Raw genomic sequence first — 69,416 nt, 5'->3', positions numbered from 1 at the left:
CTATTTCTCCCTCTGTTTTCCGCTTCTGTCCTTGTCGGATTCTTGTTTGATGTTTGCTGTTCCTGTGTCCTTGTTCCGCCCTGTCGTGTTTTTGCCTTCTTCAGATGCTGCGTGAGAGCAGGTGTCTATGTCAGCTACGGCCTGTGCCTTCCTGAAGCGACCTGCAGTCTGTGGTCGCGTCTCCTGTCGTTCCTCTCTACTGACGAGAGGATTTCAGTTTCCTGTTTTGGATTTACCTTTGATATATCCAGGAGAATCATTGTTTGTTTGATACTGGAATAAAGACTCTGTTTCTATTACGTCGCTTTTGGGTCCTCATTCACCTGCATAACACTTACATAACGTTATCACCCCATTTTCCAAATCTTGTTGTCTTACTTAGTTTCCATCCTCTTATTGGCTCAGACATTGGGGCATAGATTCTATTGGTGGCATGACATGCATACCCCTTAACTAATGTTCCTGTCCAAAGGTCTTCACAAGTTCAGACTGACGTTGTCTTATGTATGATTACAGTTTTTCCCAATTGCTAAACACAATTTTGCAAACTAGGCTGGTTTTATCAAAATACTTAACACAATTCACAAAACCACACACCCAAACTGCAAAATACCTCATATATCCTGCAAAATGAAGCACTGCAACCAAAACTACATATAGCATTATCAAAATCAAACGTTTGCACGAAATGGCACGCACTTCATTCATATTACCAGATTTTTGTCTAACCAACTACACACTGTTGGGCATAATGAAAAGCACTCTCATCTTTAGTATGCTTTGCCATAATACTAAAATAGTTCAAATTGTAGAAAATTCTTCAGATGCACAGAAATATTTGCAGATACACACACATGCTGTTGAAACATTTTATTTTTTATTTTTCACCAAACAAGTCAGTGCAACATATGGACAGCAGATATATTTACATTGGACTGAACAAAAATATGCTCACAAAAAAACAGTAAACTGAAAAAGAAAATTGCAGAAAAAATGTGCAGAAAAAATATATAGAAAAAAAGAGTCAAGAAATATAATTAGGCAGCATCTTGCCGCACAGCTGGGTCTGGCCACAACGCCTCGTCCACATCACAGGCAATATCTTCCCTTGCCAGACATCGAGGGAAGAAGCGCCTTGAGTGCCTTATCCATCCCTGAATCTCATCACATGCCTCTTCCATAGCCTGCACAAGAGGCATGCGCACAAAAGGCTGCCGGTCGTATACCTTCCACCGCCATGCCAAAAATAACTCTTCTATGGTGTTCAGAAATGGTGAGTATGGTGGGAGGTATTGTACGAGAAATGGTGGGTGGTCAGCAAACCAGTTTTGGACTGGGGCTGCACGATGAAAGCTCACGTTGTCCCATACTACAACGTACCGGGTTCTTTGATGGTCTGCATCATTCATACGCTCTGGTGGTATGAGAATGTTGTGGAGTCTGTCCAGAAATGTGAGAATATGGGCTGTGTTGTATGGTCCAAGGTTGGCATGACGGTGGAGGATACCATGCGTATTGGAGATGGCAGCGCACATTGTGATGTTCCCACCACGTTGGCCAGGAACATCTATAAAGGCTCTGTGGCCAATTACGTTTCTCCCCCTTCTTCTGGTCTTTGCTAGGTTGAACCCAGCCTCATCTATAAAGATTAACTCATGTGGGATTGCATGAGCATCCATTTCCAGTACTCCCTGAAAACAATGAACAAAAGCAGTCAATATGGTGTTATCCAGTACACTGGGAAACAATGTTGCGTGTAGTGTACTGAAGTCAATATTGTACTTACATCCGTATATGCTCGTCTGACCTCTTTGTTTCTTTGAGAGTTTCTCTCAAACGGCACCTTATAAAGTTGTTTCATTCTGATTTGGTTTCGCTTGAGAATGCGAGCCAATGTGGACAGACTGACTCGTTGAATGTTGTTGAATATGGTGTTGTCTTGGATGATGTGGCTTTGAATTTCTCATCTGATTTCATTATTTTCCAAAACCAAGTTTACAATGGCAGCTTCCTGTACCCCGGTGAACATTTGGTCCCTTCCTCCACCATGGTTGCGTCTCTCAGTCCTTTAGAAAAACAAAAAAACTAAAATATAGGGCTTGGACAATGCAGCCTAAAGATATTTCCCCCACAGTAGAGTAAATTCTACAGGAAATTTGTGCAGTTAGTGTATGACATCAGCCATTCATGAAGTAAACAGGTGTCACCCAACTGATACACTATGACATGGGGTGTACTACATAGTGTGAAAGAAATGTTGGTTACATACCTGTACTCCAGTCTAAATGTCCGGATGACACAGGCGACAGTAAAACGGCTCAAGTTGGGCTGCACTCTCTGTCCAGCCTCTCGCATTGTCAGCCCATGGTTGATGACATGATCAACTAAGGTTGCTCTGATTTCATTTGAAAGTTGTCTTCTTTGGCCATGAACTCCTCTACCAGCTCTACCCCTACCTCTCACTCTTCATCCCCCTCTCATTGTCACCCTCCCTCTTCCTCTTCCTCTTCCTCTCTCTGCAACGGCTTCCATTGTTGTTGTAAAACAAAAGGTGCTCACCTGTGGTCTTTTCATAGTGCTTACTTCCTGATTGAAGTGGTAACAATTAACCATTGAGGTGTTTGGCCAGGTGGCACATGTATTGGCCAATTAGCTCATGTAGTGTCATTTTGAATGGCAGTGTTTTGAAATGGCAAACATGTGACTTTATGTCAGATTGTTGTGTCTTATGCAGAGAACCGTGTGCAGTGCATTTAAAAAGTGCCATTTTGAATTGCAAAATATGTGTAAAGCAGAAAATGTGTTTAGACTTTTGGAGACTTGAGAAGAGGTTTTGCTCTCTGTGTGTCAGTTTAAATAATTGTGCTGTGCATGTCATTTTAGTGTGTTAGCAATTGGAAAAATTGGTGGTCCCGTGTAGCTCAGTTGGTAGAGCATGGCGCTTGCAACGCCAGGGTTGTGGGTTCATTCCCCACGGGGGGACCAGGATGAATATGTATTAACTTTCCAATTTGTAAGTCGCTCTGGATAAGAGCGTCTGCTAAATGACTTAAATGTAAATGTAATGTAAAAAACTGTAACCCATGTGCGTGTCCAGTAGCCTTCACAAGATCAGATATGGCCCAGACCAGACACATCTTGTTAGTCTACCTTGCCTCATCTACTTACGTTCCCATTTTTTATGTCCAATGTCCAACATGTCCAATGGTCAATTCGATGTTGGTCCAGCTTTGTACACTCACCTGGGCTTCAGCCTTCATTCTGCTTACACATGTCTAATATTTAAACGTATATCGATTCTTCTTTCTACTTCAAAGAGAACAGTATAGGTACTGAGAATCATCAGATAACTGGAAAATCTCCAACACACCCAGCAGTTTTGTGCCGAGTCAGAGTGTGTATGTGTGCCATGGAAAAATGTCCAAGAACCTGGTTAGACTGTAACTGTGTACTGTTTAGGCAGAGTGAAAGTCAAAACTCTTCCCACGTTCGAACACACACACAAGAGACACCCACATCAAAGCACACCTCCAAGGACCAAGTCTCAATCTCAGTTGCATTTCCTAATTTAAAAATATATATATTTTACCTTTATTTAACCAGGTAGGCAAGTTGAGAACAAGTTCTCATTTACAACTGCGACCTGGCCAAGATAAAGCAAAGCAGTTCGACACATATAACAACACAGAGTTACACATGGAATAAACAAAACATACAGTCAATAATACAGTAGAAAAATAAGTCTATATACAATGTGAGCAAATGAAGTGAGATAAGGGAGGTAAAGGCAATAAATAGGCCATGGTGGCGAAGTAAATACAATATAGCAATTAAAACACTGAAATGGTAGATTTTACAGTAGATGAGTGTGCAAAGTAGAAATACTGGGGTGCAAAGGAGCAAAATAAATAAATACAGTAGGGGAAGAGGTAGTTGTTTGGGCTATTTATATATGGGCTATGTTCAGGTGCAGTGATCTGTGAGCTGCTCTGACAGCTGGTGCTTAAAGCTAGTGAGGGAGATAAGTGTTTCCAGTTTCAGAGATTTTTGTAGTTCGTTCCAGTCATTGGCAGCAGAGAACTGGAAGGAGAGGCGGCCAAAGGAGGAATTGGCTTTGGGGGTGACAAGTGAGATATACCTGCTGGAACGCGTGCTACGGATGGGTGCAGCTATGGTGACCAACGAGCAGAGATAAGGCGGGACTTTACCTAGCAGGGTCTTGTGGATGACCTGGAGCCAGTGTGTTTGGTGACGAGTATGAAGCGAGGGCCAGCCAACGAGAGCGTACAGGTCGCAGTGGTGGGTAGTATATGGGGCTTTGGTGACAAAACTAATGAGGAGAATTTAAACCGAAATCAAGTCCAGCCCCCTTAAAGGATCAGTATAAACTAATTCTGGTTCACAAACTCTAGGCCATGATCCAAGTCCAACATCATACTGTCTGTCAGCACTTGTTTAAACACTTTGGACAACTTTCAGTGGAGAAAGGTCCACAAAGCATTGGCCAAAATTCACAAGCGCCCTCCCCCACAGATGTATGCTTGTCTGTGTGGTGTGGGTGTAAAATGAACGGTGAGGGGGGGACAGTGGGAGGAAATGAGCCGAATTGGATGTTGATCCAAAGTTCTGTACTTCCTCTCCTTTGGACTGTGTGTGTGTTTGTGGCAGGGCTCGGCTAACAGTTCCTTGGGAAGAAGAGACGGATGCGGAATCTGTAATCTCAGCAGTCAGCACTCACCCACCTCCATGTCTACAGCTTGGACTGATTATTATATTCCCATGTTCCTCTCCCCTACGGTTTAGTTCAGGTGGTTTGTTGAGCGGATGTAACACATGTAAGCTACACACAGTACTTCAAGGCTGATCTCCCTGGCCTGGTCTAGGCTATGTGTGGGTGGGTCTATGGATGTGTGCACTGATAAATCTTCAGTGTGATTCACCCCATTTCTGTTGTTTTAAGGGAAAAAACATGTGGTTTCTGTCTCATCATTCTGAGCGGTTGTGAAAGAGAGAGATCATAATATTTAGAGAGTGACCAGCCACCAGCTGAATTTCACCCTCACTTGACCAGCACAAATATATATTTTTACACAAGCTATCCATACAGACTGGATGAACACAGTGGAAATGTCTCAGTTTCCCCTCTGGGATTAATAAAGTATTTCTTATTTTATCTCATTTTATCTACAGTACGTCAGCATACTTTATGTCAAAGAATTGCGTCTTTCCTCAGAAATAATGTGCATGCAAATAGTTAAGGTTCATGTCAAGGTTAGCCTTAATTTTCAATGAGAATTTGTGTTGTGGTGTTCTGCACTGTAATGTTCAAACCTAAAAATGGTGCTGTTCTACACCTGTAATGGTCAAACCTAAAAATGGTGCTGTTCTACACTGTAATGTTCAAACCTAAAAATGGTGCTGTTCTAACCTGTAATGTTCAAACCTAAAAATGGTGCTGTTCTACACTGTAATGTTCAAACCTAAAAAATGGTGCTGTTCTACACTGTAATGTTCAAACCTAAAAATGGTGCTGTTCTACACTGTAATGTTCAAACCTAAAAATTGTGCTGTTCTACACTGTAATGTTCAAACCTAAAAATGGTGCTGTTCTACACTGTAATGTTCAAACCTAAAAATGGTGCTGTTCTACACTGTAATGTTCAAACCTAAAAATGGCGAGTCAGGTGTAAAGGCTTAAACATGAACATGAATCAAGTTTCACGTTTTCTTTTACAGTGAAATGCCTTTCTTGCAAACTCGAAAACCAACAATGCAATAATCAATAACAATTTAATACTATAAAAAACACACAAGAAATAATATGAAATATGAAGAACACAATAAGTAAGTAAATAAGCATACTATATACAGGGTCAGTTCCAATACCATGTTTGTGCAGGGATACTGGAGTGATGGAGGTATGTATATGGGTAACGGGACTAGGCAACGGGATGTAAGATAAACAGAGTAGCAGCAGCTTGTATGTGAGAGGTGTCGTAGAAAATCACTTCAAATATAACTCTTACAAAACTTTGTGAACTCAAATATGATTTTTAATACAATTGATCAACAATCTGGAATGTCGCGGAACACACACCGCTTCCCAACCCCGGTTCCAACATTTATACATAAATAGCATATGGGTCCACCCCATATGCAAATAAGCATACTTCCCTAATTCTTCCTGCCATCATTATCTTTTTAGTTCAGGCTTCCTGCTTGTTCACGCCTACTAACGCCCATTATCTGCTTTCAGTTAAATTATAATAGTGGCCAGACCCATGCTTGTCTTAAAAATAATCTATGTCCATCTACCCTCTAGGCCTATGACTCAACCCTGTATTTAATTCAATGCCCCAGCATGTTCTCTGGTATGTTCTTAATTGAATATGGCAGACTCTATGTCTCTTCTTATCATTAGTGTCCAGTTGCCTTAAGCATATTTCTCTGGTATGTGTGCTTTTAGTGGAATGTGTAGACTATAAGTCTAGTGTGTCCAATTGTTTTAGGTGCCCATGTGTCTGGTCAGTCTGTCAGCACAATGGAGAAAATAAGAGGGCCAGAACGTCTCTTAGTATATCTCCATTACCACAGTCTCATGATCAACGTGAACATGTGGTTCGTTACTTTAATGTTCAGCTGTCTTATGTCTTTATATGTTATCCATGTGTCTTATGTTACTACTACAGAGGGTGTGCGTGTGTAGAGTCAGTAAAAATGTACAGTGCACTCGGAAAGTATTCAGATCCCTTGACTTTTTCCACATTTGTTACGTTCCAGCCTTATTTTAAAATTGATTAAATCGTTTTTCCCCCTCATCAATCCACATCACAATACCGAATAATGACAAAGCAAAAACAGGTTTTTAGAAATGTTTGCAAATTTAAAACTGAAATATCACATTTACATAAGTATTCAGACCCTTTACTCAGTACTTTGTTGAAGCACCTTTGGCAGCGATCACAGGCTCGAGTCTTCTTGGGTATGACGCTACACCTAAACTGGTACACCTAAATTGGTACACCTAAACTGTGACATGCTTAACACCCCGGCCATCCTACAATCTAAGCTTGATGCCCTCAATCTCACACAAACTATCAATGAACCTACCAGGTACAACCCCAAAGCTGTAAACACGGGCACCCTCATAGATATCATCCTAAACAACTTGCCCTCTAAATACACCTCTGCTGTTTTCAACCAAGATCTCAGCGATCACTGCCTCATTGCCTGCATCCGTAATGGGTCAGCGGTCAAACGACCTCCACTCATCACTATCAAATGCTCCCTGAAACACTTCAGCGAGCAGGCCTTTCTAATCGACCTGGCCGGGGTATCCTGGAAGGATATTGATCTCATCCCGTCAGTAGAGGATGCCTGGTTATTTTTAGTAGAAAGAGGAGTGGGAGGCCCCGGCCCCCAATTGAGCAAGAGGATAAGTACATTAGAGTGTATAGTTTGAGAAACAGACGCCTCACAAGTCCTCAACTGGCAACTTCATTAAATAGTACCCCTAAAATACCAGTCTCAACGTCAAAAGTGAAGAGGTGACTCCGGGATACTGGCCTTCTAGGCAGAGTTGCAAAGAAAAATACATATCTCAGACTGGCCCATAAAAAGAAAAGATTAACATGGGCAAAATAACAGACACTGGACAGAGGAACTGTGCCTAAAAGCTATTATCCTTTATTGATGTCACTTGTTAAATCCACTTCAATCAGTTTAGATGAAGGTAAGGAGACAGGTAAAAAAAAAAAAAACTTTTAAGCCTTGAAACAATTGAGACACGGATTGTGTATGCGTGCCATTCAGAGGGTGAATGGGCAAGACAAAATATTTAAGTGCTTTTGAATGGGGTTTGGTAGTAGGTGTCTTGCGTACCGGTTTGTGTCAAGAACTGCAACGCTACTGGGTTTTTCACGCTCAACAGTTTCCTGTGTGATCGAGAATGGTTCACCACCCAAAGGACATCCAGCCACCTTGACACAACTGTGGGAAGCATTGGAGTCAACATGGGCCAGCATCCCTGTGGAATGCTTTCAACAACTTGTAGAGTCCATCCCAGAATAATTGATGCAACTCCATATTAGGAAGGTGTCCTGGTATACTCAGTGTATATTGTTGATAGGACTAATTGCAACCTAAAACATCTCAACAAACTATGCTGAAAATCACCAACAAATCTATAGATACTCCAATAGGCTATTCAACTTTGAATGTACCCATAGGAACACCCATTTGGCTTTCAACCATAAGTGGATAGATAGATTGTAGTTAATTGCAGCATAGTCACTTAGCTATATAAAGACCATTAATACCCTCAAAGGAAATGGCAGAATTTTATTTGGTTACAGATTCCAAAACACATTTCGCTATTTCTCCTCCACCGCAGGGAAAAGCAGGCGTTCCTTGGTTTTGTGCTTCGTTCAAGTGCTAGTCGGAACTAGGACAATTGAAACGTACGACTTGCTATATAGTTGTAGTTATACACGTGTAGTGTTCAACGAATCAGTTTCCTGGTTCCGAATAGCATGTGAACGCTATTGCGTTGACATGTGAACGCATGTCAACGTCGACGAGTCATCATGAATGTCATATAAGTGGTGGCGGTGATGACTGTCGTATAGCACTAGCCTTCTCCATAATGAGAACATTGTACCCACCGTTTTTAAGCGTGGACACCACTGTTGCTGCTCAGTTGCAATTCCATTGATTCATAATTATTCTAATTTGGAGAATTGTGTAGTTTGCCTATATAGCTTGATGCCTGTGTCAACATTTCAATGAATTTTGTCATTGTGGGTAAGCGTTGCTCTACACACAAACACTTAGCCAACAAACATTGTGTAAAAATGTATATTTGTTACGTGTTGAATTATGTGTTTCTTGCACAGAATGTCGATATTTTCCTTCGAAAAGCATTTAATGTGAAGTGGATCTTACAACTTTGTCTTCCAGCTGAACATATGAAGAACTGACGTCACACTTCAAGATACTACACAGTCTGCGCTCCTGACTACAGCAAGTCTTTCAAGCCGTTCGCCTGTTCTGATTGGAATATACACGTTATTCAAGGTATGTCTATAACATTTTTCACCATTCATTGGAGTATTCAGATTACATTGGTATTTGTAGGCTTCTACGTCAATAGTTGATGAACGAATAGAACAATAGAAATTCTGTACCATCCCTTTTAAAAACTGCGAATAAACAGCCTACCCGAGCAAAAGTTACATTCATATAATTTGTATGTGTAGCTTGTCTTATGACCATGATATACCAGTTGAGGGTAACATTAACTTATTAATAACAAATAATTGGGAAGAAATGCTATAATAACGGTATGAACTGTAATAAAACAAAATACTGACTGAATCCATCATTCCTTCTAACAAATTTGAATAAACAATACTAAATCAATAAATTACTCTTACAGTATAAATAGGTAACTTAAACAGTGCATTTAATAGGCATATTACGCATTATCCAACTAGATGAGAAATATCAACTGAATTACATTTAATTTTTCATTCCATATGAAAAACATTCCTTCCTCATTCCATAGTTCTATTCCATAGTATAGAAGATAGGCTACTGTACTGTGAAACTCTGAACAAATAGTTCTCCTTAATTACTCCCCACAGTGCACATTCTTGACTTTTATAATGATCTTGGGGTTTCCAAAAAATTCTACCTTTGTGGCATGTGAGGGTAAGTTAAGGAGAAATACCTTAATTATGACTGTCTGTCTGCTTTGTCACATTGGGATACTTGTCAGAATCCCCAGTGTTGCACAACTTGCATTCATTCTACAAGTACTTCGTTCTGTGATGGATTGCACTACAAAGGCGGACAGGTTACACTGAAATAAATATCTCACTTACCGGTATATATGGGGATTGGGCAACCAGCTTTGCACATAATAGCTATTTTTGTTCAGATCAACTCCTCCAACATTCTCTCAATATTTGAATGTACAGTAAAATTTCACATTATTGCACAATAATTTTTTTTGCTAAATTCATGCATTCTCGGCACATTTAAAGTGTGTCAGTGAACTCTAGGGGTTGTAAATAAGAACAGCAAGTAGTGGGGGGAATCAATTGTAAGGCAGCATGCCTGAAGAGTGGTGAAGGTCATTTATCCAAACCTAATTTTTTCTTTACCCTCTCAGGTTCTCAAACAAAATGATGGCGTTAACCACAACTCCTTTGTATGAGATCTGGACAGAGCTGTCTCACAACGACTCATCGCCAGGCAACTCGACAGATGACTATGAGGACTACCCTGACGAGCACGCAGAGCTCCGGAAGTCCCTCAACATCATGTCCCTCATCGTTTACTGCCTGGCCTTTGTGCTGGGGGTTCTGGGAAATGGACTTGTCATCTGGGTGACGGGATTTAAGATGAAGAAGACGGTCAACACGGTGTGGTTCCTCAACCTGGCTGTGGCCGACTTCCTTTTCACAGCGTTCCTGCCTCTAAGCGTGACCTACACGGCCATGGACTTTCACTGGCCCTTCGGCAAGTTCATGTGCAAGCTCAACTCCACGATCAGCTTCTTCAACATGTTCGCCAGCGTTTACATCCTGGTGGTCATCAGCATGGACAGGTGTGTGTCCGTGGTGCGCCCTGTCTGGGCCCAGAACCATCGGAACATACGCAAGGCATCCTGTATCAGTCTTGGTGTCTGGCTGTGGGCCCTGGTCCTCAGCTCCCCCTACTTTGTCTTCCGAGACATCGGGGGGTCCTACAAGAACGAAGAAATCATCAACTGCTTCAACAACTTTGCTTTCTCCGATGACTATAACACAAAGGAGGTGGCAGAGCTGCGAGTGTTCCGCCATCAGGCCATGATCGTCACCCGCTTCCTGCTGGGCTTTGTGGTGCCCTTCGCCATCATCGTCACTTGCTACGCCGTCATCATCCACCGGCTCAAGAGGAACCGCAACCTGGCCAGCCACTCCGGGCGGCCATTCAAGATCATGGCCGCCGTCATCACAGCTTTCTTCCTGTGCTGGGCCCCCTACCACATCATGGCCCTGATCGAGATGGTGAACAACGCGGCCGCTAAGTTCAGCTACACGTTAGACCACGTCACCACCATCGGGGTCCCCATAGCCACCAGCCTGGCCTTCCTCAACAGCTGTCTGAACCCCCTGCTGTACGTGTTCATGGGCCAGGACTTCAAGGATAAGCTGCGCAAGTCCATTCTGACGGTTCTGGAAAGTGCCTTCACCGAGGAAGTGTCAAGGTCCAACCACACCTCCACAAACTCTGGACTCACAAGCCGTAGCAAGGAGAAGTCCTATTCTGATCCTGAGGTATAGGGTCTTATATTATAATGAGAAAAACGTTATTGACCACACAATGTGGAAATTTGACTTTGGCTTTACGATAACATGAATGACATCCTTCAAAGCAAAGAAAATACAAACATTAGAAGCACCTTATCATCAAGGTAATTCAATAATGTTTTCAAACAGCTCGATACTTAGTTTAAGGGAAAGTTTAAGGCAGGATTTCAGAATTTGAACGCTGAGCATGTACTCAGTTTTAACAAGGTACATCTCCAGGACTGAATTCAAATCAACAAGTTTGATTTCAATAACCTTTTGTGACTCAGAAAATGATGGGGTCTGTGAACACATTTCAGCACTGTTTTTGTATGGGCAATACAGTTACTAATGAGAATGTTGAAAGTGGGGTAGACTGTTAATAGAGAATACTGGATAAGATAAGAATAATTTGTATGAAACACACATGTCATTGTTCAAGCTGAAGATATAAATTGTCTGTCTTTTCATTCAAAGCCACTTTTTTTACATACTTGTTTTTGTTAAAATGAGGCTAATATTTAACAAAGTGACTATTATCTGTGATTTAAACGAGTATTGTTTTATTGAAGGAATGTTGTTTTTTCTTAATACTTTGATGTTTGTATTTGTATACTTTTTTATGTTTGTATGATGTTATTAAATGCTTGAATAGATGACTACTTATTCATTTCTTTTTTCCAGAAATCTCCAGAAGGCATAACCATCTCTGCCACATGGTGGCAGCAAAGCTCTGTCACAATTAGACAGAATAAATGGAAATGTAATATTGAAAATAAATCACCTTTGGCTCGTGTCAAAAATACATCCCTATCTATTTAAGATTATCCCTGTCATGTTTTTTAAACTACAGATTGGATATCAATTCATACTGTATTGCTTTGACCTGTCCAATGTTATTAGATCAATGAGGGAGGAAGCAATTAACAATTTGATTCCCCCTCTCATTTCGACTGGGTTTAAACTTTTGTTTTTCAACCATTTCTCTGCCAATTGAACTTCATGTATTTGCAGCTTTAGAACAATAAATGTTTTCATGATGATGATGATCATCATCACCACCACCATCAACATCAACAACGTAATCTAACTGAATATAACTTGACTTTATCAACACTTTAATCCTTTCACATTTTGTAGAAGTTCAACTTGCTACAGGCAAAATATGATGGTGTCCTTCAAGGTAGCCTGTTTTTATAACTTCAGTCAACCTAGCTATATTTCTGCTTCAGTAGGGTGAAGGCTATAACTGATATTTTGGCCACAATGTATCACAAGAATAATGGTCAGCGCAGCCACAGTGTACGAGTCTACCAGACTGAGACTGGTAAAATAATAGCTTATGGAGTGGTCATGAGGTGGGAGTAAGTAAGAAAAAATGTAGAAAAGTGGAACATACTTTTGTCGTGTATGTGGACACCTGCTCGTCAAACATCTCATTCCAAAATCATGGGCATTATTATGGAGTTGGTTCCCCCTTTGCTGTTTTAACAGCCTCCACTCTTCTGGGAAGGCTTTCCACTAGATGTTGAAACATTGCTGCAGGGACTTTCTTCCATTCAGCCACAAGAGCATTAGTAAAATCAGGCACTGATGTTGGGGATTAGGCCTGGCTTGCAGTCTGCGTTCCAAATCATCCCAAAAGTGTTCGAAGGGGCTGAGGTCAGGGCTCTGTGCAGGCCAGTCTTTGTTCTTCCACACCGATCTAGACAAACCATTTCTGTATGGATCTCGCTTTGTGCACTGGGATATTGTTATGCTGAAACAGAAAAGGGCCTTCCCCAAACTGTTGCCACAAAGTTGTAAGCACAGAATCGTCTAAAATGTCTTTGTATGCTGTAGCGTTAAGATTTCCCTTCATTGGAACTAAGGGGCCTAGCCCGAACCATGAAAAACAGTCCCAGACCATTATTTCTCCACCACCAAACTTTACAGTTGGCACTATGTATTTGGGCAGGTAGCATTCTCCTGGCATCCGCCAAGCACTCAGCAGCCCCGTTCTGTGAGCTTGTGTGGCCTACTACTTCGCGGCTAAGCCGTTGTTGCTCCTAGACGTTTCCACTTCACAATAACAGCACTTACAGTTGACCGGGGCAGTTCTAGCAGGGCAGAAATTTGACAAACTGACTTGTTGGAAAGGTGGTATCCTATAACGGTGCCATGTTGAAAGTCACTGAGCTCTTCAGTAAGGCCATTCTACTGCCAATGTTTGTCTTTTGAGATTGCATGACTGTGTGCTCGATTTAATACACCTTTCAGCAACGGGTGTGGCTGAAATAGCCGAATCTACTAATTTCAAGGGGTGTCCACAGACTTTTGTATATATAGTGTATTGTAAGTAAATATGGAATGGGGGCATGCACAAGCCATCTGGAAGATCGATGGAGAATATGGCGGACAGGAAAAAAAGGAGAAAAGGGGAACATGTTTTGAATGAACATGGAAAGGTGGATCACACAGAACTTTTGGAAGAGCTACAGAAGGAAATTGAATGTGATCAGTGTGAGGATGAATTAACCGCGGTGGCAGGTGCGGTGAAGAACGCAGAGTTTGATCCTCATCGTGATTATGACAAAGAAGATTCTGGCCCAGTGGAGTGAGATTTTTGGAGAGAATGGATCCTTGCCTTCTGTCAGATCCATATGTGGTGTCAGGTTGGGTGGTAAAGAGGTTGGGGAATGTTCGGTTGGTTAAAGTGACTCGAAGTGGAATCGTGCACATTTTTCGCGTTCCTGCTGTCCAGAGGGAGCGTGCGCTCCGCACCACACGACTGGGGACAAGAACTGTGACTTGTTTTCCTCTCTGGAACAGGGCGCCGTTAAAAGGAGTGATAACTGGAGTGGCGTTAAGTATTAAGTGGATCAACTGAAGTTGAAGATCCGTTTGGTGCTACGCAGAACCGGTGGAGAACGCGGTGAAACAAAGAAGACACTGTCTGTACTACTGAGTTTTGATGCAGAGTTAGGATGTGTCAGTTATCCCATGTTAGCTTTTGTGCCAAATCCATTACGGTGTTTTATGTGTCAACTTATGATCATGTGGTAGCGTTGTGTAGGAGGGAGATTCCTCGATGTGCGAAGTGTGCAGGAGGTCATGAGACAAAGGAATCTGTAGTATCGGTGGAAAAAGTTGTGTGTGTAAACTGTAGAGGTACCAATGGTGCTGGAGATCAGAGGTGCCCGGTGAGAGAAAGGCAGTTTGAGATTGCCAGCATCAGAGTAGTGAAGGTGTTGTATGCTGAGGCTGCGAAGAGAGTAGTAGAGGAAGATGGATCACTGTGAGAAGGCCGAGACGAATACATAGTGATAGGAATAACATGTGCTTCAGTAAGGTTGATTTTTGCAAGAATGGAATGTAAATTACAGAGTATAGATGTTCTGGTGGCAGCTGCTGAGAAGCACTTGGGTGTACGAGATTTTACTGCAGAAGAGTTAGAGATGTTTTGAGCGATCATGTCCTCTACTCCCAGGCTGCTGGGCCACATGTAGGATCAGATAGGGCCAATGTAGTGGAGTAGTGGTGAGGTTTTAATGGGTGCAGGGTTAGTTGGTATGGCAAATTTTCCCAAAGTGTAATAAATTCATACTACAGAATAGTAGGGTGATACACAGCCAATAGAGTAGGTGGCGGCATTCACCTATAATATGTGTTTGCGGACAGCCATAATACCGAAGAAGAAGAAGAAGAATGGCCGATGGTCTCCGCCCCTTTGTCCTCCCCTGATTCTTGTAATTACTATGTAGAAAAAATGGGACTAACTACCGGGGAACCGGGTGGATACAACACAATGTAACATAAGTGGAGCGATATAACGAATGGGCAGAGAAAGTCTATACTAATCAGACTTTAGAAATGTGGTAAGTTCATTGCAGAGTTCGATCCGATACAAGTGGTACCTAACCTTGCTAGCTAGCTTTATGAACGGTCAGATAGGCCTCGCGCAATCTACGCTAGCTAACGTAGTAGTCGCGGTGGCATCATTGTTGCGCAAACAAAAGCGAAGAATTGAGCTAGCTATCTTGCTGCTGTCCGCCGGTTGTCTCCTTACAAGGCATTTCACGCACACATGTCCCCATTTCGTTTAAATACATACTTTTTTTTCTCTCTAACTAGCTAGCTAAATAGCTTTGGCAGAGTTGGAGGCTAGCAGCAGCCCGACATTTTGTTGGTATCAAGACAGCTGTCACGATGCTTTAACTCTGGCTCTACACATGCAGAGAATAGCTAACTGACAATGGTATGGCCATTGGCCAGACTGTCATAATGGTAATCTAGTGAAATTATTTTATATATCCAAAAATATAGTTGGGCATACAGGGTTGTGGAAGGTAGCTAGCTAGCTAACCCCGTTTAGATAATAATACAGTTAATGTAGTTACGCTAGCTAGCTAGCTAGCCAACTTATTCAAAATGGACACTTCTAGTGTATTTTTGTGTATGGATAGCTAGCTAGCTGATTTAGGTAGCTACATATTTTAAAAATCTAACATCTGCAGCGGTTTTAATTACTTATTTTTCTTAACTGTATAAAAGTCCTCATGAACTGTAAAATTAGCTATTTGATAGAACCCAACCGATATGGCATTTTTTTATCTGATTTTAGAATGGAAATGTTCACAATAACCAATACATCTGCCAACATTTCTATTATTATAACGTTAGCTGGAATAAAACATGTAATGAAATTATGTAGGGATTGTGTTAAAAACAGCTCTACAAAGGTACTCATAAAGCTGATTTCATAAATTGTGAGGAAATAACATTAATGTAAGCACCACATAACATTTAGGAGCACCAGAAAGACACTTTTTGGGGGGGGGGGCTGGCTGTTATTCTAGGGAAAGGAGGATAAACTGCAGAGATTCCAGGTAAAAAATGTGCCTCTTAAGACTGAGCTGCATCATGCTAGCCAGTTGGAAGACAACTGGAAACATTTTCTATGTTTTGGTGTTTAGCTATGTTTTCATCGATTGTAGGGCTGTAGACACTGAATTCTGGTAGTTGTCACTTGAAAGGAAAAACTTAAATGAGCACGGTTACATGCACACAATATGATTATTGTGGCTAGTCAGATTAATATAATAGTTTGTTTTAAAACAATACATTTCTCATCCTGTTTACATGGACACTGAAATCAGGCTACCTGATGAGACTCAAATAAATGCAGAAAATTGCTAATAAAAATAAACGTTCTAACACCGTGACAGTGATATTTTTGCAAAGCCTATTTGATTCGGATCAAATACACAGCTGGAACGCCGATTTTAAGCTGTTTACATGTCCTAATAAATTGAAAGATTGCTCAGAAAACCAGGTGTTTTAATTGGTGAATGCTTACTTCGATTTTGACCATTCGCCAATTAAGATAAGCAGATACGTTTCGAGTTAGATCAGGGTTATGGGTAGGGTTTAGCTTAGGGATGTCCCAAGGATACCAGGTAGCACTAATCCTCAGTGAATGGTGTCAAGTACTCTGACACAGCTACTTAGCTGACTAGCACTCGTCATGGAAATGGGGGTGGCGAAATATGAATATGGACCAGTCCCTGACAAGTGACAACCCATACATTAAAACATAGCTACGAAGCGCTACTTTGTAACATGCTATATCGTTTGTGCCTATGAAAACATTTGGATGACAGAGCATGAGGAATACCCTTTGCAAAGATGAAATACAGTGCATTCGGAAAGTATTCAGACCCCTTCCCTTTTTCCATATTTTGTTACGTTACGACCTTGTTCTTAAATTGATTAAAATCAAATCTACACACAATACCCCATAATGACAGTGAAAACAGGTTTTTAGAAATGTTAGCAAATTTGATAAAAAATTCCAAAGAGATATACAAAGCCTTATTTACACAAGTATTCAGACCCTTTGCTATGAGACTCGAAATTGAGCTCAGGTGCATCCTGTTTCCATTGATCATCCTTGACGTTTCTACAACCTGATTGGAGTCCACCTGTGGTAAATTGAATTGGACATGGACATGATTTAGAAAGGCACACACGTCTATATAAGGTCCCACAGTTGACAGTGCATGTCAGAGCAAAAACAAAGCCATGAGGTTGAAGGAATTGTATGTAGAGCCCCGAGATAGGATTGTGTTGAGGCACAGATCTGGAGAAGGGTACCCAGCAGAATTGACCGTCCCCAAGAACACAGTGGCCTCCATCATTCTTAAATGGAAGAATTTTGGAACCACCAAGACTCTTCCTAGAGCTGGCCGCCCGGACAAACTGAGCAATCGGGGGAGAAGGGCCTTGGTCAGGGAGGTGACCAAGAACCCGATGGTCACTCTGACTGAGCTCCAGAGTTCCTCTGTGGAGATGGGAGAACCTTCCAGAAGAACAACCATCTCTGCAGCACTCCATCAATTAGGCCTTTGTGGTAGAGTTGCCAGACGGGAGCTACTCCTCAGTAAAAGGCACATGACAGCCCGCTTGGAGTTTGCCAAAAGGCACCTAAAAGGACTCAGACCATGAGAAACAAGATTCTCTGGTCTGATGAAACCAAGATCGAACTCTTTGCCCTGAATGCCAAGTGTCACGTCTGGAGGAAACCTGGCACCATCCCTATGGTGAAGCATGATGGTGGCAGCATCAGTCTGTGGGGATGTTTTTCAGCGGCAGGAGACTAGTCAGGATTTGAGGCAAAAATCCCCAAATACCGGTGTGCCAAGCTTGAGGCATCATACCCAAGAAGACTTTAGGCTGTAAACGCAGCCAAAGGTGATTCAACAAAGTACTGAGTAAGGGGTCTGAATACTTATGTAAATGTGATATTTCAGTTTTTTAATACATTTGCAAACATTTCTAAATTTGTTTTTGCTTTGTATTTAGGCGGTATTGAGTGGGAAAAAATTATGTAAGACATTTTAGAATAAGGCTGTAACTTAACAAAATGTGGAAAAAGTCAAGGGGGCTTAATACTTTCCAAATGCAAGGTGTAACAGACATATTTTCATGGGCTTAACTAAAGTGCTGTAAGGTTACCACTGAGTTTAACGTTCTCAGAACGGCACTTGCTTTACATCCATTGTTTGTCACGACACCCAACACCCTTCCATGGCACTTCACGTAACAGTATATTGCCGGTGTGCATTTTGGCACTTTACTGAGCTAGCAAGCTTCTATCTATTCAGCACTCAACCGTAGATGCAGTAACAGTTTGTTCACAGTAGTTCACTGTCCTCTCTGACTGGTTTAGTTGTGTTGTGTGATATTCTTGTCTTTCTGTAATTCGCCAAAGCAAGGCATCACTATAAGCCTATGTAAAGAGCTCCTTCTTCAGGACAAATAATAAAATGCAAAAAAGTAATTCTATGAAGAACTGTGTGTTTTAACGTTTTATGCTTACTTTGCTTAGGATCTTACACTGATTTTAGATAATCAGAGTAAAGTGTTTACATCACTAATGCAAAATTCAGAGTATTGCCATAATCAGTTTAATATTGTTATTAGTAGGTTCGGGACGATACCATTTTCGCAATACTCATTAGTATCATGGCAAGGAAACAAACACGAAGCAGATTTAATTTCTTTAGGAAGACAGCCCTAATGTTGCAAACAAGCATGATTATGTTGTCGTTGAGTTAGATGTATTTATTTTCCAAGCTATATCGCATTGTATTTCACTTACATCATGTTTTTAAACGACCAAAGATTTTGGTCTGCTTCGTGTTTTCATTTTTGCCGTGGGAGAAATATTGCGATAGTGTTATCGTGTCAGCCCTAATTATTAGTGTGCATGTAAATGTACTCCATGGTTCTCCTCACCTTTGTCAAGTGATTTTTACAAAATTTAGTTGGCTAGCTAATTTGGATATGTCTCTAAGATGCACATAGGCCTATGGGAAGCTGCATTTTCCTCAGAGTAGCTACTGTATATGCATTGGTAATCTGTCATTGCTAACATCTTCCATCTGTAAAAATATGATCTTCATTATTCGTAGAGCGGGTACTAAGCTAAGGTTGATGTTAAATGATTGTACTCATATGCAATGAAGCCCAACAATTTTAACGTAGCCTAATGTCTGGAAACTGCATGTTGCTGCACTCCACTCTAAAAGTCTAGCTAGGTCATTTGTGGAACTTTAACAATGTAACAATTTTTTTTTGTAAAAAACAGCCAGCCACCAAGCTGCTAGCTATGTAGTGTGAGAGAAAGTCTATGGAAATATCCCGACGTGAACGATAGAAGTAACGTGACATGCAGCCAACATGGATGCGTGCATTTGCCACACTCAAGGGACACAAATGTTGTCATGGACCTGCTGAATTTCTTTACTCTGTGTATGCCATAAGTGTCCCGTTTACCTCACTGTGTAAAGCCACCTTGAAGGCGCTGTAAAGCACAAGTCTAAATTAGAGGTCGACCGATTATGATTTTTCAACGCCGATACCGATTATTGGAGGACCAAAAAAAGCCGATACCGATTAATCGGCCGATTTGATTTAATAAAATATTTTTTTTTTCGTAATAATGACAATTACAACAATACTGAATGAACACTTATTTTAACTTAATATAATACATCAATACAATCAATTTAGCCTCAAATAAAATGAAACATGTTCAATTTGGTTTAAATAATGCAAAAACAAAGTGTTGGAGAAGAAAGTAAAAGTGCAAGATGTGCCATGTAAAAATGCTAACGTTTAAGTTCCTTGCTCAGAACATGAGAACATATGAAACCTGGTGGTTCCTTTTAACAGGAGTCTTCAATATTCCCAGGCAAGAAGTTTTAGGTTGTAGTTATTATAGGAATTATAGGACTATTTCTCTCTATACGATTTGTATTTCATATACCTTTGACTAATGGATGTTCTTATAGGCACTTTAGTATTGCCAGTGTAACAGTATAGCTTCTGTCCCTCTCCTCGCCCTTACCTGGGCTCGAACCAGAAACACAACGACAACAGCCACCCTCGAAGCAGCGTTACCCATCGCTCCACAAAAGCCGCGGCCCTTGCAGAGCAAGGGGAACAACCACTCCAAGTCTCAGAGCGAGTGACGTTTGAAACGCTATTAGCGCGCACCCCGCTAACTAGCTAGCCATTTCACATCGGTTACACCAGCCTAATCTCGGGAGTTGATAGGCTTGAAGTCATAAACAGCTTAATGCTTGAAGCACAGCGACGAGCTGCTGGCAAAACGCACAAAGTGCTGTTTGAATGAATGCTTATGAGCCTGCTGGTGCCTACCATCGCTCAGACTGCTCTATCAAATCATAGACTTAATTATAACATAACACACAGAAATACGAGCCTTAGGTCATTAATATGGTAAAATCCAGAAACTATCATCTCGAAAACAAGACGTTTATTCTTTCAGTGAAATACGGAACCGTTACGTATTTTATCTAACGGGTGGCATCCATAAGTCTAAATATTCCTGTTACATTGCACAACCATCAATGTTATGTCATAATTACGTACAATTCTGGCAAATTAGGCGGCCCAAACTGTTGCATATACACTGACTCTGCGTGCAATGAACGCAAGAGAAGTGACATTTCACCTGGTTAATATTGCCTGCTAACCTGGATTTCTTTTAGCAAAATATGCAGGTTTAAAAATATATACTTATGTGTATTGATTTTAAGAAAGGCATTGATGTTTATGGTTAGGTACACATTGGAGCAAGACAGTCCTTTTTCGCGAATACGCACCGCATCGATTATATGCAAGGCAGGACACGCTAGATAAACTAGTAATGTCATCAACCATGTGTAGTTAACTAGTGATTATGATTAATTGTTTTTTATAAGAATCGTTTAATGCTAGCTAGCAACTTAACTTGGCTTCTTAATGCATTCGCTAATAGGCAGTCTCCTTGTGGAGTGCAATGTAATCAGGTGGTTAGAGCGTTGGACTAGTTAACTGTAAGGTTGCAAGATTGAATCCCCGAGCTGACAATGTAAAAATCTGTAATTCTGCCCCTGAACAAGGCAGTTAACCCACCGTTCCTAGGCCGTCATTGAAAATAAGAATGTGTTCTTAACTGACTTGCCTAGTTAAATAAAGGATAAATAAAGGTGTAAAAAAAACAAAAATCGGCCAAATCGGTGTCCAAAAATACAGATTTCTAATTGTTATGAAAACTTGAAATCGGCCCTAATTAATCGGCCATTCCGATTAATCCGTCAACCTCTAGTCTAAATGCCTTGAAGATTTTGAGGGTGCGCATACCATTCACTTTTGCTGTGGGGAAACCCGTTGAACGACAACTTTTTTTACTACAAAAAGTGGACTTGCATGTTTTGCTTCTTTTTAACCCAGTTTGACGCATCATTTTAATCATTAGCACTTCCATTTCCTACCAATCTCTGAAATGTGTTAGATAGTTACTGTCACATCAAACTTGATCACTCATCAATCCTTACTAGGTGTGGTGAAACCTTCTCAAAATGGTTGACCTGAGGGTATTGGAAGCAAACTAAGGTTTCGATCAAGGTAACTGTTTGGCTGCTCTTTTTTTAGGCCATTTTGATAATAGGAGGAGCTAGTATCTGGACAATACAGGTGTGTCAATTGTCTCCATCTAATTTGAATGAGACTGAATTCCTTTGTTTCAAAAAGTGTCAGGCCTTCTAACAGAATTGAAAGCTAATGTAGGAGAGGCGTGGCAGCGCAGGAGAGGCTTGGCAATTTGTAGCATCCAATAATTTTTGTTCCAACTCATGGTGTTGTAATTAAACTGTTATAGTTAGTCAGGACCAGCACCTGCGCCATATGTTTGGTAAAGTAGTAACTTATTTTTTCTCTCTTTCACAGTTGTTGACCAGACAAAGGAAGAGTTCTACAAAACAAGGTGCTCATGAAGAATGGAACTAACCATGTTTAACTTTGATCATTGAACACACCCTAATGGATTACGTAAGCTCCGCTGAACCAGATGTTGATGCCTTCATCTGCACAGAATGTGGGGATGGATTCAGGCGCTACCTTGACTTGGTTAAACACATTACTGTTCATGAACGACTCAGAACTCATGAACGAACAGATTRATTTTCCCTTGACAGTTTACCCAATGGGTTTCAAGTTCCCCGTGAYTATGCTCTCCATGAAAATGGAACTTTCATAGTGGTTGACAGATCTGGACCATCAAACAACCCTTCTTCTGTCAAACAGCCATCTTCAACTCCTTCACCTTATCAGAATTCAAAGACCATTGTACTCAAAACTAAGCCAGCAAAAACTGATCTACGTGTCAACACAGTGTCTCACTCCGAGTGCCGCAGTGTCTCTCCTCTAAAACAGTACCGATGCGAAACATGTGGAAAATTGTTTAACAACCAGCTGAGTTTACAACAACATCAACAGTATCGTAATTTAGAGCAAGGTTATAAGTGCACCTTGTGTTGCAAGATCTTCACAGATAAAGAGAGGCTAAGGGAACATCTCCAAGAACATGCCCATGAAATATTTTACTGCTGTGGTCAGTGTGGAAAACGCTTTCTGAAACAAGAGACCCTGTATGCTCATCAAAAAGAGCAGCATGGATCGCTGGGGCTCAAACAAATGGGGAAGTCTGACAATGGTCAAGAAAACATAATACAGAAAACATATCCCTGTAAGAAGTGTAATCTGTGTTTTTTCTGGCTCTCCGACTTGCAGAGCCACTTACTCAGTCATTCCAAAGACAAACCATTATCTGTCAACTCTTCATCCAAAATCGAGCAACAGTCTCAGAAAGATGAGCTATCACATACCATCGAGTACAGCGACAGCACCCCTACCGATGTTACTAAACAGTACAGCAGCAGCACCCCTACTACCGATGTGACCAAACAGTACAGCAGTGACGCAACCTCTTATGCTGTCTCTTATACACATCTAGATGTGTATAAGAGACAGGAGCAACAGTCTCAGAAAGATGAGCTATCACATACCATCGAGTACAGCGACAGCACCCCTACCGATGTTACTAAACAGTACCTGTCTCTTATACACATCTAGATGTGTATAAGAGACAGATCAAACACAGGAAGAAATTGACAAGTTAAATAAGGATTCAGAGTCACAAAGAGTTGTAAAAAGGCGGCGAAGGTATACTGGCATTGAGTGCATCGTAACAAAAGCACCTGCAAGGAAGGGAGGAAGGCCCCCACTTTATAAAAAAGGCTCTGGGACAAAATTACATCCATGCAAGCACTGCCACCGTGTATTCAGTCACTCTAGTAGTCTTTCTCGGCACAATAGATCCCACAAGGGGACTCTTCACACTTGTGTTCTCTGTGGGAAACATTTTCCACAACGCTGTGATGTCCGGAGGCATATAGCCATGTATCACAAACCTGAATTAGAGAAGAAGCCAAGTCTTAAGTACTTGGCATTGCATTCTAAACCAGATGGTGGTTCCCAATTGAATTCTGATGTGTTGGAACAGAATGCGTCATCTGAAGGAAAACCCAAGAAGTCTTTAGACAGTGTTGTAGCAGAATTGGACAGTGACGATCAACAAACCACATCTACTGGAGAAGTGTCCGCTGCTCCTAAGGCACGGAGGAACTACAAGTGTGACCAATGTGGGAAAAAGTTTGGGCTGCTGTGTGTGTACCAACGGCATTTGCGGTACCACAAAAGGGAACCGGGTAGTGAAATGGTTAAGTGCCCTCGCTGCCCAAGTCGCTTCCGGAGTTCGTCTGCTCTAGGGCGCCATCTTGAGATTCACCCAAGTCAGTCAAGCGGGGAAACAGACATGGAAGGACGGGCATCTCCCACTGCTGACTCCAATCCAGACCTGGACTCTGACCAAGACAATGCAAAGGATTTAGTGGGTCATGGGGACATTGATGATGTCAAGGGTGGGAATGGTGAAAAAATTGGTCCAGCAGAGGTGCTGTATGAATGCACTGAGTGTACAGAGACTTTTTCCTCCTTGCAGAAGTTTCTGAAGCACCAGAGTTCTCATGGGTCCGATAACCTTGGATAATGGAAACTATATGCATGGTATTTATATCCTGGGGTTCGAACCCTAACTTGAGATCGATGCACATACCACAAATTGTTGCACTGTTATGCAGACCTCAATTCATGATTTACGGAAGTCCGAGTTACGTGCACATGTCTCAAGTTAGGATTCTTTCTTTTATGATGGAGCAGTTAACAAGTGTTTTTTTTAATTTTTTACTATGAATTGAGGAACTACAACCAGTATGGTTCTTGTCGTGGGTGGGCCATTCATTCTTAACCGGAGTAGGATGACTGATGTAGCACTGCATAGATCGAGATGGTGACTGGGAATTACTGAGATTTTTTAATGTATTTTCTACGATCATGTGAATTTGAGGTCCGTTTTGTATCAATGTTATAGATTGTTTTGGTTACTTCTAGTTAAACCTTTGACATTACCCCTAGAAAGGCCATGGTGTGGGAATAATGCCTTTAATATCCTCTGAGAGCATTATTGAAGCTAGTAGTCGAGCACAATTTGCTAAAGACCAAGTGGCAATAACGTTTTTGCAGATAGATTTGGACCCATGCAAAGCGTTAAGATGGTCTGAGGTAACAATGACTGTCCATTTTGTAAAGTAATTAGAAAAGTTTTTTTGCAAGTGCAGTTTCATTGGGATTTTGCTTTAAAACAATTTAAGATATTATTTATTTGCAATTGCCAAGTCTTTACAACCATGGTGTCTTTCTCAAGATCAAAAAAACCTGTCAAGGTGAGATGTTCCCAAACTACCAGACCAGGAATGTTTGTATAATTTTGAAAGGCTTTCTCATGTATCATCTTTTCACTATATTGTGGTCTTGTCTCTCAATTCACTTAATGGTTCTGTTATCTAGATCAGTGGTTCCCAACGAGGGGTACTTAGCCTATCCACAGGGGCAACTTGAGAAGACTCATGAGACCATAGGTCTACTGGTAAAATGCACATGAGGGGGTACTTCAGGGGTTGTCTGGGCAGAGAAAAATTCAGTTGGTGGTACAGTAACCGAAAAAGATTGGGAACCACTGCTCTAGATGATTTCTGCTGCCAGTCCTCCGGGTGGCCACTGATCTGTTAACATGATCAGCATGTTTTTCCATAAGGCACGACAAAGTCCAGTGATTCCAATGCAAGCCACACGTATCATTGTGATGTAAATTAGCCTTTTCAAATGGTACTGTTGCTTCCTTTATTGCCTACCAAACGAGAACACATGCATTGGCCCTGATTTTTATGTTAATTTTGTGCCATTAAAGTTGAAAGAAATTTATATTTTCCTAAAAATCAAATGCTTGACCTATTTTAAATGACCCATCCAGTCATGGTTTTCAACTAATGATGAATGTGATAAGGTGGAAATGTCAGTTTTCTGACTTTCCAACTCGTGGTAGGCTAGATCTTTTTCTGCCAGTACTTTGTGTTGCCTACACTGAAATATTCCTCCTACACAAGTTATAGAAGCACCATGTCTGGGATCCATAGGATGATAGTTTATATCAATTATATGTAAGATAGGATGTAGTTTCTCGACTCTAAAGAAACATGGCGGGTTCAGACTTTTAAATGAATCTGTGTCCCAAGTGTTGAACACAAGAAATTCAGTAGATCAGACTTGTTCAGAATCATGTAGCCAGGACAGAGGTGTCTTTGGGGGGAAATGAAAATTGCCTCTATGACAAACGTGATCTTGTTCCCAGAAACTTCTGCCCAAATGCTCAGAGAGTCTGGTGGGTCGACAAGTCAAACTTGGCCTTTGTTAGCCAATAGAGAAAGACCAGGAGAAACTCCCAGTGCATAGGCATTGGTTCAATCTGCTTAATCTACCAAACGATCATCTCCCACAAACACTTCCCCATAACCCCGCAGTCGTGTGATTCGCTCAAATTAAATGATGACAAATACTTTACTCAAGTCACTATTCTAGAATGTTATGGTCACTCCCACTAAGGCCAACTTTGAATCGTTCATATCCCAGGCTTAGATGCACTGTGCGCATTAGCCTGGGGACAAGGTTATGACAAGCGTCACTGTCCTTTGCACTGGTCACTCCGATTGTGCCTGTCCTTCACCTGGCCGGTCTCCCTAGGGCTGCTTCCCGATTCCTGACCCTTCTCCCGGAAGTGGGCACTGCCGTCTATACAATGGAAACTAATGCTAACACTAATCCAATGCCTTGAGGGAGGATGAGCAAGTGCACACTTCGGTGAGAAAGGTAGAGGATCGGATTGTATCCAATGGTCCAATTCAAAATCGACCCCAGACCCTACCTCCTATGCACTTTTGGGGATTTGACTGATGTTGGCAACATTGTGAAACTTCCACCTAGCTCATCGGTGAGCAAGTGGAGCTATTGCCATATTGCTTACACCTGTCAAATCCCCACAAGTGCGTAGGGTCTAGGGGTCGATTTGGGATTGGGACAATTTTGCGCATGATTTAGCTCGCTGGATGGGTGGAGTTAACACTTTACACCAAATGGAGTGGTTCCAAAAGTGCATACTCAGTCAACAGGGGGTGCTCAGCTTAAGTGAGTGCATTCAAGCTCAATTTATTGGTTGTGTTCCCTGTTGACTGAGTATGCACTTTTGGAACCATTCCATTCTGAGCAGAGGAACACGGCCATTGTTTCCACAGCCGTGAAGGTCCGCGCACATGACTCATTGACATACCGGATGAAATACAGTCCTGGAGCATTACCTATTGCTCCACAAAATCAATGTCCTGTGCAAAGCAAGGGTAACAACAACCTCAACACTTTCATGATAAGACTACTAGTGCACCACCAACTAGCTAGTGATTCCACATCGGCTACATAAGTGTCCATGTAAAGGACGTCATTCTGCTTGCTAAGTGAGTACCAATTCCTCCTGATTAGGCTTGCACTGAGGCTCAGACCTTTGCCTTACTAGCACACGTACCAGCCCTCCTGAAGTGTCTTACCAGTTGGCGCCATGCAAAAAACGAGCTATTTGCAGGCAGAAGTGGGGACACTTCAGGCTGAGGAGTAATTTTCACACATGCCCAAGTGCTACGCTCACCCATCAAACTTACTCAATAGTGACCCCAGTGCAACTATAGATCTGGGTCACGGAACCATTGTAAAGGATATCACGCTGCTTGCTTAGCGAGTACCACTTTCGCCTGATTTGGCTCACACGAGGCTCAAACCCAGGATATCTACCGTGCTAGCACACGTGACCGCCCTCCTGAAGTGTCTTACCAGTTGGTGCCATGCAAAAAGCTAGCTATTCGCTGGCGCAAGTGGGGACAGTTCAGGCTGAGGAGTTTCAGCTTTCACACACACCCTAAATCTACAAATTAGACTTTCATATAAATCATTCATTAACGCCAATGGGAGACTTACAGAGAAATTTGTTTTAAGGGTACGGATCTCAAGGCTTGAGTAACCTTATTTACTTCTCTACAATCATTGGTTAGCTTGTACGAACTTTGAGACCTGTCTTTACACCGATAACCAATCGGTAATGAGTCAAGAATGCCTTGGGTTTTCTCCACATGATCAGTCAAAAGCACACTTAATTACAAGAAGCTACGCTGATCATCATGGACGCACCCACTTTAACTTACTGTACCCAAATTCAATCAAGCTGTTTCATCCATATGATGGTGACAGTTTGCTTGCAGGCCTGTCTCTTTTTAAAATTGTTTTTTACTGATGTTACATTTATTTGGGTCATTGTTCCTCATGATGTCCACAGCCAAGGGACATGCTGACCTCAGGGTTAGAGCAAAAAACAAATGTGGATAGCAGTTCTGCAGCACGATGGCCACCTACTGGTGACGTGATGCACTGTGCATTCTGTGAAAAGTTCATTTGTTACTTGTATTGACCACGACATCAGCTCCTCCCATCTTACCTGCCTCGTGTTATTTGTCCAAAAGACACATTCGTCATTGAACCTCTTACAGATCCCGCCTTGTTCATGAATATGTCCAATTTGTGGCCTTGTCAAACCAGCTTCTAAGGATAGATTGACTGGATTTGTTTCTTCTTAAATCACCCGTAAATGGCATATTGGTTTGCAGAACCATTCAGTCCAAACTATCTCAGGTCATACCACTGGCTATCAAGTTTCATTGGAGTTACATATAGTATTACACAATTCCTATTGTTTATGCCATATTGGCCCTCAATTTGTATCTTAAGGAGTCTAGTTTTATTTACCAAACCCAATAGACATAGTTCTTAACTGGATTGATTTGACAGAAGAATGCTTTACATTAGGTGGTAGCTTAGTTGTTGGTTAAAGAGTGGTGTGTACAGGTCCTTGACAACCCATGATGTTCTCAACCTTTAATGTAGACTTTTTTTTCTTATCAATGGCACCATTCCAACCTATTGCTTGGTTAAATATCGTGGCTTTGCAGTTGGTTTTGGAATAAACATATCCCAAAAGACAGTGAATAGCAGTAACTGGTCTATAGTAAGGCACTTACATGGGGCCCAGACTTGGTCATAGAAGACACGAGTGGTTTCCCATTATTGTTTGTACAAATTCAAATATAGGCTTGAAATACTGTCCTTACCAGGACATGGCACGTCATTGTGGTATTTTACTTCACTGGTATGATGTAAAGTGGTGCAGTTGCTGGAGCCCATGAAAAAATAGCCACCATTTTGTCCTCCAGTCCTTCTTGATTCTTGCAACCAAGATGGTGGCCACTAGGCAGAAACAATCCAGGGCAGACCTAAAGCAGGCAGACTGCTGATGTTGTTCTGCTATGTAGACCAACCTAAAGGGCTGCTCTGAAATTGAGGTGGGTTTCCACATTACACATTGGTTCATAACAACACAAGTGAGCAGAGCAACACAGGACATCAGAGTGGTCGCCTGCACTGCCTGCTTTTGAGTGAACGGAATCATGGCACTCCGCAGTAGCAGCGGTCGTCCCGCACGCATAGCGATCACACAGAAGCCTTGATGCACGCGGCAGGATGTGCGCAGAAGCCGTACTGCGCAGCCATAGAACGTGTAGGGCGGGTACTTACAAGGTTCTCTTTCCTTTTCATTGGTTCTAATAGCATAGAGTCATAAATGTTCCCGGGGTTCGGGCACATTGTGTGATTCGATAAAGAGAAAAACAAGAAAAAAATACATTTCTGAAAAACGACAAAATTATCAATATGGTTGTTGTGTTCACGGAAATGTCTAGCTAGGTAATTACCTAAAGCATCGTGGGACCGTGGACAACAACAGGAGTCCGGACGGCGGCAAGCAAAACTGCATTGCCTGGTGAGTGCGGTTCTGAATTGAGTTCTAAATTAGAACCATTGTAGTTTGTATGGTGGTAGCTAGTTAGCTAGCCTGCCCGGAGGCAGTAGATGACAATTGCCAAGCGAACACAAGCACATTTTAAGCATTGCAAGGGATGCCAACATTTCGAGTTATTTTGTTTATTGAGTGGTTAGTTAAATGCATGCTTCTTCAGACATTCTCTGCTTTCTGACGACCTGGCTGGGGCTTCACCCCTAACCACTYGGCACAGACCATACGTCAATTCAGCGTACATTCCACGTTGGCTGAACGTAATTTCCATGAAATTACGTGGAAAAAAACGTTGATTTAACTGGTGTGTGCCCAGTGGCAGTGGGTACGGTCTAACGTTATTGTAGTTGCTAGTAAAAGTATATTAGCAATTCAATACAAACCTACCAGGGGTATATTAATTACGAAGTTTCTGTTGCAAAATGTTTGAAACCGTTCACTCCAACTCAACATTTTTCAACTTCAGTTGGGCCGTTTCGTTCCGTTTGGTTTTTAAACGGTAAACTGTTTCCGTTGCAAGACGTAATGAATACACCCCTGGATGGCACATTGACGTGATCTGTAACTAGCCAGGTAATTAAATGCATGATATCATGCATAGTTAACGTTAACCGGCACTCAATTCCTAATTCTGTGTATTGTTAGCCAGAGAATAGCTAAATCAATTTACTTAGATCTAGTTTCACTTTTCCTCAATGTTTGGGAGGTAAAGATAGGCATGGGTACATGTTGAACTGTGCAACCCATGTAGGTAGTTGTGATGGAAATACTGCTACACGTGGATTATTGTAGTAAATTCCATTTATTTTTGGCAGTAAACAATCTCAACTGATTCTAGCCGAATTCTATTGTATTTCTGCATGTGGAAAGCTGAAACATCGTTTTGTTGTCACCACACAGGATAGGCCTAGTTACTAACAATTTGTAAGTCGCTCTGGATAAGAGCGTCTGCTAAATGACTTAAATGTAAATGTAATATAAGTATGGCATTATTGATGTAATGATGCTAATGTAAGGAAATCAAACACCCCTGCCATTATAAAATTGTGTTTCTGAGTATGCAGCTTAAGTCACTTGATAATTATTGCAGATACTTTCAGGCTGCTTTTCTGCTGTTACCAGTGTTAAACTAGTTGTCTACACCTTGATGTTATACTAGGTGTATACACCCTGATGTTATACTAGGTAAATTGTTTCCATAACTAGGACTGACCGTGAGGAATTAACAACCTCTGCATGATCAAGACCGATGCTTTGTAAGATGTTAACCATCGAAGGTGTTCACAGCCATTTATGTAAATGACAGCTGAAAAGTACCAGTGGCCTAACCTTGGCTCCATGTCAGAGCAGATCCGTCGGAGCCGTGGCCTAGTGAGGCACGGGTGCCAACCTGCGTAGATGGAAACAAGTCTGAGCCTTTTGGGTAAAACACTGGGGTAAATCCTCATTGGAAATGCACCATCAGTGCTTGGGTGACACTGACAATATACACAGAGTGTACAAAAGATTAGGAACACCTTCCTTATATTGAGTTGCAGCCCCTTTGCCCTAAGAACAGCCTCAATTCGTCGGGGCAAGGACTCAACAAGGTGTCAAGTGTTCCAGTGGCATGCAGGCCCATGTTGACTCCTAGTTGGCTGGATGTCCTTTGGGTGGTAGACCATAATTGATATACATGGGAGCGTGTTGAGTGTGAAAACCCTAGCTGCGTTGCAGTTCTTGACCCACTCTTACCGGTGCGCCTGGCACCTACTACCATACCCTGTTCAAAGGCACTTAAATCTTTTGTCTTGCCCGTTCAACCGGCGGATTTCCATCTTATACGCAGTGGTGAATTTAGCATGTAAATCTTGTTGGGGTACACCATTTTTTTTCTTCAATGCATGCCAGCAAAGCCACTACAACACTAAACAATACATTAATTGCACAGAAAGCTGTCCCAACACCTTACCACTGCTACAAATCAAATGTATTTATATAGCCCTTCTTACATCAGCTAATATATCAAAGTGCTGTACGGAAACCCAGCCTAAAACCCCAAACAGCAAGCAATGCAGGTGTAGAAGCACGGTGGCTAGGAAAAACTCCCTAGAAAGGCCAAAACCTAGAGAGGAACCAGGCTATGAGGGGTAGGAACACACCTGGCTATCAGCGGAGCCTTGTCTATCAGCGATACAGTTCATTCAGCCTTTAAAAGACATGGGTAATATGGCTGACTTGCTTAACCAAATGTGGTTTCTACTGACAACTGAGATGTACAAACCATGGATTAAGGGGACAAGGAGCGGATAAGAGGCAATCCGTAATTGCGATTTAAGACATTAATGAGCGAGCTAGGACAGATCTAGTCAACTATTTGTTCAGCACTTTTGAAATGTACAGCGAGAGAATTCAGAACATGGGCCGTTCTTAGTGTTCTCCCTGTACACCAAGTCAGAATCGCAGGATAAATAAAGGGGGTATATAAGCAGACAATGAAAGTTCTTAGAATATTCAATGATTACTTTTCTCTAAACAGGCTATAGGCTACATGTGCATTACCAAGTCTGAACAGTAGGTGAAATTAAGAGTGGTGAATATACCAAATTGTTACTATTACTTTCTTAGCCACAGTATACATATCTCCCAGGCATATTACATAATTTATGCAGCAGCATACAATACATTTTGTCATCGAAGTCTGGCGTTCTCTGGATTTATGGTGCGTCAAGTCAACTGGGAACTCGGGGGGGGGGGGGGGGGGGGAAGGTTGAATCATGACATTGGAGCTCTAGAAAGAGACCCGACTTGCATTTCGAGTTGGATGACCGTTCAAAACGTATTTTCCCAGTCGTAGCTCATTCTTTTTTTTTTGAGTTCCCAGTTGTCTTGAACTCGCTGAAGTCTGAGATTTCCCAGTTCTGCATTTCCTGTTGTTTTGAAGGCAGCAGAAGTCATGCTGGATTGACAGCATGGCCAATGTTGAATGTTTATCCCTTTAAGCTTGGAAAAGAGACCCTTATAACGGGACTTGGACCACACACCCACTCCCCTGAATACCAGGCTAGTGATTGCTTTGCAATGATTGCAGTTAGCCACTGATTCCTTCCAAACCACTCATTGTTGAATTAGGGATTTCCAACTTGTGTAAGATTTATGTCCAAAGGCTGATGAGCACCGATACGGCCATCTTTGCCATCGGTCCAAACAACTAGCCAAGCAAGGGAAGTTGGCAACGTAAGCCCCTCAGCCCTCGTTTGTGATGGAGTTTGCCAATGTACAATTCTGTTCACTCTGGGGTCTAAAACGCCCCATAATTCAATTTGCGATGATTGTACATCCACTAGAAATGTCAGCCAAAACTTAAAATCAATATAAAGAAGCCAACATGCATTCGTTTTAACTTACACTTGTAAGTAGATTAGAAATTGTGCTACTAATGCACATGACGGTACAAACACATCGTAAAAGTAATGATGTTTTTGTTTGGTTAGTTTTTGGAAACGTTAACTAGTGCGTACAACTTTCCCTGACATCACACTAATACATTTGTAATTTTTCTTTTACCTGATATCGTCAGATGGCTAGCATTAGATGTCAGCGGATGAGTTGTCTTCTAGCAAAGATATGAAATGCAGTCATAATTGACTGTTGTGCATATAAAGCACACACAACAGCTACCGGTGGTACCATCATGACTGAAACAACCGTGGGACGGAATAGTGACACATTTCCGGGCATGGGTGGTCCATTTAAAATTCATTCATTCATTCTTCCCTCGCCCCTTGCCCTGCAAGTGTCAACTCATCATACGTCATGATATGTCATCAGAAGTGTTCACTTAATTTGAGGGCTGAGGGGAGAGGGTGTATCTTTTACATGTTTGAAATGCAGCCTATGCATGCCTCAAGGTAGGGTACAGTTGCAGGTTGCAGTTCCGTCTGGCAGACGCCCCTACGAGTGCATGAGAGCGAGTGCACAAATTTGAGAGCAAATAGTTTGTTGCAGAAAGTTACATTTTAACAGGCTAGAGTATAGGTCTGGGGAAATACATCAGTTATCGTCTCTTTGTTTGTTTTTTTACTCTGCCTGTAAATCCTTATCTCTGCTACAGATTGAGTTTCTATGTTTTCTCATGAAGGCTTCACCGTTCAGAGGAACATTTTTGCATTTTGTTTACTGCATGAGCTGTATTTACTAATGTCTTTTCCGGGACGATGTTGACCAACCAGAGTTCCGATGCAACAATTGTTTGCTTGCGGAGGACTAAGGAGAAGAAGTGGGTACTCTTAGCAAACAGATTAAGAACTTGCACAATATACTGTGGAAAGCACCCCCGCCTGCCTTCTCCTTCTCTACACCACAGGCTGGATGTCGTTCTGATGTGTTGTGAATATCAACTCATTGACTGAATGGCTAATGCCTTCAAGGGACCCCTCCCCAAAGAAGTCTCCCACTCTATTGGAAAATGCAGCAGTACTGTCACTTTTGGTTGCTTTAGCGGATGATACTGTCAGCATTCCTCCTGCGTAGGCCAATTGGAGGGACGCAGGCTGTGGGGTTTCTTGGGCGTTGGGAAGCCCGACCCAAATCCAGTTGTCGAACATCTTCTCCCTCCTGGCTTCGGAGGTTCCAGTGCCATCGTCCCCTATCTGGATTCCTTCCCAGGGGGATTCTGCCTCGGACTCAGATCACCGGACCTCGATGGTGTCTGATGCACCGGCTCCTCGGTCAGCCACAATGGATTTTATAAATCGGCAGCTCTATGGTGAGAAACATCTCGGTTCCCGGGGGGAAAATCCTGGGGCTCGGGTACATGACATTTACTAGGGTGCTTTGTACCGTTTTACACCAGAACAAGGGGTCTGTCACTGTCGCAGTTAGTGGGATTTAATGACATGAGGATGGCTAGCTCGGAACGTCTGAAACATAATTTTCCTAACTAATAGGAACTCTGAAAGACACGTACAAGTGTCCAATTATTTCAGGCCCAGCCCACTAAATCGGCGCATGGAAAGATTCAGTAGGTTGCTTGTACCACATGACTGGCTTACGACTCTGGAGTTACTTTTCTGCACAACTTTAAAGCCTCTCGGAAACGATATATGCTCTACAGAGAGGATGGGGTCTATCCAAATGATCTTTGTGCCTGGACCCTGTCCTCACATTTCAAGGATATGCAAAGACATTGACTAATCACTCCAAGTCCCACTCAGGTAATCCCTACCATAACAATACCGATTTATCATACTGCAGTCCCTCAACAAGGAACCCTCATTGACTCTTGTTTTAACCCAAGTCCTTGCTCGAGGCATAGATACAATCCTTCAGTTCAAGACAATCTTGTGCCTATACCAATTCAAACAATCCTATGGTATTTTAAAATAAGGGGTAACCTACTGATCATAGCATGCTTGTATTAGAGACTCCATCTGTCCTTTAAATCCTGCAGCTGCGGTTTTGAATTAGTTCATGTAAATACCAGTTTGATTTAAAATATAGATTTTTAAAAAATCTGTCTACTCAATCCAATGTGGACATTCTGGTAATTTCTGAAACTTGGTTGAATAATTTTGTGCTGGTCTTTTTGGTTTTAATGTTTACAGATCGGACAGAATTGGCAGCGGTGGGGGTTAGGGTTGCACATTTTGGGGAATATTCAGAGGTGGAAACTTTCCGTGGGAATAAACAGGAATATATTAATACCATTTAAATGTAGATGTTTTTTGCGTTTGATTGTTTCCATATGCTATGGTAAATATGAAACAAACTGTTTACCTTATAAGTAGACATCATTGCAAATTGTAAAATCCTTCCAATATTAATTAAATGAGTTGACTCTTCACATGGGATGATTTCACTGAACAACAAAAGAAAGGGAATATTGAATGATCCCCAATGATCCATTGCATCTCCCAAAATCATTTTCAACATACATCTGTAAAATGATAGTCTAGAAACTAAAGCTTTAGTTGTCTTCCTCTCAGGCTTCCATGTCTTCTCCCTGGACCTCCTCAATGTCCACCTCTTGAACATCAGACTCTGAGGCCTCATCCACACGGTCACTTTCCAACCTTGTTGAGGATGGCTCGTTGTCAGGCTCAAAAAGCCTCAAATTTGCCCGGATGGCCACCAATGTTTTCAGCCCTTGTATTGGTCAGCCGGTTGCCTGCTTTTGTCTGTTCCCAAACAAGACCAGTTGCGCTCTGAGGCGGCTGATGTTGGTGGGATTTGGGGGGGGAGATGGAGGCAACAGGGGAAAGAGCCTCAGATCCACAGAGTCCCTTCCACCAGGTGGCTGATGAGATATGTTGGCACGGCTGCCATATTGCATCTCCATCCCAAAGCCCTTGCTTGGAAGTGTACTTTGCCAGACTGCCAAGAACCTTGCCCTCATCCAGGCCAAGGTGGCGAGACACGGTAGTGATGACACCATAGGTTTTGTTGTTCTCTGCACCAGACAGGATGCTCTTGCCAGCATACTTGGGGTCCAGAATACTTGGGGCTTCAGGCAGAAATCTTCACGCTTTTTGATACATTTCAGAACTGCAGTTTCCTCTGCTTGGAGCAACAGTGAAAAGGGCAGTGCAGTACAGATTTCTTCTCTTACATCTGCAAGCAGAGTCTGAACATCAGACAGAATGGCGTTGTCTCCCTCGATCCGTGCAATGGCTACTGCTATAGGTTTCAGGAGTTTCAGGCTGCTTACCACTCTCTCCTAAAATACATCATCCGGGAGGATCCTCTTGATCGGGCTATCCATATCGGCAGACTGTGATAGGGCCATTTCTTGGAGAGACTCCTTCCCTTCCAGGAGACTGTCAAACATGATGACAACACCACCCCAACAGGTGTTGCTGGGCAGCTTCAATGTGGTGCTCTTATTCTTCTCACTTTGCTTGGTGCGGTTTATTGCTGCTATAACTTGATGACCCTTCACATACCTAACCATTTCCTTGGCTCTCTTGTACAGTGTATCCATTGTTTTCAGTGCCATGATTTCCTTGAGGAGCAGATTCAATCCATGAGCATCAGCCAATTGGTGTGATGTGAGGGTAGGACTCCTCCACTTTAGACCAAGCAGCCTTCATGTTTGCAGCATTGTCTGTCACCAGTGCAAATACCTTCTGTAGTCCAAGGTGAGTGATGACTGCCTTCAGCTCATCTGCATCAGAGACCAGTGTGTTTGTTGTGTCTGTGTTCTTGTAGAATACTGGTTCAGGGGTGGAGATGATGTAATTAATTATTCCTTGCCCACGAACATTCGACCACCCATCAGAGATGATTGCAATAGTCTGCATTCTCTATGATTTGTTTGACCTTCACTTGAACTCTGCATCCAGCAAATGAGTAGATAAAGCATGTCTGGTTGGAGGGGTGTATGCTGGGCGAAGAACATTCAGAAATCTCTTCCAATACACATGGCCTGTGAGCGTCAGAGGTGAACCAGTTGCATACACAGCTCGAGCAAGACATTTATCAGCATTTCTCTGACTATGTTCCCCCATTGAGTCAAAGAAACTTCTGCTTCCAGGAGGACCATGAGCTGTTGCTATCGATAAGGTGTCTCATCATTTTCACCTCGAATAGAAGTAGAGGGACTTTTGTCAGAGGTTGCTTGTTGTGAGCGCTGAGGGAAATTTATGCACTTGGCCAGATGATTCTGCATCTTTGTTGCATTCCTCACATATGATTTGTTACAGTATTTGCAAATTTACAGAGCATTAGCTGCAGTGAAATGTCTCTACACATCAGATAGTGCCCGTGGCATTTTCCTGTAAAGATTAGGGGGGGGAAAAGATTTTAAAAACGAATAGAATTCCATGTACAGATAAATAGTTGAGCAGTTAGATTAAACAACTCCTTTGTAACGATAAATGTTTTAAAATGAAACTTATGGAAACAGGTGAATTAACACTCCTCAGTTAGCAGGCTCAAGCAAGCTAAAACCCACATGGTAGCAAAAACTAACTAGCAGGAATTGTTAACAAGTTATAAATGATTTAAACACACTTTTCTGTAGGCTACTATTTACTAGTTAACAAAAAAATAATGTTTGTCATATAAAATATATTCACCCCACCCAGTATTGTAATCAAAACCAGAAAGCATGTAGTCATTGGATCAGACAGTGTAGTAGTGCGGGCTCAATAGCGTCTCATTAGTGTGCAAGATCTTGAGAATCAGCTGTGCGTGTGACTAGTGATGCACCGATATATGACATTTTTGGCTGATACCGATATCCGATATTTTCCTTGCAAAAAAAAGAAAACAATACTGTTTTTTTTAAATAATGTTTTTTGCGGCCTTTTAAGCATTCCGCTGCGTCCATGTGTGTGTGTTAAGGCACTGCATCTCAGTGCAAGAGGCGTCACTACAGTCCCTGGTTCGAATCCAGGCTGTATCACATCCGGCTATGATTGGGAATCCCATAGGGGGAGCACAATTGGCCCAGCGTCGTCCGGGCCGTCATAGTAAATAAGAATTTGTTCTTAACTGACCTGCTTAGTAAAATAAAGGTCACACACACACACACTGACCAAAAAGTTATTTTGTTGGCATTTACGTATGTCCCCATTACCAGTAAAACATAATCAAAACCTATTTCTTTCACTTACTTGCTGTGCTGTTTCGTTGTTCAGTCGTTTTATTCTCAGTCAGGATTTCTATGGAACGCCGTTTGGGTCTTTGCGTGTCAAAAAAACATACACGTCAAATAACACTGTTTGACCAATCGTGAAGTCATTCAGGTCCCATCAAATACATTTTATAACGTAGTTATTACACATTGATTACACTATCACTCGTATTTCATATGGCACAACGATTTGTCGATACCCATGCTATGATGCTGGTAAAGTTCTCGCGCACCTACAGTGCTGGTCATAAAATTAAAAAGCTAGCTAGCTCATGGATGCAAACAATGTTCTTCCCCAAAAACATAGCTACTGAAACAGATTGTTGTTTTGCTGTAGTTAGCCAGCTAACTATATAGCTAGGTGTCATCTAAAATAACCCTAATTTATAAGACAGTTCTTACACAGTTCTTACACCTCTACGCAGACGACACCATTCTGTATACTTCTGGCCCCTCTTTGGACACTGTGTTAACTAACCTCCAGACAAGCTTCAATTGCCATACAACTCTCCTTCCGTGGCCTCCAATTGCTCTTAAACGCAAGTAAAACGAAATGCATGCTATTCAACCGATTACTGCTCGCCCGTCCAGCATCACTTCTCTGGACGGCTCTGACTTAGAATACGTGGACAACTACAAATACCTAGGTGTCTGGTTAGACTGTAAACTCTCCTTCCAGACTCACATTAAGCATCTCCAATCCAAAATTAAATCTAGAATTGGCTTCCTATATCGCAACAAAGCATCCTTCACTCATGCTGCCAAACTACCCTCGTAAAACTGACCAGCCTACCGATCCTCGACTTCGGTGATGTCATCTATAAAATAGCCTCCAACACTCTACTCAACAAACTGGATGCAGTCTATCACAGTGCCATCTGTTTTGTCACCAAAGCCCCATATACTACCCCCCACTGCGACCTGTACGCTCTCGTTGGCTGCCCTCGCTTCATACTCGTCACCAAAACACACTGGCTCCAGGTCATCCACAAGACCCTGCTAGGTAAAGTCCCGCCTTATCTCTGCTCGTTGGTCACCATAGCTGCACCCATCCGTAGCACGCGTTCCAGCAGGTATATCTCACTTGTCACCCCAAAGCCAATTCCTCCTTTGGTTGTCTTTCCTTCCAGTTCTCTGTGCCAATGACTGGAACAAAAATCTTTGAAGCTGGAAACATTATCTCCCTCACTAGCTTTAGCACCAGCTGTCGAGAGCAGCTCACAGATCACTGCACTCTGTACATAGCCCATCTGTAACAGCCATCTACCTACCTCATCCCCATACTGTATTTATTTATTTATTTATCTTGCTCCTTTGCACCCCAGTATCTCTACTTGCACATTCATCTTCTGCACATTTACCATTCCAGTGTTTTAATTGCAATATTGTAATTACTTTGCCACCATGCCCTATTTATTGCCTAACTCCCTTATCTTACCTCATTTGCACTCACTTGCACTAGACTTTTTGTTTTCTTTTGTTCTACTGTATTATTGACTATGTTTTGGTTATTCCATGTGTAACTCTGTGTTGAATTGCTATGCTTTATCTTGGCCAGGTCGCAGTTGTAAATGAGAACTTGTTCTCAACTAGCCTACCTGGTTAAATAAAGGTTAAATAAAAATAAAATAAAAAATCTCGGTGCTAGATGCGTCACTACAGACCCTGGTTCGATTCCAGGCTGTATCACAACCGGCCGTGATTGGGAGTCCCACACAATTGGCCCAGCCTAGTTAAATAAAATAAACTAAGATTTAATGTGGGCTTTTTTTACAGAAAAATATCTTGTCTCTGGTCAGCCGAAAGTAGATTGTGCAGTCAACCTTTCTACCTGTTCTTGATTATGGTGATACTATTTCTCAAAGTGCAGCTGCCTCTACTCTTAAACTGCTGGATGCAGTCTTTCACAGCGCCCGTTGTTTTATCACAGGAGACATTTGTATTGGTCATCACTGTATTCTTTACCGAAGGGTTGTCTGGACTTCTTTTGAAGTCACGTAGATCACATCATTAAGCTTTTTCTTTACAGAGCCTTGCTCCACAAGCTTTCAACTCAACTAACTTCACAATAAAAAATAAAACATGACAAGTTATCAAACCCGTTCACACGGTTAACTCTTGAGACTCCTCTGGTGTTGACAGAGTTCGGTAAGTCAGCCTTTGGTTTTCTTGCTCCACATGTTTGGCAGCGGACAGAATGTTTTTTAGTTGACTGTGTTTTGTGCATGTTTATGTTTGTCTGTGCAATATGCTGTATTTTATTTGGATTACATTTTTTTGTATTTTATGAAATTGTATATGCAGGGCTCCCTTGTAAAAGTGACACTGGTCTTAATAATGGTGACTCCCTGATTTAAATAAAGTCATAGAAATTGTGAAGAGAAATTATTGGCAGGTTTCAACTCTAAGCAGGAAGTCACACTGTGTATGATAATGGCAAAATTTCAGATTGGCTTTGCTTAAAGGGACATTAGTTAGTGTAATTAGCCATATGAAAAGATGCTGTGTATACAATCCACCTCTTCAGTGATAAAACATCTGAAGATCTGCAGTAAAACACACGCTTTACTGTATGAGAGTGACCGTAGTTCTGTTTCACAACTGTCCTAATTTAACTAACTGCTCTACTTAACCCTCCACCAGTGGTAATCAACCATAGCCTTAGTGTGGGTTTTGTCTTTGAGTTGTGTAAATAGATTATCTACTTGTAATTCTCACCTGATGGGAGTTTAGTTACAAATGTAAAATGTCATTGTGCGTCAGGGCAGTGTTTCTTAAACCAAACTTTGAGTAGGCCTACTTTCAAACATTTCACGTAGGCTATTTTATCTACCTAACACTTTGATCAATCCAGTAGCACAACTGGTCAACTAATCATCAAGCCCTTGATTAGTTGAATCTGGTCAGCTAGTACTGGAATAGACCAGATAAGGGGAATAGCTGGGAGAGGTTTGGGAAACACTACCTCTGTCATATTACGGGGTCTACCCAAGAAGAAGACTATGACCCTGTCCAGAAACAACCCTCTACCTACCCCCTAGGTCTGAGAGCAGCCTAGCTTATCAAAGGGAAACATAAATTACACCCATCCGTAACCTTCAGAAGTGCCTAAGCTCTAGGGGGTAGAGGGTTGTGCCCCCATTGAATTGGTGGAGGCATGGGCTAGTACACCAGTAATTTCCTTTTCAAATCAGTGAAGGGAAGTGAACAACTGCACACATTGGGAGAAAGGAGAGCTAAATGGTGCATTCAGAAAGTATTCAGACCCCTTGATACATTTACATAAGTATTCAGAACCTTTACTCAGTAATTTGTGGAAGCACCTTTGGCAGCGATTACAGCCTCGAGCCTTCTTGGGTATGACGCTACAGGCTTGGCACACCTGTATTTGTGGAGTTTCTCCCATTTTTCTCTGCAGATCCTCTCAAGCTCTGGCAGGTTGGATGGGGACCGTTGCTGCACAGCAATTTTCAGGTCTTTCCAGAGATGTTTGATCAGGTTCAAGTCCGGGCTCTGGCTGGGCCACTGAAGGACATTCAGAGACTTGTCCCGAAGCCACTCCTGCGTTGTCTTGGCTGTGTGCTTAGGGTTGTTGTCCTGTTGGAAGGTGAACCTTCACCCCAGTCTGAGGTCCGGAGCGCTATGGAGCAGGTTTTCATCAAGGATCTCTCTGTACTTTGCTCTGTTCATCTTATCCTTAATCATGACTAATCTCCCAGTCCCTGCTTCTGAAAAACATCATCACATTCAGGCCAAAGAGTTCAATCTTGTTTCTCATGGTCTGAGAGTCATTCAGGTGCCTTTTGGCAAACTAAGTGGGCTGTCATGTGCCTTTTACTGAGGAGTGGCTTCCCTCTGGCCACTCTACCATAAAGGCCTGATTGGTGGAGTGCTGCAGAGATGGTTGTCCTTCAGGAAGGTCATCCCATCTCCGCAGAGGAACTCTGAAGCTCTGTCAGAGTGACCATCGCGTTCTTGGTCACCTCCCTGACCAAGGCCCTTCTCCCCCGATTGCTCAGTTTGGCCGGGCAACCAGCTCTCGGAAGACTCTTGGTGGTTCCAAACTTCTTCCATTTTAAGAATGATGGAGGCCACTGTATTATTCAAATCAAATGTTATTTGTCACATGCGCCGAATACAACAGCTGAAGACCTTACAGTGAAATGGTTACTTACAGGCCCTTAACACTTATTTTTATTAAAACTGCATTGTTGGTTAAGTAAAAAATGGATCAATAAAAGTATAAAATAATTAAAGAGCAGCAGTAAAATAACAATGGCGAGGCTATATACAGGGGGTACCAGTGCGGGGGCACCGGTTAGTCAAGGTAATTGAGGTAATATGTACATGTAGGTTGAGTTAAAGTGACTATGCATATTTAATAAACAGAGTAGTAGGATCTTAAAAGGGGGGGGCAGTGCAAATAGTCTGGGTAGCCATTTGATTAGCTGTTCCGGAGTCTTATGGCTTGGGGTAGAAGCTGTTAAGAAGCTTTTTGGACCTAGACTTGGCGCTCTGGTACTGCTTGCCGTGCGGTAGCAGAGAGAACAGTCTATGACTAGGGTGGCTGGTGTCTTTGACAATTTTTAGGGCCTTCCTCGCACACCGCCTGGTATAGAGGTCCTGAATGGCAGGACGCTTGGCCCCAGTGATGTACTGGGCTGTCCTCACTACCCTCTGTAGTGCCTTGCGGTCGGAGGCCAAGCAGTTGCCATACCAGGCAGTGATGCAACCAGTCAGGATTCTCTCGATGGTGCAGCTGTAGAACTAAACTTTTGAGGATCTGAGGACCCATGCCAAGTCTTTTCAGTCTCCTGAGGGGGAAGAGGTTTTGTCATGCCCTCTTCACGACTGTCTTGGTGTGATTGGACCGTGATAGTTTGTTGTTGATGTAGACACCAAGGAACTTGAAACTCTAAACCTTCTCCACTACAGCCCCGTCAATGAGAATGGGGGCGTGCTCGGTCTTCCTTTTCCTGTAGTCCACAATCATCTCTTTTGTCTTGATCACGTTGGGGGAGAGGTTGTTGTCCTGGAATCCCACGGCCAGGTCTCTGACCTTCCTATAGGCTGTCTCATCATTGTCGGTGATCAGGCCTACCACTGTTGTGTCATCGGCAAACATGATGATGGTGTTGGAGTCGTGCATGGCCATGCAGACATGAGTGAACAGGGAGTAGAGGAGGGGACTGAGCACAAACCCCTGAGGGGCCCCCGTGTTGAGGATCTGCATGGAGGATGTGTTGTTACCTACCCTTACCACCTGGGGGCGGCCTGTCAGGATCCAGTTGCAGAGGGAGGTGTTTAGTCCCAGTGTCCTTAGCTTAGTGATGAGCTTTGAGGGCACTATGGTGTTGAACGCTGCTGTTCATTGACTACAGCTCAGGTGGGAAAGGGCAGTGTGGAATGCAATAGAGATTGCATCTTCTGTTGGGGCGGTATGCAAATTGGAGTGGGTCTAGGGTTTCTGGGATAATGGTGTTCAAATCAAATGTATTTATAAATCCCTTCTTACATCAGCTGATATCTCAAAGTGCTGTACAGAAACCCAGCCTAAAACCCCAAACAGCAAGCATTGTAGGTATTGTAGGCCAGAGCCTAGGAAGAAACCTAGAGAGGAAACAGGCTATAACATAACATGGCCAAGATGTTCATAGATGACCGGCAGGGTCAAATAATAATCAGTGGTTATCGATGGTGCAACAGGTCAGCACCTCAGGAGTAAATGTCAGTTGGCTTTTCATAGCCGATCATTAAGAGTATCTCTACCGCTCCTGCTGTCTCTAGAGAGTTGTAAACAGCAGGTCTGGGACAGGTAGCATGTCCGGTGAACAGGTCAGGGTTCCATAGCCGCAGGCAGAACAGTTGAAACTGGAGCAGCAGCATGGCCAGGTGGACTGGGGACAGCAAGGAGTCATCAGGCCAGGTAGTCCTGAGGCATGGTCCTAGGGCTCAGGTCCTCCGAGAGAAAGAAAGAATTAGAGAGAGCATACTTAAATTCACACAGGACACCGGATAAGACAGGAGAAATACTCCAAATATAACAGACTGACCCTAGCCCCCCGACACAAACTACTGCAGCATAAATACTGGAGGCTGAGACAGGAGGGGTCGGGAGACACTGTGGCCGCGTCTGACGATAACCCCAGACAGGGCCAAACAAGTAGGATATAACCCCACCCACTTTGCCAAAGCACAGCCCCCACACCACTAGGGGGATATCTTCAACCACCTACTTACCATCCTGAGACAAGGCCGAGTATAGCCCACAAAGATCTCCGCCACGGCACAACCCAAGGGGGGCGCCAACCCGGACAGGAAGATCACGTCAGTGACTCAACCCACTCAAGTGACGCACCCCTCCTAGGGACGGCATGGAAGAGCACCAGTAAGCCAGTGACTCAGCCCCTGTAATAGGGTTTGAGGCAGAGAATCCCAGTGGGGAGAGGGGAATCGGCCAGGCAGAGACAGCAAGGGCGGTTCGTTGCTCCAGTGCTTTTCCGTTCACCTTCACACTCCTTGTCCAGACTACACTCAATCATATGACCTACTGAGATGAGTCTTCAGTAAAGACTTAAAGGTTGAGACCGAGTCTGCGTCTCTCACATGGGTAGGCAGACCATTCCATAAAAATTGAGCTCTATAGGAGAAAGCCCTGCCTTCAGCTGTTTGCTTAGAAATTCTAGGGACAGTTAGGAGGCCTGCGTCATGTGACCGTAGCGTACGTGTAGGTATGTATGGCAGGACCAAATAGGAAAGATAGGTAGGAGCAAGCCCATGTAATGTTTTGTAGGTTATCAGTAAAATCTTGAAATCAGCCCTTGCCTTAACAGGAAGCCAGTGTAGAGAGGCTAGCACTGGAATAATATGATCACATTTTTTGGTTCTAGTCAGGATTCTAGCAGCCGTGTTTAGCACTAACTGAAGTTTATTTAAATCAAATCAAATCAAATTGTATTAGTCACATACACATGGTTAGCAGATATTAATGCGAGTGTAGCGAAATGCTTGTGCTTCTAGTTCCGACAATGCAGTAATAACCAACAAGTAATCTAACCTAACAATTCCACAACTACTACCTTATACACACACACAAGTGTAAAGGGATAAAGAATATGTACATAAAGATATATGAATGAGTGGTGGTACAGAACGGCATGGCAAGATGCAGTAGATGGTATAGAGTACGGTATATACATATGAGATGGGTAATGTAGGGTATGTAAACATAAAGTGGCATAGTTTAAAGTGGCTAGTGGTACATGTATTACATAAAGATGGCAAGATGCAGTAGATGATATAGAGTACAGTATATACATATGAGATGGGTAATGTAGGGTATGTAAACATTGTATTAAGTGGCATTGCTTAAAGTGGCTAGTGGTACATTTTTACATAATTTCCATCAATTCCCATTTTTAAAGTGGCTGGAGTTGAGTCAGTATGTTGGCAGCGGCCGCTAAATGTTAGTGGTGGCTGTTTAACAGTCTGATGGCCTTGAGATAGAAGCTGTTTTTCAGTCTCTCGGTCCCTGCTTTGATGCACCTGTACTGACCTCGCCTTCTGGATGATAGCGGGGTGAACAGGCAGTGGCTTGGGTGGTTGTTGTCCTTGATGATCTTTATGGCCTTCCTGTGACATCGGGTGGTGTAGGTGTCCTGGAGGGCAGGTAGTTTGCCCCCGGTGATGCGTTCTGCAGACCTCACTACCCTCTGGAGAGCCTTACGGTTGTGGGCGGAGCAGTTGCCGTACCAGGCGGTGATACAGCCCGACAGGATGCTCTCGATTGTGCATCTGTAGAAGTTTGTGAGTGCTTTTGGTGACAAGCCGAATTTCTTCAGCCTCCTGAGGTTAAAGCACCACATTTAGTGCTTTATCCGGGTAGGAAAGTAGAGCATTGCAGTAGTCTAACCTAGAAGTGACGAAAGCATGGATACATTTTTATTTATTTTGGGACAGAAAGATTCAGATTTTTGCAATGTTACGTAGATGGAAAAAGGCTGTCCTTGAAACAGTCTTGATATGTTCGTCAAAAGAGAGTTTAGGGTCCAGAGTAATGCCGAGGTCCTTCACAGTTTTATTTGAGACGACTGTACAACCATCAAGATTAATTGGTGTAGATGTGAGCCATGACCAGCCTTTCAAGGCATTTCATGGCTACAGATGTGAGTGCTACGCGTCGGTAGTTATTTAAGCAGGTTAACTTCGTGTTCGTGGGCACAGGGATTATGGGGGTCTGCTTCAAACATGTTGGTATTAGACTGTCAGCGACAGGTTGAAAATGTCAATGAAGACATTTGCCAGTTGGTCCGCGAATGCTCCAAGTACACGTCCTGGTAATCCATCTGACCCTGCAGCTTGGTGAATGTTGACCTGTTTTTAAAGGTCTTACTCACATTGGCTACGGAGAGCGTGATCACACAGTCGTCTGGAACAGCTCATGCTCTCATGCATGTTTCAGTGTTACTTGCCTCGAAGCGAGCATATAAGTAATTTAGCTCGTCTGGTAGGCTCGTGTCACTGGGCAGCTCTCGGCTGTGTTTCCATTTGTAGTCTGTAATAGTTTGCAAGCCCTGCCACATCCGACGAGCGTCGGAGCCGGTGTAGTACGATTCTATCTTAGTCATGTATTGATGCTTTGCCTGTTTGATGGTTCGTAGGAGGTCATAGCGGGATTTCTTATAAACTTCCCAGATTAGAGTCCCGCTCATTGAAAGCGGCAGCTCTACCGTTTAGCTCAGTGCGGATGTTGCCTGTAATCCATGGCTTCTTGTTGGGGTATGTACGTACGGTCACTGTAGGGACGACATCATCGATGCACTTATTGATGAAGCCAGTGACTTATGTGGTGTACTCCTCAATGCCATCGGAAGAATCCCGGAACAGATTTTTGTCTGTGCTAGCAAAACAGTCCTGTAGCTTAGAATTTGCTTCTTCTGACCACTTTCTTATTGACTGAGTCACTGTGCTTCCTGCTTTAGTTTTTGCTTGTAAGCAGGAATCAGGAGGATAGAATTATGGTCAGATTTGCCAAATGGAGGGTGAGGGAGAGCTTTGTATGCGTCGTTGTGTGTGGAGTAAAGGTGGTCTAGAGTTTTATTTTTTATAATGTTTATTTTTCCTCTGGTTGTACATTTAACATGCTGGGAGAAATTGGGTAACAGAGATTTGAATTTGCCTGCATTAAAGTCCCCGGCCACTAGAAGTTACGCCTCTGGATTAGTGTTTCCCTGTTTGCTTATGGCGGTATACAGCTCATTTAGTGCGGTCCTAGTCCCAGCATCGGTTTGTTGTGGTAAATAGACAGCTACGAAGAATATATATTTAAAAACTCTTGGTAAATAGTGTGTGGTCTACAGCTCATCATAAGATACTCTACCTTGGGCGAGCAAAACCTTGAGACTTCCTTAGAATTTGTCCACCAGCTGTTGTTTACAAATCTACACAGACCGCCACCCTTTGTCTTTCCAGAGGCAGCTGTTCTATCCTGCCGAAAAAGCGTAAAACCCGGCAGCTGTATGTTATTCATGTCGTTGTTCAGCTACGACTCGGCATTCCAGTTGGTAGGATATACGTGATCGTAGTTTGTCTATTTTATTATCCAATGATTGTACGTTGGCTAATAGGAATGGAGGTAAAGGCAGATTACCCAGTCGCCGTCGGATCATTACAAGGCACCCAGACCTACTTCCCCGATATCTCCATCTCTTTCTCCTGCGAATGACGGGGATAAGGGCCTTGTCGGGCGTCTGAAGTAAATCCTTCACGTCAAACTCGTTAACTTCTTATGGGCAGGTGACGGTAGCGTCCCACCTGGCCAACATCCGGTGAAATTGCAGAGTGCGAAATTCAAACTACAGTATTATAAATATTTAACTTTCATAAAATCACAATTATAATACATCAAAATAAAGTTTAATTCTTATGGCTGCGATCCCGTTAACGGGATCGATATGACAACAGCCAGTGAAAGTGCAGGGCGCCAAATTCAAACAAATCTCATAATTAAAATTCCTCAAACATACAAGTATCTTATACCATTTTAAAAGGTAATCTTGTTGTTAATCACTCCAGTGTCATATTTCAAAAAGGCTTTACAGCGAAAGCACCACAAATTATTATGTTAGGTCACCGCCAAATCACAGAAAAACACAGCCATTTTTCCAGCCAAAGACAGGAGTCACAAAAAGCAGAAGAGATATAAAATTAATCACTAACCTTTGATCTTCATCACATGACACTCATAGGACCTCATGTTACACAATACATGTATGTTTTGTTCGGTAAAGTTCATATTTATATCAAAAAATCTCAGTATACATTGGCGCGTTATGTTCAGTAGTTCCAAAAACATACGGTGATTTTGCAGAGAGCCACATCAATTTCCAGAAATACTCATAATAAACGTTGATCAAAGATACAAGTGTTATACATGGAATTTTAATTCCACTTCTCCTTAATGCAACCGCTGTGTCAGATTTCAAAAAAGCAAACCATGCAATAATCTGAGGTCGGCGCTCAGAGCCCAATCAAGACAAAGATATCCGCCATATTGTGCAGTCAACAGAAGTCAGAAATAACATTATAAATATTCACTTACCTTTGATGATCTTCATCAGAATGCACTCCCAGGAATCCCAGTTACACAATAAATGTTTGATTTGTTCGATAATGTCCATTTATGTCCAAATAGCTACTTTTGTTAGCGCGTTTGGTAAACAAATCAAAACTCACGAAGCGCGTTCACTAGTTGCAGACAAAGTCAAAACAGTTCCGTTACAGTCCATAGAAACATGTCGAACGATGTATAGAGTCAATCTTTAGGATGTTTTTAACATAAATCTTCAAAAATGTCCAACCGGAGAATTCTTTTGTCTTCAGAAAAAGCAAATGGAACGGGAGCTACCTCATGTGAATGCGCATGACCAGGTCCTGACACTCTGCCAGACCTCTGACTCAATCCCCTCTCATTCAGCCCCCTTTACAGTAGAAGCCTCAAACAAGTTTCTAAAGACTGTTGACATCTAGTGGAAGACTTAGGAAGTGCAACATGACCAATATCCCACTGTGTCCTCAATAGGGGCTGAGTTGAAAATCGACCAACCTCAGATTTCCCACTTCCTGGTTGGATTCTTTCTCAGGTTTTTGCCTGCCATATGAGTTCTGTTATACTCACAGACATCATTCAAACTTCAGAGTGTTTTCTATCCAAATATAACTAATAATATGCATATATTAGCAACTGGGACTGAGGAGCAGGCAGTTTACTCTGGGCACCTTATTCATCCAAGCTACTCAATACTGCCCCCAGCCATAAGAAGTTAACTTCTTGTTAATCCAGCCGCTGTGTCAGATTTCAAAAAGGCTTTACGGCAAAATCACACCATGCGATTTTCTGAGGACAGCGTCCTGCATACAAAAGCATGAAAAACATATTTCAACCAGGCGGGTGCGCCACGAAGGTCAGAAATAGCGATATAATAAATGCCTTGCCTTTCGTCTTCTTCTGTTGGCACTCAAAGGTCACAGATACATCGCAAATGGTCCTTTTGTTCGATAATGTCCTTTATATCCATTAAACTCAGTTTAGCTGGTGCGCTTCAGTCAATAATCCACCCAGTTTCCCTCCATCAAAATGCATACAAAATTAATCCCAAACGTTACTAATTAACTTTCCCAAACAAGTCATTTTTCCAAAAACCAGCATGAAACTCTTTCTAAAGACTTGACATCTAGTGGAAGCCCTAGGAACTGCAATCTGGGAGGATTTAGCCTTATAATAAAAGTGACTGCCATTAAAAACAGTGATAGGCTAAAACTTGTTTTGGGGGGGGTGGTTTGTCCTCGGGGTTTCACCTGCCATATCAGTTCTGTTATACTCACATACATAATTTTAACAGTTTTAGATACTTTAGAGTTTTCTATCCAATTATATGCATAACCTAGCTTCTGGGCCTGAGTAACAGGCAGTTTACTTTGGGCACGCTTTTCATCTGGATGTAAAAATACTGCCCCCTACCTAACAGAGGTTAAATAAAAAATCTTCTTCCAGTACGGGTGAGTAATCCCTGTCCTGATATCTGGGAACTCTTTTTGTTCATAAGAGACGGTAGCAGAAACATTTTGTACAAAATAAGTTACAAATAATGCAACAAAAAAAACACACAGTAGTACAAATGGTTAGGGGACCGTAAAATGGCAGCCACTTTTTCCGGCACCATTCTTCTCAATTCTTTTCTTGGAGACCTTCAATGCTGTGCCTCGATGCAATCCTGTCTTGGAGCCCTATGGACAATTCCTTCGACCTCATGGCTTGGTTTTTGCTCTGACATGCACTGTCAACTGTAGGACCTTATATAGACAGGTGTGTGCCTTTCCAAATCATGTCCAATTAATTGAATTTACCACAGGTGCACTCCAAGTTGTAGAAACATCTAAATGGAAACAGGATGCACCTGAGCTCAATTGAGTCTCATAGCAAAGGTTCTGAATACTTATGTAAATAGGGTATTTCTGTGTTTTTTTTATACATTTAAAAAATGACAACCTGTTTTTGTTTTGTCGTTATGGGGTATTGTGTGTAGATTTAAGGGGGGGGGGGGGTGATTTAATCAATTTTAGAATAAGGCTGTAACGTAACAAAATGTGGATAAGGAGAAGAAGTCTGAATACTTTCCGAATGCACTGTAGCTTTTGGGTTGTTTCTGGTCATTGCCATCTTACTACTGCTCTTAGTCTTTACTAGAGAGATCTACCAGCTATGACGGTGTAGCCTAATACCCCTTTCTCTACCGTGCCAACCAAGACTGTACTGTGCTGGCTAAGATATTTTCTTTTCACATTGTCCTTTCCAGCACAGTTCTAACAACGATGGTGGATGCATAATCAGGCCGGCAAAGTACAGCTTGGGTACAGGGCTACACAAATGCTTCTAAATTGACTACCCTACCTCCACCAAGGAAAATGTCTGCAAACTGTGGGAAAATAAACATCTGGACAATCCTTTTGCAGCCACCACAATGCCTATACTGAGCCAGAGGAGTTTGTGAATTTGAAATCCTTTTGTATTTCGACTCATGAACCTCTGCAAGCTCTGTTCCAATGACATTGGCCCATTCAGAAATGGTTAAATGTAATGACGCCCTGACTTGGTGTTACTTTCTATCAACATTAAAAAAAATAGAAGACCAAATTTGATTACCTTTTCTGTTTTATTTTCTAGCTTCATGGGTAAATGTAGCCTTACCCACATCAACCTGGACCCCATACACACATGCTAAAGCAGGTGGTGAGTATTTGGTCCAATTGTTTTGCATGCAGAGACAAACGTGACAAGAAATGCCTAACGAATGTAGACATTTGCCTTAATCTTGATAGGGTGTACTCTCCTTGTACAGCTAACATTTGATCACCAATACCCACTTCGACCAAGGTATTTTAATGAACTGTATGTGGTATCAGTGTGTGCAATATTCAATATCTGTCATGTATATGTATTCTCTTTCAGGATTGGGTATTGGAAAACAGTGTTCCCAGGTCACCTGTGGAGGTCGAGCATGGCTCAAGGATTTAACACTTGTTTTCGGAACCTTCCGCCATTGTCGTCAGATTCAAGGACTTTGAATGTGCCTTTGGATTCTGAAGATAGTTTGGCGCACCACCTTGAAAGCCTCATTGAGCATAATGACCTTTCCAACACTGTGGTTTCACCGGAAAACATTTCCTCGGACTTGAACTTGAGTTCAAACTCTTTCTCAAATTCCAATACTAGTTCTGATTTTGTACAACAGAAATACTATGATGACGTCGTTTGGCAAGATGAGGGTCAACCAGTACATCATGAAGGTCAGTTTAATCACACAAGCAACAGCCTCTTTGCACCAGCTAGAGCAGCCAGTTCAAGTAATTGCCTCTCAACTTCAGGTGCAGACCTAAACCCCCATGATCTTAAACAAGAATGTGACTTATTGAACCCTTCCATTCCAGAGGACTACTCAGATGTTAGTAGCTGCTCAGAGTCCAATGTTGACAGGACAGGGCCTTCTTGTGAAATGTTAAAAAATGGTTCAAATGATTCTCCACTGGTTGCAGATGACAAGAAGGAAAATGAATGTGCATGGAAGAGCCCAAAGACCAACACAGGTTCCCCAGAAAGCATGTCTACTTCAGAGAGTGAGGTAGAGGAGGATCAAGATGAACCCCCAGAGAAGGAAAAGGAGACATTCATGATGCAAGAGAATAAATACTCAAAGACCTCCGGTGCTCCAGAAAGCCTGTCTGTTTCAGAGGACGAGGGAGAAAGGGATCATCTGGATGGAGAAGCACATGAGAAAGATGAGACTTGCATGGAGCAAGATGGTCAACACACAGACTCTCCCTCAGGTGACGAAGAAAGTCTGACTGCCTCAGTGAATGAGAGAAAAAAGGAACTAAATGATGAAGCACAGAATTCAGAAGAGGGATGCATGGAGGAAGAGGATCGGTACTCAAATGTCAGTAGCCTAGAGGGCCAAAATGAAGGAATCATCGTAAGCGAGAGCTTTAAAGAGAAAGAAGAGCATTCATTATCCCAAGGAAATATGGACTTGCAGGGTATCGATGCATCCAACGCTCAAGATTCTGCTCACAAGCTGAATGATAATACCTGTGCCTTTGAATATCTGGATTCAGTTAAGGATAATGACTCTTTAAAGGTTGCTGGTCAAGAAAATGGCAAAAGTTCCTCTGTCATTTGTGGATTAGGCCTAGGGGGTAGCAATCAAACGTTTGAGTCTTGTTTGGAATTCCCTGAAAATCAATCGCTGAAAACTAGATTTCAGGAGATCGTTGGTAGTGGTACTCAAAGTACAAACTCAACCTATGAGGAAAGTGCAAGTGATTCCATTCGTGGAAGGGGAGGGAAAGAGGATCACAGTAGCTTTGATTTTTTGGAGCGTTGTTTAGGTCTGAACAACTCCGGAACTGAACAAAAGTCCTGTATTGAAAATGAGTGGCTAAGACCTATCGATGAGTCAAATGTATCGTCTTGTCTGGAAGAGGACCAGGCATCCCAACAGAACCTAATGCGCCATATCGAGCCACCAGACCTTGTGAGAGCTGGTCTTGAAAACACAAGAGAGACATTTCATAAAGTATTCACGGCAGATGATGAGCAAGAACCCCCAGTGCTAAGTGAATGCTACGGTGAACCATTGTCAAGAGAAGATTGTATGKGTGACACCGAGGGRAATCWGGAAYGGGSGGAGACCGGGTCTATTGATTCAARTGAGTTGAACCAGGAGGGAGGAGATTCAACTATTGATAACATTGAKGACGAGAGGGATTTTGAGGACCAAGCAGCTCAGTTGAAATCCTCACTGCATATGAGGAAAWGCATGCACCCTATTGTACTGCTCWGGAACTRRGAACTAAAAAATGACACAGATGYGGCTTARCAGTGTGCAGCYTGCCAACAGGCCACACAAAGTATAGACCATCTAATTGAGCACCACCATTGTAACCACTCTGAGAACAAATTCAATTTCTGTCAGARCTGTGGTACTTACTTGACATGTGATTCACTAGCCAAGAAACATCAGTGTSGTATTATTGATGAAAATGCACAACTCTCTTCTAATATGAAACCCCAGAAGAGAAAATCAACRYYGCATGCTTTTCACAAATGTKGATACTGCWCYCAGACATTTTACAGARTSTGTGARTACAACAAGCATGTGCAGAGCCACTCGGGTAGAACTGAACACAKGTGTCATAGGTGTGGRTSTAACTTTTCACAATGRCGTAGRCTGAACAGACATTTACMTGAAAAGAAATGCCYGCGTCGAAGTTCYCAAGTTCCTGTTAAACAGATTCAAACAACCCCACYTATCAGCATTTACAAAAAGGGAACTMTACATCCATATGTCCTCCCACCAYACAGCCSCTATGCCAATCTTCCAGATTGTMTTGTGAAGCTAGTGGACATTTMCAAGGAGCATGTTTGTCYTCTTTGTGGGAAAAGCTTTGCAAGCAGTGCAAAACTCTACAAGCACGGATACAATGTACACCATACAAAAACTAGGTCATATAACGTTCGGCCTAAGTGTCAGAACACATACAGGTCATATAAGTGTCAGAAATGCCTGATGACATTCAATTATTCAAGCAATTTTAGCAGGCACAAGAAAAGATGCAAAGGAGCTGAGACGAATGAGAAATTCAAGTGCCCTCTCTGCCCACGCCTTTTCAAATATTCCTACAACCGGTCTCGCCATTTGCGCGAGCAGTGCATTAAAGACTTTACACAGGGAAGCTCGGGGAAAGTTGACATGAAATTTCGATGCCCCTTCTGCACCACCACCTTTACTAATGCTTCTAACCGACATAGACACATAAGACTGGTGTGCCTCAAGGAATATATACACAATGAGACTTCAAGGACCAAAGCTGAACGCCAGGAAAACGTGGCCCAGAAAGAAACACAAAAGGCGCCATTGAAAACAGCACTGAATCAGAATGAGCCAGGTCTCAAATGCAACTACTGTCCGGCCGTTTTTGCTCATTCTTCTGGAAAGTACAGACACATGAGGAAACACAGGTTGTTTGAAAACACTGGGAAAAAGATCAAGTTCAGGTATTCAAGCATAATTCCCATTTCTAACAAGTCCAAGGCTAGTATTGAGGAGCCCAAAGACGGTCCACTCTCCAGTGAAGCCAGCAGCCAGCCCTTTTCCTGTCTCTTCTGTGGAAAATGGTTTAACACTTCATATTCCCTGAAGAAACACATCTGTAGTATGCACATGGGTGACAAACCATATCGCTGCCTGGAATGTGGAAAACGTTTTGGGAAAGAAATCCATCTTGTRGCTCACAAAAAAGTGCACCAGCGAAGGATACAGTGTACTGTTTGCAAGAAGATACTTCCTACCATTGGGGACTTGATTCAACACAGGCAATCTCARATCAAAAAGGGCATGCTTCAGTGCCCAGACTGCCCATCGCAGTTCCAGTACCCKGTGTATCTTCTTCGACATATGGCATCACATCACAAACTTCAGCAAGAGCAGCCACTCAAAGAGAAAAAACAGAGGCACCCCTCAAAACTTGAGCCGCTTGYGTCCTTGCCACCAGTCAAAGAGCAGGAAGAGGAAGAAAAGTTGGSGTGCCCCCTATGCCCAGAYGTCTTTCACAGTGGCACAGAACTGAGTAGTCACTGCCTAAACCATGTATCGGAGTCCTCTTCAAGTCAGTGTCCGTTTTGTAAACGCCTCTTCTCTTCCCGCACATCTTTGGTGCGTCATATACGCATTCATACAGGGGAGAAACCATTTTCTTGTCAGAGTTGTGGAGKACCTTTTCGTCGAAAAGAYTATCTCCAYTTGCACCAAGAAAAGTGTCCAGGTCCACAAAGCAAGCAAGAACTGCCCACTATCAAAGAAAGTGAAGATGTCMCATCAAAATCTTTGGTGACAAGAATAAGGAAAGTATACAAATGTTCATACTGTCCTCGGGAATTTGAAAAATTGCCCCGTTTATTACTGCACCACAATGGCCACATGCAAAATACAGTAACCCCCTGTCCAAAATGTGGTAAATGTTACAGACAAAGGCGCAAGTTACATGAAAGACTTTGCAATGGCTCAAACATAAAATCTATAGAGCCGGTGAGCACTGTCTGGCATCCTTGTAGGAATTGTGGGAGGAAGTTTTCAAGGGATTATAATCGAGATGTCCATGAGAGGATTTGCCACTCTGTAAAGCCCTTGCAAAAAAACACCAGCAATTCTGGCAACTCAAACATGCATCCTTGCAGGAATTGTGGAAAGTACTTTACAAGGAGTGATAATCGGAATCTCCATGAGAAGACTTGCAACTCTGCCAAGCCCTTGCAAAAAAATACCATAGAAATTGGGACCAGTAGCAGGGACAAGTTGCAGCACAAATGCCCCCACTGTCCAAGCAAATTCAAGTACAGAAGTTTTCTCTTGAGACATATTGGGTCACACACTGGAGAAAGATCATATCCATGCATGCACTGTGGTCACAGCTATGGAATCCAGTCACGATGCTTACAGCATGAAGCTTTCTGTGATGGTGTTAATAGACAAAAGCCACCAAGCGCCAGCCTTGGTGAATATAAGTGCAATATCTGCACAAAAATCTTCATGAAATCCCGAAACTTAAGGCGGCACATCCTAACGCACACAGAGGTAAAGCCATATCGCTGTAAGGCCTGTGACAGCTGTTTCTCCAGACATGATCATCTAAAACTGCACCAGAGTCGCTGCAAAGGGAAAAGACAACGTTTAGAGGTTCGCATTGCCAAAATTAGTCTTGCAGATGTTGGAAMGGGCTGGCAAAATAACCTGAACATTACCGATTCAGGAAAGCAACAAGGGTTTGACTGCAGCATATGTTCAAAGAMCTTCCCCWCTCACAGCATTATGMCCCGACATATTGCCATGTCACATGCTATAAGAACCGTCAGTTCATTTACTCATGAAAAATCACTTAAGAGACATATAAACATCGGTGCACGTCAAAGAATTTATGCAAAAACAAAGCATTCAGAAAAGCTAAATGTTACAAGCCCAATATCAAGAGAGACAAACCGACTTCTACAGAGGATCCAGCTGCAATATAAAGACAAACGCAAATTCAAATGTACTTTTTGCCCTCGCCTTTTCAAAAGTGGTGAGCAATTGAYGGTGCACACCCGCRTGCATACAGGGGAGAAACCTTTTGGATGTTCTAATTGTGGTGAAAGATTTATCCGTAGGGACTACCTGCAGCGCCATTTGAACAGGTGCAAAGGGGAACCTCTTGACAGAGTGCTTTGTGACAGATGTGGCGACGTATTTTCGCAAGACGAACTCGAGAACCATCAACTGACATGTGTTGTCAAGTGTAAATCACCTGCCCGTAGTCGAACTGAGTCCACTGCTCGCAGTCCCCCAAAAGGGTTCTCCTGTGCTAATTGCAGTGCCCGCTTCTTGCTGTTCTCACAGCTCCAGCATCACTTTCTCAACACGCATAGAGACACTCCAACAAATCAGGCTTCACCTCTACAGGAGCAGTTGTCTAGCATGGTGAACATAAAAGAGGAGCCTATGGATGAAGGATATGGTGACACTTGGCAGAATAGTGATAACAATCTCATGCTTGATCAAGACAGTGATCCAAATGATACGAACAAACCCATTAAATGTCCACAGTGCAACTTGCACTTTGGAAATAAGGGTGGATTTGCCAGACACATGTGTTCACATTTAGGACAGTACCCATTCAACTGCAAGAAATGCAATAAAGGCTTTTGGAACAAAAACTTATGTCGGACACATGTAAGGAAATGTAGACTTGTAAAGGTCACGAAGGAAGAAGTTAACACTGACTCTGTAATTACTTCAGAGCTGGATCCTACTCTTAAAGAGACTGTCCTAGTCTTCAACCAAGGTTCCAAAACAACAGGCACTGGGGTTTTGCAGACTAATTTCTCCTGCAAAGATGACTTGAAGGYTTTAACACTYCAGAATMCCTCTGGAAATCAAGGCAAAGGAAGATCTTCCAATGATAGAAGAKATAGTGGTCAACAYGTCCCAGGCAACAAGTACCAGTGCTCAGAGTGTGATAGAAGTTTCACAGATGGGCTTCTGCTCATCAGCCATTTAGAGGACCATGGGCGCGAGGAGCTAGAAAGAAAAAAGAAATTCTGCCAGCCTTGTGGTAAGACGTTTGCTAATCCTTCAGACCTAGCAAGGCATATGAGAGGCCACTGGAATGAGAAGACCTTTTCTTGCCCASAATGTCCACAGAKTTTTCCCTGRCCTTCTGACCTTGACATCCATAGAACTTGTCATGACTCAAATAGACCATTTGTCTGCAAAGAGTGTCAACAAKGGTTTTGGACCAGTCAATCTTTAGAAAACCATCAAAGCCAAGCTCATTCAAAAGAACTAATTRATACATGCCATGTCTGTAACAAGAACTATTCAATCAGAAGTTCACTTGTTAAACATATTAGGATGAAGCATCAAACCCAGAAGAACATGGATGTTGTTATCCACGTGAAGGAAAAGGAGACAGCAGTGCAAGAGGAATTTGACATGGAAGTTGATGTGGATGGAGGAAGTAATGCAAGTAATGATGAAGATGAAAATGATGCTAATGAGGACAATGACTCTGACTCTGCAGACTACTTCCCCTGCCATGTCTGTGGGAAAACGTTCACCACATCAGAAAGCCTTGAGGATCACCAACGCTGTCACCTCGGTGAAAAACCTCATGAGTGTGCAGAATGTGGCAAATGTTTTTTCCAGGCAGGACAACTGCAACAGCACCTTCGGAGCCACAAGTCTGAGTATCAGTGTCAAATATGTGGCAGAGGTTTTGTCTCACTCTTTGCTTTACGCAAACACAAGCATACTCATGGAAAGAGCCGCCAACACCGTTGCTCCAAGTGCCCGCTCAGCTTCACAGGGCCCTCGCAGCTGGCAGAGCACATGGGCACCCACCGCGATGACAATTTCCCTTGTGATATATGTGATRGCACATTCTCCTGCAAGATGAGTCGGGCAGAGCACCGGAAAATCCACATTGAGACAGAGGATGTTCCACCACCTTTACGTCCTCCAGAGAAGACTGCATCCTCCTCTCCTACTGCCTCTTCCTCTACAATGAAGCACCTACAATATCGTTGTGGGGTTTGCAATGAGCGTTTCAAAGAACCAGAACAACTGTCTGAGCATGGGTGCATGGCTGCCAGAGAGCGACCTTATTCATGCCAAGAATGTAATAAGCATTTCTTGCATGCATCTCACTTAAACAAGCACGAGCTCAGTCACTACCAAATACCACAATCATACGTGTATCGGTGCAATCAGTGCCACATGAGTTTCAACTACCGTCACAATTTTGTCAGTCATTTAAATAAACACGGTGACGATGAGGCTGCAGCAGAAGCTCTGAAAGGAGGCTCAGTGACAAATGCTTGGGAAACTGTTTCAGAGAAGAGAACAATTTACAAATGCCCAATTTGCTCTCACAGGTTTGCTCATGCCATAGAATTGGCAAGTCACCTTTCAATACACTCTGAGAACACGTTTGCTTGCAGTGTTTGCAAGTTGACATTTCCCACCAAAAGCAAGCTTGCTGAACATGAGCAGAGCCATCTGACTGCTGCAACACAATACGAGTGCACMGAGTGTMGTCAGAGCTTCTTGGGCAGTGATTTCCCCCASCARCACTGTGCACGTCYGCAARYTGCTGTMARAGKCCATGAACGCCCACATCTGTCTAATAGAKYGTCAATGGAGGAAGAGSTGGATGTTGYGGAGGACTTCTTTAATTGTACTGTCTGCTTAAWGCGATTCTCTTCTCGCGGTAGTCTCCAGCAGCATCTAAACAAAGAGCATRACAATGAACGGCCATTCAAGTGCCAGTCTTGTGGAAAGACCTTTGCTCTGAAGAGATATCTCAGAGACCATGAGCGAAGACAACATAAGTTTGGCACTGAACGAGCCCACCCGACATACAAAGCCACGGACAGTGAGAGCCAGTACAAGTGCTCAGTTTGCCCCAAAACATTAACCTCGGCACACGACCTGTCATTGCATATGAAAGTGCACACCGAACAGGAATCTGGAGGAGACCACCGTTGTGACATGTGCTACAAATCATTCAGTCGACTGTCTCTTCTCAGGCAGCATCAAGAAAGTCATGTTGGGCAAGTTGTATATGAATGCACAGAGTGTGACAAAGCGTTTGCTTTCCCACATCTTCTAGAGGAACATCAAAAGTCTCATGCTGCTGGACCATAAGTATTTTTCCCACCCTCAAAATCCTCACACTAACTAACTAAATGTAAAAAGACAAGTTTGACAATGGACATAGAAAATACCTCCTGCCTCACTGGTTGTGTTCAATTATCCAATGAACTCAGTAATGTCATAGAATTTTTTTTTTTCTGGTGCTGTTTGCAGTCATCAAGCAATTTTGTGTTCACACTTCCATCTTAATCGTTTAAAGTTTTTGATTGGCTCACAAGATGCTTAACTGTGTTTTTARCCCATGTCTTCTCAGAAATGTTTGGCCTACAACCTGGTTCGTGAAAAGGTTTAGATTTACAGATTTCCTCCTATTTTAACAATTTATATCTGGTCAGAACTGCAGTTCATTGATACTATTACTGATGTGCTCCTTTCCATAGAGCACTAATTTGTAATAGCCTCCATATTCAATTGTATATAGTTGTTTAAWTGTCTTATGTGCCCTGAATGCAATTACAACCGTTTCAGTTCACGTTACACAAAGTGAAATGTAAGCTTTTGACAATGGAATAAATTCCTGACTCTGAAGAAGTGGAATGGGCTGTCATTGACAGTTTTAGGAATCCATATTGACCCCTTTTTTTTCTTTTTTTTTCTGCTTGCTAATCCATTACTCTGCCTAACCTTCTAAACATATTATCACTTAGACTTTAATAACGTGGAATACTTTTAGCCATGTATAATCCATGTAGCCCTTCTAAACATTTGAAAACTTTCCAAATCTAAAACCACAGCATTGTATATTATGTAAATATTACATGATCGTAAACCATTTAAGTATTTGACATGAAACTGACCATTGTTGTAAGCTATTAATTTTCCCTGTGTTAAACATTCTATCATTCATTCAAATGCCTTTAAATATGTGTTTTGATGTAGTAGTTCAAGGGCAACATTTGTTGAAATTCTTTCCTTATTGGGTGTTACTTTTGTATGAATGGTATTTCAATCAAAAGAAATTAATAAACAAAATAAACCAGTCAACTGGTCATCTGATTCTTATTGATAACTTTATTTTAACTGAGTGTATGATTAGTCTTTTTGATTATAAAGTAAGAGGATCTTGAAACTGTAGTTGTCACAAGCAAAGTAATGTTTGCTCATGCATTGGTTATATATATWTTTTTTTATGTTGACTTAATTAGATTTTACACTACATCTTTTGGAAATTTGAACGGGTAAAATCAATTGTGCCATGCCCATGTATTGCACAACATGTACACTCATACACTGAGTGTACAAAACCATAAGGAACACCTTCCTAATATTACGTTGCACCCCCTTGCCCTCAGAACAGCCTCAATTTGTCAGGGCATGGACTACAAGGTGTCAAAAGCGTTCCACAGGGATGCTGGCCAATGTTTATGTCAATGCTTCCCATAGTTGTCAAGTTGGCTGGATGTCCTTTGGGTGGTGGACCGTTTAAATGTTTTTTATTTAATTTAACCTAATTTAACTAGGCAAGTCAGTTAAGAACAAATTCTTATTTACAATGACGGCTTACTCTGGCCAAACCCGGACTACGCTGGCCAATTGTGCGCACCCCTATGGGAATCCCAATAACAGCTGGATGTGATACAGCCTGGATTCTAACAAGGTACTATAGTGACGCCTCTTGCACTGAGTTGCAGTGCCTTAGACCGCTGCGCCACTCTGGAGACCGAGCGATACACACGGGAAACTGTTGAGTGGAAAAACTCAGCAGCATTGCAGTTCTTGACACACTCAACCCTACCATACCCCGTTCAATGGCACTTAAATATTTTATCTTGCCCATTCACACTCTGAATGGCACACATGCACAATCCATGTCTCAATTGTATCTGGGCTTAAAATCCTTAAACCTGTCTCCTCTCCTTCATCTACACTGATTGGAAGTGTATTTAACAAGTGACCTCAATAAGGGATCATAGCTTTCACCTGGTCAGTCTGTTATGGAAAGGGCAGGTGTTCCTAATGTTTTGTACACTGTAGATTGTGTCCATCCATGTCTAATCAGTGATTGTGACAAAGGTTGTGTTTAACATATTCAAACAGTTAATGGGGCAATTGGCAGTTGCTACATCCATTTTTGGATTAATGATAGTGCCCTCAAAGTATTTATACTCCTTGACTTATTCCACATTTTGTTGTTACAGCAAAGCACCACCACATGATGCTGCCACCCCCGTGCTTCACGGTTGGGATGGTGTTCTTCGGCTTGCAATCTTCCCCCTTTTTCTTCCAAACGTAACAATGGTCATTATGGCCAAACAATTCTATTTTTGTTTCATCAGACCAGAGGACATTTCTCCAAAAAGTACGATCTTCGTCCCCATGTGCAGTTGCAAACCGTAGTCTGGCTTTTTTATGGCGGTTTTGGAGCAGTGGCTTCCTTGCTGGTTATGTCAATATAGGACTATTTTTACTGTGGCTATAGATACTTTTGTACCTGTTTCCTCCAGCATCTTCACAAGGTCCTTTGCTGTTCTGGGATTGATTTGCACTTTTCGCACCGAAGTACGTTCATCTCTAGGAGACAGAATGTGTCTCCTTCCTGAGCGGTATGACAGCTGAGTGGTCCCATGGTGTTTATACTTGCGTACTATTGTTTGTACAGATTAACATGGTACCTTCAGGGGTTTGGAAATTTCTCCCATGGATGAACCAGACTTGTGGAGGTCTACAAAAATGTTGAGGTCTTGGCTGATTTATTTTGATTTTCCCATGATGTCAAGCAAAGAGACACTGAGTTTGAAGGTTGGCCTTGAAATACATCCACAGGTACACCTCCAATTGACTCAAATTATGTCACGACTTCCGCCGAAGTCAGGGCCTCTCCTTGTTCGGGCGGCGCCAGTCTTCTAGCCATCGTCGGTCCACTTTTCATTTTCCATCTGTTTTGTCTTGTTTTTCCACACCTGGTTTCAATTCCCTCATTTACTTGTGTATTTAACCCTCTGTTCCCCCCATGTCTTTGTGTGGGATTGTTTATTGTAGTGCTTGTGCACGTTCCCCGTGAGCGCACGACGGGTTATTCTTGTGCCCATTTATCTTGTTGTTCTGGATGCTGTTGGTTTTGCTTAATAAATKTATGGTTATTACCCAGTTCTGCTCTCCTGCGCCTGACTTCTCTGCCGCCAATTACGCACCCTGCTACAAATTATGTCAATTAGCCTATCAGGAACTTCTGAAGCCATGTCATCATTTTCTGGAATTTTCCAAGTTGTTTAAAGGCACAGTCAACTTAGTGTATGTAAACTTCTGACCCACTGGAATTGTGATACAGTGAAATAATCTGTAAACAATTGTTGGAAAAAATACTTGTCATGCACAAAGTAGATGTCCTAATCGACTTAACAAAACTAGTTTGTTAACAAGAAATTTGTGGAGTGGTCGAAAAACTAGTTTTAATGACTCCAACCTAAATGTATGTAAACTTCCGACTTCAACTGTATGTATTCACAACCCTGAGTCAATACTTTGTAGAAGCACCTTTTGGCAGCGATTACTGCTGAGTTTTTCTGGGTACGTCTAAGAGATTTCCACAATGGAATTGTGCAACGTTTTCCCACTATTCTTTTCAAAATTCTTTAAGCTCTGTGAAATTGGTTGTTTATCATTGCCTGACAACCACTTTCAGGTCTTGCCAAAGATTTTCAAGTAGATTTAAGTCAACACTAAATAGGCCACTCAGGGACATTAACTGTCTTCTTGGTAAACAACTCCAGTGTAGATTTGGCCATGTGTTTTATGATATTGTCCTACTGAAAGGGGAATTCATCTTCCAGTGTCTGGTAGAAAGCAGATTGAACCAGGTTTTTCTCCAGGATTTTGCATGTGCTTAGCTCTATTTAATTCATTTTTTTATCCTGGAAAAACTCCCCAGTCTAACAATTACAAGCATACGCATAACATGATGCAGCCACCACAATGTTTGAAAATATGGAGATTGGTACTCGTGTTGTATTGGATTTATCCCAAACAACACTTTGTATTCAGAACAAAAAGTGAATTTGCTTTGCCACATTTTTTGCAGTATTACTTTAGTGCCTTGTTGCAACCAGCATGCAAGTTCTGGACTATTTTTTATTCTGTACAGGCTTCCTTCTTTTCACTCTAAGGTTAGTATAGTGGAGTAACTACAATGTTGTTGATCCATCCTTAGGAGAAAATTATCACAGGCATTAAACTCTGTTTTAACGTCACCAATGGCCTCATGGTGAAATCCCTAAGCAGTTTTCTTCCTCTCCGGCAACTGAGTTAGGAAGGATGCCTGTATCGTTGTAGTGACTGGGCGAATTGATACACCTCAAAGTGTAATAACTTCACTATGCTCAAAGGGATATTCAATGTGCGTTTTTTTTTCTTCCCCCCTCATCTACCAATAGGTGGCTTTTGTGAGACAATGGAAAGTCTCCATAGTCTTGGTGGTTGAATCTATGTTTGAAATTCACTTCTCGACAGATACCTTAAAGATAATTCTGTGTGGTACAGAGATGAGGTAGTAATTGAAAAATCATGTTAAACACTATTGCACACAGTGAGTCCATTCAACTTACACTGAACAAAAAATATAAAAGCAACATGTGAAATGTTGGTCCTGTGTTTCATGAGCTGAAATAAATTATCCCAGAAATGTTATTTCTCTCATTTTGTGTACAAATTAGTTTACATCCCTGTTAGTGACCATTTCTCCTTTGCCAAGATAATCCATCCATCTGACAGGTGTGGCATATCAAGAAACTGATTAAATAGCATAATCATTACACAGGTTGCCCTTGTGCTGGGGACAATAAAAGTCCATTCTCTAAAATGTGCAGTTGTCACACAACACTATGCCAAAGATGTCTCAAGTTTAGAGGGAGTGTGCAATTGGCCTGCTGACTGCAGGAATGTTCACCAGAGAGAATTGAATGTTAATTTCTCTACCATAAGCTGCCTTCAACATCATTATAGAAAATTTGGACCTCCGCATCCACCCAGGACCTTCACATCCGGCTTCTTAAGCTGCGGGATTGTCGGAGACCAGCCACCCGGACAACTGATGAAACTGAGGAGTACAGTATTTCTGTCTGTAATAAAGCCCTTTAGTTGGGAAAAACTCATTCCGATTGGCTTGGGCTGACTCCCCAGTGAGTGAGCCTATGCCCACCCATGGCTGTGCCCCAGCCCAGMCATGTGAAATCTATAGGTTAGGGCCTAATTTATTTATTTCAATTGACTGATTTCCTTATATGAACTGTAACTCTGTAAAATTGTTGCATGTTTGTATTTTTGTTCAGTATTTATCTATATACAGTACCAGTCAAAAGTTTGGACACCTACTCATTCCAGTGTTTTTCTTTATTTTTACTATTTTCTACATTGTAAAATAATAGTGAAGACATCAAAACTATGAACTAATATATGGAATCATGTAGTAACTCAAAAAGTGTTCAACAAATCCTTCACTCTCCTTCTTGGTCAAATAGCCTTTACACAGCCTGGAGGTGTGTTTTGAGTCATTGTCCTGTTGAAAAACAAATGATATTCCTAAGCACAAACCAGATGGGATGGCGTACCGCTGCAGAATGCTGTGGTAGCCAAGCTGGTTAAGTGTGCCTTGAATTCTAAATAAATCACGGACAGTGTCACTAGCAAGCACCATCACACCTCCTCCATGCTTCATGTTGGGAACCACAAGAGGAGATCATCCGTTCACCTACTCTGCGTCTCACAAAGACACGGTGGCTGGAGCCAAAAATCTCAAAAAAGTACTCATCAGACCGAAGGGCAGATTTACACGGGTCTAATGTCCATTGCTTGTGTTTCTTGGCCCAAGCAAGTCTCTTCTTATTGGTGTCCTTTAGTAGTGGTTTCTTTGCAGCAATTTGACCATGAAGGCCTGATTCACGTAGTCTCCTCTGAACAGTTGATGTTGAGATGTGTCTGTTACTTGAACTCTGTGAAGCATTTATTTGGGCTGCAATCTGAGGTGCCGTTAACTCTAATGAACTTATCCTCTGCAGCAGAGGTAACTCTGGATCTTCCTTTCCTGTGGCGGTCCTCATGAGAGCCAGTTTCATCATAGCGCTTGATGGTTTTTGCAACTGCACTTGAAGAAACTTTCAAAGTACTTTACATTTTCCAGATTGACTGACCTTGATGTGTTAAAGTAATGATGGACTGTCGTTTCTCTTTGCTTATTTGCGCTGTTCTTGCCATAATATGGACTTGGTCTTTTACCAAATAGGGCTATCTTCTGTATACCAATCCTACCTTGTCACAACACAACTGATTGGCTCAAATGCATTAAGAATTAAAGAAATTCCACAAATTAACTTTTAACAAGGCACACCTGTTAATTGAAATGAATTCCAGGTGACAACCTCATGAAGCTGTTTGAGAGAATGCCAAGAGTGTGCAAAGCTGTCATCAATGCAAAGGGTGGCTACTTTGAAGAATCTCACGTATAAAATATATTTTGATTTGTTAAACACTTTTTTGGTTACTACATGATTCCATATAGGTTATTTCATAGTTTTGATGTCTTCACTATTATTCTACAATGTAGAAAATAAAGAAAGAAAAACCCTTGAATGAGTAGGTGTGTCCGAACTTTTGACTGATACTGTATTCCTGTATTGTATACATGTATTCTGACTGGAGAGTAAATCATAATCAAATAAAGACCAGAAAAGAAGACCCCATTTGCTTAACAGGTGGGATACAACTTCCATTGCGTTGGCAATCTTTAGCCATAATCATTCAGGCCTACACTGAGCAGAGAACAATATCATTAACATCTTTGTCTATTTTAAATGGCAGTAAAAACACATCTCAATAGTAAATATAAAGCGCCACAGTTTCAATGGTATAATGTGCAGGGATTACATTTGTCAGTGCAGTGAGTCGCCATCAAATTGAAGTACAAAAAGTAGGCTATAGAACAAAGTTATAATATAGAAACTTACATTAGACGACGTTTTTGGCCTGAATAATTATTTACAGTTATCGTCAGTATGCCATTATGAGTTTGGGTTTATCCCTCTGACTCCGAGTCTATAGTTGGCAGAATGTTCTAAGATTTCTGCAGTCTGCTGCCCAGTTCGTTGGGAGGATTTAGAAAAAACTCCCCGAGAGCGACTGGTTACGTTCCAGTCCGTTTATAACGTAGCCACGCTGCGCAGATGATCAGATTTGACAAGTCCATGAGCCACAAAGACGATACAAGTGCGCGCGACTGGTGATGAAGACCACCTGGAACGCACCCCTTTTTGCTACAGCTGTGCAGCAGCACACATCAACCGAATATACGACCTGAACAGCAGCGTGGCTGCAAATAATATTTCTAAAATATGCAAATGAATCGGTATTGAACGAAAGTAGCCGTGGATGACACAACATACTGTAATAAATTAAATTACTGATGGTAAGTTTACTAAATATATTGTCTTTGTCATTGAACGACGAGGACATTTCAGAATGACATACCTAAATTGTGCATTCTAACGTTAGCATTTTCCCACAACTTGTCATTATGTTAATTTGACCTGTTATGCGTAATAAGCGAAACTTTCACAATCATCTGGAAGATTTGTATTGAAAGATGTCGGGTAACATTAACGTTACCTAATCACATTATGGTGTGTTGTTAGCAAGGCTAGCTAGTTGGCAATCTAGCTGGCTTTTGTTCACTACACTAACGCTTTCTTGGACATCATCAATGCATGTTTTTTTTTTGCTAGGTAATTTCGTTCTAAACTACACACGGTACATATATATGTTTTTGTTAGCTAGCTGTATTTTAAAAACAGTAGTTAGGTCACTCATTTCTGGAACTAGTTAGCTAATGCAATGGTTGATTGTGTGGCTAACATTAGCTGGCTAACGTTACGTCTGCCATCGTCGAATTGCGCTACCAAAAGCTCGTGGCATTTCTAAACTACTAACGATATAGCTGTTTAGTTTGATTGTCAGGTACTATATGTACTTTTCCAAACACTTAGCTAATTTGCGAACTTTCATTAGACATGTAATGGATTATTATAAAGCTATAGATACCCCACCAATATGGCGTGAAGTGCTGTTTTGCTACGAAAACAAATGTCATTGCAATCATGCATCCTTTTTTGTTTTTTGCGCGCGCGCTCTTGTCAGGTGCAAAGTTCATAATTTTAGGGAAATCGATGCATTTTACTAGATTGTTATGCAAGGAACACGTGTTGATGTTCAGTAAATCAGATGCATATATTTCTTTCAGGGCCCAGCGTTTTTCTTGACTTGTGCATAAATATCCTAAAATAATGATTTTGCCCTACACCATTGCTCCATGTAGCCAATACCGTCTAACCCCGTAACACCTGAAATCCACATAGCACGTTGGATTTCAGATAAAACAAGAGCCCCGTTCATTTTAAATGAAAGCTAAGTGGCCAGGAACGTTAGCGAAATGTCCACGAAGGGCTGCGCAATTCGGGGAGTTCCTGCATGTGGGCATTGCTGTATCTGCAGGAATTCCTCTTTTTACTAATATTGGGAACATTTTAAGCTAGGCCGGGCGGGAAAGGGGGGCGCTCCTGTACAGTAGGTGGTCATAATGCACAATAGCTAGCCAACGGCAGACCGTGTCTTTCGACCCCGCCTGTCGGGCACAATTTTTTTCAGTTATGTTAACTACAACGAGGGCGTGTATTTGGCACGCGGGAGCAAAGGACACTGTGTTAGCTAGTAAGGAGGACTCCGGTACATAGCAGTCTGGAGTGAAAAGTATTATCAGAGTTTTTATTTCCCTATTTTAGCCACATTCAAAAGTGTCACACAAGCATGAATGTCTTTCTCAAATGCAGGAACCAATGTGATGCACGGGTGCGTTACTGCAGATGCGCGAGGCAATTTCATGAATATTCATGAGTATTGACAGGTCGTGACAACACACTGAGCTCTTACCTGAACAGAAAACATGGCAGATCTGAAACCAGTAGTAACCACCAATTTCAATGAATGTTAAGATAAAATGTAAATACGAATCTGACCTTCCCACACCCCAATAACGTGGAGGGCATGCTAGCTAGCTACAGTTTGATTCATATCATCTGTTTTCTTCTAAAAAAAGCTCACATTAGCTACTCGGGAGCTCATGGGGACAGGGGCTTCAGGAGCCAGCGGGTTAGATGCGTTTCCACCAGTGTTGGCTTCATGGGGACAGGGGCTTCAGGAGCCAGCGGGTTAGATGCGTTTCCACCAGTGTTGGCTGGTGGGAGGAGTTATAGGAGAACAGGCCCATTGTATTGGCTGTAATTAATTAATGAAACGGAGTCAAACATGCGGTTTCCATATTTGATGTTTGAAACTGTTCCACTTTTTCAGTAGCACTTGGAAACTAAACATTGCCAACTATTCATATTGGAGAGTTACAATGTTGCAATCACTAGGCAGCCAATAGTATATAGGAAACGGTTAACAATAAG

The 69,416-nt window shown here is 42.2% G+C and overlaps 3 protein-coding genes and 1 pseudogene across 3 annotated transcripts; 3 read left to right on the top strand and 1 right to left on the bottom strand.

The window, feature by feature from the left end:
• LOC112072843 (trypsin-3-like) overlaps positions 1–1,239 on the bottom strand; it is a 15,719-nt pseudogene extending 14,480 nt beyond the window's left edge.
• Positions 1,240–8,715: 7,476 nt separating this feature from the next.
• LOC112072839 (chemerin-like receptor 1) lies at positions 8,716–11,518 on the top strand. Its single transcript, XM_024140240.2, has 3 exons — positions 8,716–8,802; positions 8,959–9,075; positions 10,175–11,518. Exon 3 carries the CDS (start codon positions 10,188–10,190, stop codon positions 11,328–11,330), a length of 1,143 nt encoding a protein of 380 aa, XP_023996008.1. The 5' UTR covers positions 8,716–8,802; positions 8,959–9,075; positions 10,175–10,187; the 3' UTR covers positions 11,331–11,518.
• A 3,504-nt stretch (positions 11,519–15,022) lies between these two features.
• Positions 15,023–24,488, top strand: LOC112072842 (zinc finger protein 271). The gene is given in 3 exon segments (XM_070439947.1): positions 15,023–15,193; positions 22,116–23,264; positions 23,314–24,488. Coding segments are annotated over 2 exon segments (2,019 nt in total). The 5' UTR covers positions 15,023–15,193; positions 22,116–22,208; the 3' UTR covers positions 24,277–24,488.
• A 4,837-nt stretch (positions 24,489–29,325) lies between these two features.
• On the top strand, positions 29,326–60,600 carry LOC112072840 (uncharacterized). The gene is given in 3 exon segments (XM_070439948.1): positions 29,326–29,532; positions 51,405–51,470; positions 51,690–60,600. A coding segment is annotated over 1 exon segment (8,238 nt). The 5' UTR covers positions 29,326–29,532; positions 51,405–51,470; positions 51,690–51,738; the 3' UTR covers positions 59,977–60,600.
• The last annotated feature ends 8,816 nt before the right edge of the window (positions 60,601–69,416 follow it).

The sequence above is a fragment of the Salvelinus sp. IW2-2015 genome, unplaced genomic scaffold (genome assembly GCF_002910315.2).
Source record: "Salvelinus sp. IW2-2015 unplaced genomic scaffold, ASM291031v2 Un_scaffold2058, whole genome shotgun sequence".
Taxonomy (NCBI): Eukaryota; Metazoa; Chordata; class Actinopteri; order Salmoniformes; family Salmonidae; genus Salvelinus; species Salvelinus sp. IW2-2015.
This window is presented reverse-complemented; position numbering and strand designations above follow the sequence as displayed.

What these genes read in the sequence shown, in the direction of transcription:
- LOC112072839 (XM_024140240.2), top strand. Translation starts at nt 10,188, where the DNA reads ATGATGGCGTTAACCACAACTCCTTTGTATGAGATCTGGACAGAGCTG.